Source organism: Procambarus clarkii, chromosome 8 (assembly GCF_040958095.1).
Source record: "Procambarus clarkii isolate CNS0578487 chromosome 8, FALCON_Pclarkii_2.0, whole genome shotgun sequence".
Taxonomy (NCBI): Eukaryota; Metazoa; Arthropoda; class Malacostraca; order Decapoda; family Cambaridae; genus Procambarus; species Procambarus clarkii.
The window spans coordinates 48,057,687-48,129,775 of record NC_091157.1 but is presented as its reverse complement, the minus strand read 5'-3'; the positions used below and the strand labels follow the sequence as shown (position 1 = coordinate 48,129,775).

Sequence of the window (72,089 nt, the reverse complement as noted above, 5' to 3'; positions counted from 1 at the left end):
CGCCCCTGTCATCCACCAAAACACATCCTTCTTCACAAGCACTCTTAAGTCTTGCCAACTTTACATTCTTCAATTACTCCAACCGTCAGTTCCTTCTTGGTGTCTATCTCTCTTGCCATTTTGTCATATAATTACATCTATCTTTAAGTCCTTTCATCCTTTGTTAATCCCTAACTTCATTCTCAGATAAAAAAATATATATTACTCCATTGTCTCACTTCATCTTACCTTTTTACTCAATCTTCATTTCACCATTCTCATGTTTTTTGGGGGCCCCTTGTCTGGTGGGCCTCCTGCCGGCGGTGGTGGTGCCAAGAGACGTGAGCACGGGGGACCCCCAGCCGGCCTAGCGTCAGTGGGGTGTATATATACGTACGAGGTAAGCGCAGCAGGGCAGACAAGTCCAGGATTCCCCCCCACGAACCCAAGAGTCGCTGGAGCTCCAGCGACGGCAGAGCGCGACTTATGCTCGGGCTGTAATGGTTGGCTTACACGCCTCTCTCCGAGGCTAACTCCGTGCCATTATTGACCTCTCCTGCCTCCTATTCCTCTTCTTATTCTACTCCTTGGGTATTTCCTTTTTCATTTTTTTTTCGTTTTTATGTATATAGGACTATATATAGGACTATTTGGAGGTGCATTAAAACTTTGGGGGTGGAGTTTATGGCTTTTTAATGGGCTTGTTTTGAAGTTTTGTCGATTATGTGACTTTACTTATGGCTAATTATTAACTTAATTTGTAAAGAAAGGCATGTCTGAATGGTTGACACTTTCCCCTAATATTTGTGGGTCCATATCTATGTTTGGGTTAGGTCTTATGTTGGGTTAAAAGGTCTTTTGTTGGGTTAGGTCTTATGTTGGGTTAAAAGTTCTTATGTTGGGTTAAAAGGTCTTTTGTTGGGTAAAGGGGTCTTACCATTGCCGTTTCATTGAATGTATTCCTCCATGTATCACTACTTCCACTGAGGTATGTATTCTTGCTACGGCTGAAGCCCAAGGTCATTAAGAATCAGGTATTAAGAATACGCTTTTCCTAAGATAGAATATCACTCTCTTCACATGCTGAGAGTCAATATTCTCTTTTGTTCTTATCTGCCAATTTGAGATATGTGTTCTTACCTAGCTGTGTTTACATGGTCGAGCATTAGCTCCCGAGCACCGAAATTTCTATATCCTGGTAAGTTAATGTAATGATGATATTTTTTTTCCTGTTTCTCCTTATGTTTTCTTTAGAAGCTGTTTATTGATTTTGTTTCAATAATCTCACCTTGTGGCTCAATCTATTTTTCTTGCATCTCTTACGGTAAATAAGTTTTTCTTTACATCTCTCTCTGGTTCATCTGTGTTTCTCACTGCCTCTCTCATTCACCGTTTCTCATCTCACTACCTCTTTGTACGTTGTTACAATATCCTCCCTAACTGCCTTTCCTCCACCGTGGCGTGTTTCAGCCAGTCCTTGTTGATCAGGTCCCTCAGCTCCGGGACAAGTCTACTCACACTCTCACAAATCTGTTTTTCCTATTTGTAATTTAAACTTCATCAGGTGTGGGGCTCCATGCCGGTGCTACTGATTGAAGAATTGGCTTATGTTGGATGAATCTATCATTGTGCAGTTACCTCGATGGAGCTGCCTCATTCTACATAACCTGCTTCCATCCAGAGCTGTGAGTAAGAGCTCGGTCAACATAGGCGTTCTCTACACTCCGTTTGAATCTCTCCGAGCAGTTGCTGTCTCATATATATATATATATATATATATATATATATATATATATATATATATATATATATATATATATATATATATATATATATATATATATATAATATATATATATATATATAATATATATATATATATATATATATATATATATATATATATATATATATATATATATATATATATATATATATATATTTATATATATATATAATATATATATATATATATATATATATATATATATATATATATATATATATATATATATATATATATATATATATATATATATATATATATGTCGTACCTAGTAGCCAGAACTCACTTTTCAGCCTGCAATGCAAGGCCCGATTTGCCTAATAAGCCAAGTTTTCATGAATTAATATATTTTCTCTAATTTTTTTCTTATGAAATGATAAAGCAACCCATATCATTATGTAAGAGGTCAATTTTTTTTTATTGGAGTTAAAATTAACGTAGATATACGACCGAACCTATCCAACCCTACCTAACCTAACCTAACCTATCTTTATAGGTTAGGTTTGGTTAGGTAGCCGAAAAAGTTAGGTTAGGTTAGGTTAGGTACGTTAGGTAGTCGAAAAGCAATTAATTCATGAAAACTTGGCTTATTAGGCAAATCGGGCCTTGCATAGTAGGCTCAGAAGTGAGTTCTGGCTACTAGGTACGACATATATATATATATATATATATATATATATATATATATATATATATATATATATATATATATATATATATATATATATATATCAACTGCTGCCGTGACCAGAGGAAGTCCTCATGACCGAAATTACTTGACTCCTGGATTTTGTGTGGACAGTTTTGCTCATGTACGAATAGTTTTCCGTTCGATAGTTTCCAGTTGGTACAAAGGCCAGCCTCATCCCGTGGAGAGTGTTCGTACACTCTCCAGACAATCACTAGTTAATTGCTTCTCCCCGTTTTTAAAAGGACGGGGAAACTATAGCTTTTAAGCCCTTATTTAAAAACTGAGACATGCTTGTCGCCATTAGTAAAAGGTTTCAGCAGCTGCTAATGGCTTAACTTTGACATTTGTAGGATATTAAAACACCCAGCCTCGTCTGTGCTTGTGATCTATGCCCATGAAGATAATTACTTCTTCGATCCAAAGACAATTTCCCTCCGTGATTACTTTGCGTTTGTCCTTCGTAATGTTATCCTGTCCTTGTGAGAGTTACTTACCAGCCCTTTCCGTCATCAATGACAGGTTGGGAACACTGAATTCCATTTGGGATGTGATTGTATTTAATTTGGCAATGTTATATTTAATTTGTGATTTTCGACGAGGTTTCATTTATTTCCTCTGTTTTAAACATATCAAAATGGTGGCCAGTGGGACTCTTTCTTCACCTGTGTGTGCCAATGGTGAGTGGTATGTGACTGGATACCAATTCAGTCATATACCAATCCAGTCATATATCGTTCCAGTCATATGTTTCTAGTCATAAATATGACTGGAGACAGCTGAAAATTAAACCAATAACCACTCAATTATGCGTCCAACCACTTGGGCTGGACGGTAGAGCGACGTTCTTGCTTCATGCAGGTCGGCGTTCAATCCCCTCGACTGCCCAAGTAGTTGGGCATCCTTTCCTTCCCCCCTCCTCCCCCCCTGGCCCATCCCAAATACTTATCCTGATCCCATCCAAGTGCTATATAGTTGTAATGGCTTGGCGCTTTCCACCTGAAAGTTCCCTTCCCACTCAATCTATGCGACAATTCATCCCTTTTCCGCGATTGATGAAATAAGCGCTCACTTGTGCTCAAGATGCTGTGGGCAGAGCATCTTCGAATCTGCGTCTCATTCATTCATTCAGTCTGTGATTTCATTCTGCATTCCCGGACTCAAAAAGTCCAAAAATGCTTTCAGATAATGGAACAAAAAGGGTCAGAAATCAAGAAATAGATGTAGTGACTCGCGAGTCTTAGGACAGAGACTGCATCAAGATCTTCTGGAGATCACTTTTTTCTATAGCGAGGAACGTTTGGTTCAGTAAATGATAACTTTGTGAAAACTGCCACGACGATGCTGGGTTAGTCGCCAGGAACGGAGTATTCCTGTTCATCCCCGTCTGTTTACAGTCGTCGTGGTGTACAGTTACAGTTTATCCCTGTTTACAGTCCCCGTGTTGTATAGTTACAGTTTATCCCTGTTTACAGTCCTCGTGGTGTAGTGGTTAAGACACTCACCAAAGCATTTCACGAGCACTTTGTCCTGGGTTCGTATCCTGGCCTTGAGAGGATTTACTGGGCGTCAGTCTTTAGCTGTAGCCTCTGTTCACCTAGCAGTAAATAGGTACCTGGGAGTTAGTAAATAGGTACCTGGGAGTTAGACAGCTGCTACGGGCTGGGGGGTTGTTACACAAAAAGAGGACTGGGCCGCGGGGACGCTAAGCCCCGAAATCATCTCAAGATGCTCATGTACTATAGAATCATATTAAACCAGCAGCTCTTGTCTAACATGCTTGTATGTATTAGTTTTTATTGTGAATAAAGAAGACATTATCAATGATAATACTTTATCTCGGTATATCTTAGACAATTGTTGATGAATTATTATCAACTTACAGTTAATTCACTTCATAATGGACGGAAAAGTTATAACTGTCAGAGTATTAAAAATTCTGTAAATAATTGTTAATTTAGTGGTTAGTGAAGTCATTAGTTCCATTGGTGTGCTAAATAATGCTAGGCTCTATTTAACAGCAAAGTATGGAATTATATATACATATATATATATATATATATATATATATATATATATATATATATATATATATATATATATATATATATATATATATATGTAGATAATTTTGAGGCAATTGAGTGACTCGGACCAGCGTTTTGGTGAGTCCCAGACACCTGTCCATTCTAGTTGAATGGTTAGAGACAAAATTATCTTCAAGCACATTTGGGCTCGCTAGGAACACAATTCAATTTAGCCAAATTAAATACGTGGTCAATACCTTAAACGCTAGCTCGCGGATCCATGAGCTGGATCCGTTTTTGCTTTACAAAAACGGCTTCGAAGATTAAAAGGATTAATGAAATTGGTTTGATACATTGCAAAGAATTTAAGTTTAATTAATTCCCTTAAATAAATGCCATTTGAACTTTTTATATAGTGTTTCCTTTATTTATATTTTAGTCGTTTGTTTATGTTTAAGGGTTATTTGTATCTAAGTTGTTTGGTAATAGGAATTTTCCTTATATTAGAAGTGAGGTCTCACCTAAGTGAGACTTCACTTAAGTGAGACCAGACAGGCATACATTTTTGTGTTTGGGTCCAGTGGTACCTCGGACCCAAGTCAGGTTATGTTACTTTAATGATGACCAGTTCAAATTATCCTCTACACCAGGGGTTACTAAGCAGGGGTCACGACCCCTGCCAAAACGGAGGGGGGGTCCATAAATGTTTTTTGGTGGAGTTCATGTAACTTAAATTCTCAGTATTAGTATATCTGAATCGTCGAAAATTAGTAGGTGGTAAGTATCCTGATTAGGGATTTTTTTTTTCACTTATGAAAGTTTTTCCCATTTTTTTCACTCGGCCTGATGTACTCACCTATTTGTGCTTGCGGGGGTTGTGCTCTGGCTCTTTGGTCCCGCCTCTCAACTGTCAATCAACTGTTGTACAGGTTCCTGAGCCTACTGGGCTCTATCATATCTACACTTAAAACTGTGAATGGAGTTAGCCTCCACCACATCACTGCCTAATGCATTCCATTTGTCAATTACTCTGACAAGGTATGTGGTTTTCTAGGGGTTACTTTCCTTCATGGAAATCTTCTAAAAAATCTCATTTCTTTTAACTAGCAACTCTTCCCCCAACTCCTCCTTATCTCATAGCTTGTAATCCCTTTCGAAATTATGTACTGGTTATCGTGTAAAGTAATTTAGTTGCCGCAACTGTTATCACATCAAGAGTTATGTCCTCAGTCCTTTCTTTGAATTCATCAAAGAACCATCAGTATTAGAGTACCACATTTGCACTCTTTTTTGTTGTAACTTAGAAGGGAAAGTTTCCAGTCAAGGTGCAAGCATTTGTGAGAGAGAGAGAAAGAGAGAGAGAGAGAGAGAGAGAGAGAGAGAGAGAGAGAGAGAGAGAGAGAGAGAGAAAGAGAGAGAGAGAGAGAGAGAGAGAGAGAGAGAGAGAGAGAGAGAGAGAGAGAGAGAGAGAGAGAGAGAGAGAGAGAGAGAGAGAGAGAGAAAGAGAGAGAGAGACGAGAGAGAGACGAGAGAGAGAGAGAGAGAGAGAGAGAGAGAGAGAGAGAGAGAGAGAGAGAGAGAGAGAGAGAGAGAGAGAGAGAGAGAGAGAGAGAGCTGTGATAATATAACTTAAATGCAGTATATTCCAACTGAAAATCCCTCACTTAGTCATTCACTTCACATACAATTCCAGTAACATTCACAGGCGTGTTTTTTCACTGCTTGTCTTGCATGCGAGGCGCTCGTCACCGCTGTACCTTTGCTTAGTTACACGAATTTTCAGGTTCAGTTCCTGAGCCTTCTGTGAGTTACAGCAGTGTTTGCCGCTACTGCTCACAGGATGGGTATGGGTACCTCTGTAACCTTCCTAATGCTGCTCATAGGATGGGTATGGGTACCTCTGTAACCTTAATACTGCTCACAGGATGGGTATGGGTACCTCTGTAACCTTAATACTGCTCACAGGATGGGTATGGGTACCTCTGTAACCTTCCTAATGCTGCTCATAGGATGGGTATGGGTACCTCTGTAACCTTAATACTGCTCACAGGATGGGTATAGGTGCTTCTGTAACCTAATACTGCTCACAGGATGGGTATGGGTGCCTCTGTAACCTTCCTAATGCTGCTCCCAGGATGGGTATGGATGCCTGTGTATATTTTCTCACTCTCGCTCACAGGAGAGGTATGGGGTCCCTATAAAACATTCTCAGTACGACTCACAAGATGATTATGGGTGGCTTTGTATACTCTCCCACTTCCGCTCACAGGATGGGGATGGGGTGCCCCTGTAGCCAACCTCTCCTCCTGTTTTGATAGTACTTTTTGTAACTATGTGGGTCGATCGTACCAATATGTAGCAATGGAGTTCTAGTAAGTCACTTTTTGTACTATTTTCATGAGAGTCCAGACAAAATAAAGCTAAAAACTAAACTTAAATATTCCTAGGCCTAGTATAGTCCATATATGTACTATATTAGGCCTCAGATAACGTGAATTAGGCCTAGGGTGATCACATTACGTCTTATTACCATTGTAAATATAAACACATTTCGGGTTTGTCTCATTTCAATAATACAAAGGTTAACTGTTTGGTGGTTCATCACAATATATTTGTGCTTAGGACCACATAATGTTTATGAGAATTTTCATGAGGAGGATGAGATGGCGTGGCAGAGGAGGCTATGAGGGCCTCATGACCGCCTCATGATGCGAGTGGACAACCCTCATAGCCTCACAGAATGAGTTTAATCTTCACCGCCCACCACCGCCCACAACCGCCCTCAACATACACCCTCCTCACCGCCCACCGCCCACCACCGCCCTAAACATACACCCTCCCGCCTGCAGCCTCCTCATTACAACGACACACACCTTTGTTTATTCCAGATTAGGATTTCCACATAAGAATTATTTTCCTCTTTCATATCTCATTACTTTGGTTCGTGTGTTATGCATCATTTATCCCTCATTACGTCTGCCGTATCTCCTCGTTATTCACAATTATCCCGTTTATCACTTGTTATTATTATACCTGGCTGTGTTTGTCTGCTTCTTGTTTAGGCGGTTTGTGGAGCGAAGGTAAATATATTTGTGTGTGTGTGTGTGTTTGTTGGGTGGTGTAGTGGAGCTTTCATATCTGTCCAGCTGTGTGTCAGGGTTGTGTGAGGTTATATGCACATACACACAGATGCACCAAGCCCTCTTATTTGCATACACACACACACACACACACACATATATATATATATATATATATATATATATATATATATATATATATATATATATATATATATATATATATATATATATATATATATATGTCGTACCTAGTAGCCAGAACGCACTTCTCAGCCTACTATGCAAGGCCCGATTTGCCTAATAAGCCAAGTTTTCCTGAATTAATATATTTTCTCTAATTTTTTTCTTATGAAATGATAAAGCTAACCATTTCATTATGTATGAGGTCAATTTTTTTTTATTGGAGTTAAAATTAACGTAGATATATGACCGAACCTATCCAACCCTACCTAACCTAACCTAACCTATCTTTATAGGTTAGGTTAGGTTAGGTAGCCGAAAAAGTTAGGTTAGGTTAGGTTAGGTAGGTTAGGTAGTCGAAAAACAATTAATTCATGAAAACTTGGCTTATTAGGCAAATCGAGCCTTGCATAGTAGGCTGAGAAGTGAGTTCTGGCTACTAGGTACGACATATATATATATATATATATATATATATATATATATATATATATATATATATATATATATATATATATATATATATATATATATATATATACATATATATGCCCACACACACACACACACATACGGACCGATGCCTCTACATACACATATATACACTCATATATATGCATAGACCACACACACACACTCACACATTCATTCATACACACTCACACACACACACACACACACACACACACACACACACACACACACACACACACACACACACACAGGGGTCTCGCGGCTCAGTGGATATCACCTGGGGTTGGTAGTCCTAATGGCCCGGATTCGATTCCCGGCGGAGGCGGAAACAAATGGGCAGAGTTTCTTTCACCCTCATGCACTGTTCACCAAGCAGTATATAGGTACCTGATGTTAGACAGCTGTTACGGGCTGCTTCCTGGGGATGTGTGTGTGTGCGTGTGTTAGAGAAATATATGTAGTAGATATAGTAGAGGAAAAATGGATTGGTTAGAAAGGCGGGGTCCAAGAGCTAATAGATCGATTCTGCAGACACAAATAGTAAATACAGTCAGGATACGTTTGGCATTGTCTAGCATGAAATAATTCTTGTTTAAATTGGAAAAATACAAAAATGGCTGAAAGGATATCTATCTGCTTGAAAACAAAGAACAACGATGAAAGAAGTAGATGTTAGGTCTTTTAATAGTACCAACATGACCAAGACCTGAATGGCAATTCATCTTCGGAATTCGAGAAAGTGTACATTACAGAAAGTTTCTTAATCTTGAGTCGAATTCTGAATTTAATTTTTCTAAACAGTTTGTTTACAATAATGCCTTCGATGGTCTAAAAAGACTTATGCTAATATTTTATTATTCTTGATCACATTTGCCGACCTCAATGGATTTTTTTAAAGTTCTGAGATGTGCTGAAAGGTAATGAAAGTAAGTGTTTGGTCGACCGGAGGAGTTTCATTATAGTCGATAAAAATTAACACTGACAGCTATTACACACAGAAAGCACAATAGCGTGATGCATCAAATGAACAAATCCACAAGAGGATGGTTGCTCTTGGACGTCTGAGATGCTCTTGAACGCAGGTTCGAATCCTCGTCACGGCCCTTGTGGATTTGTTCACTGACAGCTATCCTTTCTGTCTGCTTAGTTTGGTGGGTTTCATAGTATTTCTCAAACATATTTGACATATGCATAGATTATAGTAAGGTTTATCAATCAGGGTTATTCGCTAATTCTATTACAGCATGTTTTTTGGTATAATATACAACTCGGTTAAAAATGTGAAATGACTGAGTATGATATCAATTACCAAGAATTGACTCATGCAACATACAAGCTGCATAATACATTGCATATTCATAACTCATAAGCGAATGTCAGAAAGGATTCTTGTTCTAAACTGAGCCGATGAGTAATTGAAATACTGTAACCCTAATTAAAATAAAAACATTTATCGACATATAATTATCGATATATTGACAAATATATCGTGGGTTTCCGGTCACTATTGAAGAGGCGGCCTTAGGTCGCACTTATCTCTAACTACGAAATCTCTCACAATTTGATCTACCCATGCAACCCGTTCTCGCACTTTCGTATAGTCAATATTGACTTATTAAATATGTGCATATGTGACATACTTAACATACTAGTTTACCTAGAAAAGCTTCATAGAAAACACCGACCTTACCTAACCTTCTTAGTATGTTAAGATAAGCATCTTATTGCTTCGTAATTACAATTATTACTTAACCTATTATAGGTATAAGTTAAGTAATAATTGTAATTACGAAGTAATAAGATGCTTATCTTAACATACTAAGAAGGTTAGGTAAAGGTCGGTGTTTTCTATGAAGCTTTTCAAAGTAAACTAGTATGTTTAGTATGTCACATATGCACATATTTAATAAGTCAATATTGACTATACGAAAGTGCGAGAACGGGTTGACCCATGATTGTATTATTGATGAGACGTGTAACATCAATGTCTACCCTTACGGTGAGGCATTTGCTTTCCTCGACGATAAATGGCATTTGTCATTTTTCTGCTCAGCATTGGAATGTAAGTCTTTTGCAGTTCATTAGTTTTATTATATATTCCTTACACGTCTTGCCTCTATGTCGTCCGCAAACTTGTTTAAGTTTCTGATCACTTCACTGGTAAAGTCGATGGTGTACGGAGTCTTGCGCCTCGCCTCAAAGATATCAACTGCGACTTCATTCCATTATGTATTCGTTATTTTAGCCATGACTGATCCAGTTAAATATATGTCCTAAGATATCATATCCTATGTTTCCTAAGATATCATGTGTCCTAAGATATTCAGAGATGGAGTCTATCTATGGAGTCCAAGAAGTGTGTAAGTACTTCATTCATAATGATGTACTGCCGAGAATTTTAACGAAGTATCCCAGATATATTTACTGTAGGTGCAGCCTGCACATGACTGTAAAGCTGCCGCCCAGTTGGGTGGGTGTGGCGCACATGACTGTAAAGCTGCCGCCCAGTTGGGTGGGTGTGGAGCACATGACTGTAAAGCTGCCGCCCAGTTGGGTGGGTGTGGAGCACATGACTGTAAAGCTGCCGCCCAGTTGGGTGGGTGTGGAGCACATGACTGTAAAGCTGCCGCCCAGTTGGGTGGGTGTGGAGCAAGACTAGTAACTGTGTGACTCACCATAGATGTAAAGTGCCTTGTATAGTGACTGTTGTGAGCCTCTTGTTGAATCACTTGTGATTTTGAGTTCATGGATGTATATATATATATATATATATATATATATATATATATATATATATATATATATATATATATATATATATATAACTGAAAACTCACACCCCAGATATATATATATGTGTATATTTGTGTGTGTACATATGTAACAGGAACAATTGTGTTTGGTAATATCTTATAAAATCTGACAAATTTTCAATACATTTCCCCACGATTAAGGCAGTAGGGACAACGCCAGTTTCAAATATTAAATATTCCACGTAAGTGACCAACAGAGGTCTTCCTTGCATTCTTTCAAGACTCTCCTGAATACCTCGAAGGACCGGGAGATATGCTCAAGTTCTCTCAATCTGAGAGATTGTCTTTCAGTCTGAGGAGAATCGTGCACGTCATTAACGATACTCGTTGCCGTGGGAGATATTGAGAATGATCTACCCGTTTTTAATCAACTAAAATCGGCTTGATAATGCATGCTAGATATATAAATGGCCAGTTCTAGTAATGGTATCCTGGCCTAGCCAAGTGTGAGGAAGGTCGACGTGGTCTAGCCAAGTGTGAGGAAGGTCGACGTGGCCTAACCAAGTGCGAGGAAGGTCGACGTGGCCTAGCCAAGTGTGAGGGAGGTCGACGTGGCCTAGCCAAGTGTGAGGAAGGTCGACGTGGCCTAGCCAAGTGTGAGGAAGGCCGACGTGGCCTAGCCAAGTGTGAGGAAGGTAGATGTGGCCTAACCAAGTGTCAGGAAGGTCGACGTGGCCTAGCCAAATGTGAGGAAGGCCGACGTGGCCTAGCCAAGTGTGAGGAAGGTAGATGTGGCCTAACCAAGTGTCAGGAAGGTCGACGTGGCCTAGCCAAGTGTCAGGAATGTCGACGTGGCATAACCAAGTGTGAGACGAGGCTAGCAACGTGATCTACACTACTGAGAAGTCCCGGTCATCTTTATACAACTTGCAATATTCTCAACATTGCTTTTACAATAGAACAGCAAAAAAATCTTAATTAATTCTAATTCTGCTGGACTGTGTATGGGTGTCTAATTACTTCGTCGCCTCTCTCATCTCCTCTCTTTCTTTCGTTCTTTCTCCCTCTCTTTTTCTCTCTCTCTTTCTCTCCTCTCGTCTCATTGATATATATTCTCTTCATCTATCCCCCCATCTTTCTCGTTCACTCTTTTTGCATCATTCTCTCTCTCTCTCTCACTCACTCTCTCTCTCTCTCTCTCTCTCTCTCTCTCTCTCTCTCTCTCTCTCTCTCTCTCTCTCTCTCTCTCTCTCTCTCTCTCTCTCTCTCTCTCTCTCTCTCTCTCTCTCTCTCTCATTTTACTTTCATTGTTCTTACCCCATACTCCTCTTTTCTTTTCCTTCTCTCTCTCACTCCATTTGTTGTCTTGTTTCCCTTCCTATTTCTTACTCAAGCATTGTTTCCTTTTTCTTTCCTGTTTTGTCTCTCTTTCTCTATACTAGAATTTCCTTTCTTCTATTGCGCTCTTTTATTTTCTCTCTCCCTCTCTTTATTATATATATAATTCTTCATTTTTCTCCTCTCTTTCCTTTCTTATAAATATCTTTCGAATATTATTTAATATATTTGTGTTAATTTCTTTGTAATGCTTTCAGTCTACCAAATGAAATATCTTCTAACATCAATTTCAATAAATCTTCTAACATCAATTTCAATCAATCTTTCTTAGTTTCTTGACCTGAGCTTGACACTTGAAACAACAGTCCTCAACAGTCTGTCTACAAAAGTCTCCACACTTCGCTTGTCGCTGTATTTGACGCCATTTTGTTGACAGGTTGCAAAGTGTCAACAAAATTGAGTAGCGTTGCTACTATACTTGAAGAGAAATTGAGTGCGTCTCCTGACAGCAGTAGTGGATGGACTCTTGGAGATATATTGTAGAGGCTTCCAAGAACTGGGGAGGCAGGTCGGAAGTGATGAGTTTACCCTCGCAAATACATATTTTGTAGCAAAATAGAAGATAATGGCAAGTGAGCTTGTGTATATCCAAGAGCCTGGCTATTGTGTGTGTTGATGGTGTGAGTTCTCTTGTCGTATATTTTACTGACTCTTGGCGTAGTATATTTTATTGACTAGTGTGTGGCGTGGAATATCAGTCACATGTTTGAATCTGTATGTATGTATATATATATATATATATATATATATATATATATATATATATATATATATATATATATATATATATATATATATATATATATATATATATAATCTGTGATGGGTGATTCGAGGCTCTTAGTGCCCAAATGTTTAAATATATATACAAATTCACCCACCAACAAACACACGCAAATTCACCCACCAACAAACACACACAAATTCACCCACCAACAAACACACACAAATTCACCCACCAACAAACACACGCAAATTCACCCAGCAACAAACACACACAAATTCACCCACCAACACACACACACAAATTCACCCACCAACAAACACACGCAAATTCACCCACCAACACACACACACAAATTCACCCACCAACAAACACACACAAATTCACCCAGCAACAAACACACACAAATTCACCCACCAACAAACGTTAAACAAACCTAAACTACCATCAACCATAACACCTTGTGGGTGTTTCGACTTTACAAGTGTTGCAGAGTTGAACCTCTGGGCCATTTTTTTTTTTTTAAATCTCAGTAATTTCCGAATTTATCACCAAAGTCCTGATTCACACTAATTGCAGTAATCCGTGTAATTAGGAGCAGGCAGGCATAACGTCGTGCTGGTTCTAAAGGCGGAATATCTACGATATCGTATAAGCTTGCAAAATCCCTATTTATATATATATATATATATATATATATATATATATATGTCGTACCTAGTAGCCAGAACTCACTTCTCAGCCTACTATTCAAGGCCCGATTTGCCTAATAAGCCAAGTTTTCCTGAATTAATATATTTACTATAATTTTTTTCTTATGAAATGATAAAGCTACCCTTTTCACTATGTATGAGGTCAATTTTTTTTTATTGGAGTTAAAATTAACGTAGATATATGACCGAACCTAACCAACCCTACCTAACCTAACCTAACCTATATATATAGGTAAGGTTAGGTTAGGTAGCCAAAAAAAGCTAGGTTAGGTTAGGTTAGGTAGGTTAGGTAGACAAAAAAACATTAATTCATGAAAACTTTGGAACTTAGTTTGGTCAGAGAGTATGATGTTCATTTTCGCCAGGTATTCGTCTTTTTTAAGAATGACATATATTGGCGACTTGTCACCTCTCCTGACAACTATCTCCTTGTTCTCACGAAGGCTTTTAGCTGCCGCTCTAAGCTCGGGGGACAGTATGGTGCTTCTGTAGTTGCCTCGATTCTTTCCTCCTTCTGCAATAAGTTCTGCTTGTAAGGTATCTTTGGTAGTGACCTTCTTTTGTGTCTCGAGGTCGAATATGTCGTCCAACAGAATTTCCAACTCCACAAAGGGTAACGAAGGACACTACAGCCGAATTAAAAGCAAAGGTCAACAAACTGATCGAAACTGTGAACGCCAAGAAATCCGGACTCCACCTGCCAAAGATCATTGGGGAATATAAACCTGGATATGCGTATGGAAATGTCAAGACGCACAAGCCTGGAAACCCACTTCGGCCAATCATTAGCCAGATACCCACACCCACGTACAGATTGGCAAAGCGACTCAACGGCCTGCTGACTCCTTATGTTCCTTGCGCCTTCAGCCTGAAGTCTCCAAAGGAATTTGTGGACTTACTGCGGGGCGCACGGGCCACAGGGATAAGAGCCTCGTTGGACGTAGAATCGCTGTTTACCAACGTACCTGTGGACGAGACAATCGGAATGATAGCCGACAGAGTGTATCGTGATCCAGCCTGTACTCCTCTTGACATGCCAGAAAGTATTCTGAGGAAACTACTCCAAGCTTGTACTAAAGAGGCACCCTTCTTGAGCCCGGATGGGCATATGTATAAGCAAGTAGATGGGGTCGCTATGGGTTCTCCCCTAGGTGTCCTGTTTGCAAACTTCTACATGGGTACCATCGAGCAAAAAGTCTTAGTCGACATGAACTTGAAACCGGCCATATACTGCAGGTATGTTGACGACATTTTTACACAGGTACCTGATGTCAGACATCTGCAGGAGCTGAAGGAGGCATTTGAGCAGAGTTCCGTGCTGCGTTTCACTTACGAGACGGAAAAGGATGGGAAGCTGCCTTTTCTAGATGTAACAGTCATGGAAAAGGGCGGAGGTTTCCACACTGCAGTCTACACAAAGGAAACAAACATAGGAATGTGCCTAAATGCCAACAGCGACTGCCCTGACAGGTACAAGAGGAGTGTTGTTAACGCATACGTCGACCGTGCTCTCAGCCACAGCTCAGAATGGAAGCAAGTCGACGAAGAACTCTGTAGGGTAAGGCAGGTTCTAGTCAATAACGGCTTCTCCAATGGTTTCATCGAAGACATCATAAGAAGGAAAGTGAAAAGCCATGCAACCTCCGAAGAGACAACTAACACAACACCTATACCCCCTATTAGACTATTTTACAGGAACTTCTTTTCCACAGCTCATAAAACAGAGGAAAGGGTCCTGAAAGATATTGTTAATAGAAACGTTATCCCTACAGACAAAAATCAGAGGATACAACTGACGATTTACTATAAAACCAGAAAAACGGCCAGCCTACTCATGAGAAACTCTCCAGACACGAAACAGAACGCTTTAAAAGAGACTAACGTCGTCTATGCCTTCAAATGCCCACTTGGGGACTGTAAGCTCCAAAAAACCCAGTATATAGGCAAGACAACAACATCTCTTTCTAGGCGTTTAACGATGCATAAACAACAGGGCTCCATTAAGGAACATATAATCTCTTCCCATAACCAAACCATCGCCAGAGAAATCCTAGTAAACAACACAGAAATCATCGATAGATACAGCGATAGCAGGCGGCTTGACGTTTGCGAGGCACTACACATCAAGAAGTCAACACCAGCAATCAACAGCCAATTATTGCACAACTATATTCTACCCACCTCAAGACTCCGCTCCAATATAGAAGCATCAAGAAATATGGACCAATAGGCTTTCTACAAACACTTCTATTCAATATCCATTGTTTCGTGTTCTGTCTTGTGTTGATACTTTTAATACCCTATTAATATCCTCTAATGCCACATCATCCTTCCCACCTCACTCAAATGTAATGCCACATCACCCTTCCCACCTCACTCAAATGTAGATATAAAATCAGGGAAATGCAAGTTCTAATCAGTTGTGTATTTGTGAAGTCTTTGAAAATGTAATAAGTTTTACGAAACGCGCCCGTGTCGCGTCAGACTAGAAATAAAAATGAATTTTGGAGAAGTGATTTTTGATTTACCTCCAACAGTGAAGCATAATGTACGAAAGATTGAGAAAATTCGTGTTAGAATTATTAATCTTACTTTTTCGGTCATATTTAATAAAATATGTCTACAGGAAAGACTGCTACCAAAATATACTAATATATATATATATATATATATATATATATATATATATATATATATATATATATATATATATATATATATATATATATATATATATATATATATATATATATATTCTGCAATTACTTATTGTATGAGAGGTAGTTAATATAAGGTTTTAAAGGTAAATAATTTAATTGGGAAATATGTGTATAACACATATAATGTGTTAATAATATATATTAGTATTATTATAGTAGTATAATAATACTAATGTATATTATATATACTAATGTATATATTAGTATTAATATAATAGTAATTATAATAATAATAATATTAATCAATTATTTTGTCGGGGGACAGGCAGCCAGTGTATATATATATGTTAGGCTTATATGGACGAGTCCCTCCCCCCCTCCAAGGGCGAACTACTGACCCCCCTTTCCCAGAATGCAATCCTTTAACAAGCTGACTAGCTCCTGGGTGCCTGTTTACTGCCAGGGGGACCATTAGGTGATAGGAAACGCGTCCAATAATTGTTGTCCCTCCCGGGATTCGAACACAGAATTCCCGATTGTGAGTCGAGAACGAACCCGACTGTACTTTGTTTGTCCTAAGTTGCAGGCCAGAGACATGGGGTTAGCCTCACCCAAATTTGCAGGGGGAATGGTCTGAGGTGTAGGACGGCCATAGGTAGGTTGGGGTTGGCCTTAGATAAATGCTTTGATATTAATATAAGCGTTTATAGAGACCCCTCCATGCGATTTTCCTGGAGTCGCTTGTGAAATATTTGGTATGATTCCCCTAAAGTTTTTAGTAATCGTAATATATTTCCTGAGACCGATTGAGTTGTTTCAGTGCTTCTTAATATATTTCCTGGGAGAAGGGGAGACGAGGTAATGAAGAGAGTGGAAGACGAGGGGTGGGACAAAATAGGGTTATCTTGAGGTTATCTTGAGATGATTTCGGGGCTTTAGTGTCCCCGCGGCACGGTCCTCGACCAGGCCTCCACCCCCAGGAAGCAGCCCGTGACAGCTGACTAACACCCAGGTACCTATTTTACTGCTAGGTAACAGGGGCATAGGGTGAAAAAAGAACTCTGCCCATTGTTCCTCGCCCATTGTTCCTCGCCGGCGCCCGGGATCGAACCCGGGACCACAAGATCACAAGTCCAGAGTTCTGTCCGCTCGGCCGACCGGCTCCACTCTTGGTCCACTAAGGGGACCAAGATGGTGGGGACAAGTGGGTAAAGGGTGAATAGTGGGGAAGTGGGGAAAAAGAGATCCGGTTGAGAGATAAAGATGCATCTACTTCGTATATTTTCCATACTTACAAATGAGGCGGAAATAATACACCTTCATCAGTGGTAGATAATAAGTAGATTATTTAGCAAAACCTTTACTCAATAACATCCATAAAAAACTATAAAAAAAATCTATATAAATCAATATCACCTAAAAAGACAACGAACCCTTTTCAAAAGACGTAAAAGATCTTGTAAACAACTTAAACTAGACAAAATTAACTTGTAAACAACGCACTCTTGAGCTCTTGAACTCAAGTGTTACATTTTAGCAACAGGAATCAGCTCTAAGACATTAATTAAAGTTTAGTCTAAAAGAACAGAACTCCATTACAATGATGTTCCTCTGAATGTAAAAGTGCTCACACATGGCTTAAAAGACACATATAATAATAATAAATTAAATAATATTGCTTGCCTAAATAATGATACTCTAACCTATGCTCACAAGCCAGTGTTTCCCAGAATGTTACATATTTATGTGTAACTTAGGCAGGTATAGACAGGTGTGACAGCCACACCTGAGGGAACAGCTGGTCGGTTGACAGACAGATGAGATTAGACATCTGACAGGACAGGCCATCGGTTGAATATACGGTTCTAAACTCCGTCGTCAACCGAATTTTCCATTAAATTGAAAATGTTGGGTTCGCAGATTTACCGGCGAAACTCCAGCCTATTTCACTAATTCGTATTTCGTATATTCGTAATTCGTAAAACGTATTAGCGAAACACGGACCGGAACTCATAATCACGGACTTTTCACTAATAATCACGTACTTATTACTCATAATCACGGACTTTTTACTCATAATCACGTACTTATTACACATAAACACGGACTTTTTACTCATAATCACATACTTATTACTCATAATCACGAACTCATTACTCATAATACTCATAAACACGGACTATTACTCATTAACACGGACCATTACTCATAATGATACATCAACACACACACACACACACGAAAGGAAAAAACTGCAATTTTTTAAATTAATTTCCTTTAGAAGCCTGCCTAATTCAAGTTAAATTAGAATTTCTTTGGACTGATTGGAAAATTAATTACACATCGCGGAAGGCCATTTCCTGATTACAGGGCGATCATGTTGGGTCTGGGAATTGCCCGCTTGCCCTTGCAATTAGTTGAACAAAAACTAAACGAGATTAGAACAGGGCAAGATTGCAGTTCTATTAACGATGCAAAAACCCATTAAGGTATATTTTTAGCCCTAAAGACATATAATTATCGGCTGTGTATCTCAGTGTTCTCATTAATGACCATTGAACGAATGATAATTCTGTCGGAAATCCGTCCGAGTGTGGATGTGACGGGATTAATCTAATCTGTCCAAGAATCGACAGAACCGTCTAAATAGTCTGGTCAAATTACTTTAGATTTCCACCACGTCTATAGGGTGAATATTTTTTTCTGTATTGAAGAATATTATAGAACAATTACTCGTTTATTAATAAAGCTGATGGATTAGTGTGAGATCAAGATTAAAATACTTAAATGATTGTGATAACTCATCACCACTTAGTTATCAACTCATTATGGTTATCATGACTTTGAATGAGCAAGGGCAGTGGTAGTGCCAACGATTTAAGTGATGTCAATCGTTTAAGTGATGCCAACAGTGTAAGTGGTAACAAAAGTGCAAATGGTGCCAACAATTTAAGTGGTGTCAACAGTGTCAACCCTGCAGTGTGAGTTGTGTCAAAAGTATACATGCTATATGGTGTCAATATAACATATTATATATGTCGGAAATATTTCAAGCATTATAATGACCATAGAGAGAAAAAGTTTCATCCACAGTTGTTGAAATGTTTACAGTATATAACGTATACTGGTTTATAGTATACTGGTGTATAGTTTATGGTATACTGGTGTATAGGGGATATATCTGGAGCGCAAAGAGTTCCTGCAGTGTAAAAACCTAGTATGTCAATGTATAATGAGTATACCTGACGTGTGTATCATTATATCTAGTTATACTGGTAGAACAATCTGTACAACGAAACAGACAATATGTAGATGTGATAGAGCCCTAATTGGCTCAGGAACCTGCACACCTGTTGATTGACAGTTGAGAGGCGGGACCAAAGAGCCAGAGCTCAACCCCCCCCCCCCCCGCAAGCACAATTAGGTGAGTACAATAATTGAGAGTTGATGTTACGAATAATAGGCAAAACACTTCAGTAAAATACGTTCGGGTAATCAACTCTTCCCTAAGAATTGAATATTTTTCTAGCAGAACAATTTCCAATAAAGGTAATTTTAGTTACTTAATTTGTTACAAAATACTTCTTAGTGAAGCAAAAATTACACAATTTTCATAAAACGCACAAAACAAATCGCACAATTTCCATAAAATGATATCACATATACCTTCGACTAACAAAAAACGATTTCGATATAAAACAGATGATTACACAATAGTGATAAGTAATAGTGTCTGTAGTAATATGTTTTAACAGCATAGAAATGCATGGGATACTGTACCACACTGTACCACACTGTACCACACTGTACCACACATCTCACACGGATTATTACATGATATTTATCCTGAAAAATACAGAAAAATATCTTATTGCAACAAGGCATCAATTGCCACATTGACAACCATTGCACATGTGACTTTCCATGTCACATGTGGGCAGACAGGCAATCCTGCAGTGCAGTAAATATTCAGTTCCTCGGGTGATAAAATTTGTTTATCACACATTTCCTATTTGTGATAAAAGATATCACAAGATCTGCGGTGGTTTATTTAAGGAAGAAAACCGGTTTGAATTTGTGGTAAGTGATCACATACTTGCTTCACATCAGAAAAATTACATTGTAGCCGATATGGGTCAAACAGATATGCGTTAAGACGCATATGAAATGAAAGTATAATCACATGAGATATTATACAGTATAACATGATATACCAGTCATGATATACTGTACGAGGAGATCCATGGATACCGTCGGGAACTAGCTCGCTTGACCCAGACGAGGTAAACACACACACAGCCCAGACGAGGCACGACTCTATAACGAAGACCACATCGCCATCATTCCATAACCAACGGTCTAGAATCGTTCTAGGGATCGACAATTTTCTTGGGTGACATAATTGACATGAATAAGGAATTGTGTAGTAAATTACCCACAAAAATCGACACAGACAATAGAAAGGAAGACAAATCTACGTCCTTTTTTTATATTACTTTTTTGCCACTATGTGGTCATTCGTATCAATATGTAGGAATGGAGCCGTTAGTACGTCACATTTTGTACTATTTGATAGGCCTCAGATACCGTGTTTTAGGCCTAAGATGGTTAGGTTAAGATTTATTAACATCATTATAGAAACTTTTTACGATTTGTCCAAATTGAATACAACAAAAATGCTAATTTCTGCTGGTTCATCACGACACACGTGTCATTATGTATGAAAACTAGTGTGATGAATGGTACATGAATATTAATTTCTGATATGAATGAACAAATCCATAGGAGCCCTGTAGAGGGATCGAACCTGTGCGTCTGGTGTTCTCAGAAGCGGGAACACTCCCAAACTCCTGTGAATTTGTGCTTTGATATATCATGTTAAGGTGAGTTTTCTGTGTACTGATATGAATGTAAGACATGCAGGAAATGACAATGAAAAGTTAAGATATTAGATCAAATAGGCTTGAGACTCATAGTGATTAGTGACTTGAAAGCAATAAGTGTCTAACGAATTAGTGTCTGACGTCTAATTGTTAGACAATTATGTCTAACTAATCTCTCAGAGAGGCTTAAACACTTATTAAAAAGGGGGATAGATAGATTGATTGTGTATTCCTTGATTGTCAGAAAACATCTGATTCTGTCCCGCAAAATAAGTTCCTATGCATATTTCAGAACAAACGGGCAGATGAAGGGATACCGTTCAGGTAGGAAACAGAATGTAATAGTGAGAGTAGACAAATCAGAGAGGCGGGAATTGATGAGAATGGAAGAAGGATGGAAAGGACGACGGAGGCAGTATAGGTTGCAACGGAAACAACTCCCTCCAGCAGAAATTAAGAAAGCTGCATTGTTAACATGCAATTGCAATGCAGGCACCTGAGGATCCCTAAAGAGAGAGAGAGAGAGAGAGAGAGAGAGAGAGAGAGAGAGAGAGAGAGAGAGAGAGAGAGAGAGAGAGAGAGAGAGAGAGAGAGAGAAATAGAGACAGAGAAGACACATCTGGAAGCAAGAGGAAACAGGATCGATATTATAACATATAAGATATTAACAGGGAATTGCCAGAGCAGACAAAGACGCCATGATCAAAATACGAGAGAGCAGAAACTGCTGAACAGAGGAGGAAGCTGTGATGTGCCTCAGGGATGCCAGCAGACACCTCATTAGTGTCAACGTTCCCAACAACTGGAATATTATACTGAAAAGAGTTTGTCGAGATGAATTTCAATGAGCAATTTCAAGAGGATTTGTGATGAGAAACATGAGTAATGTCATCAGCTGCAGACCTGATGTTGGAACGCACCATACCCTGACAAGTGGCTCTGAATCATCTGAATCATCACTGTCACATCACCATAACATAATATCATCAGTGTACCGTCATCAGTATCACTCTTTTTGTCACCATCACAACCATACTGTCACCACAATACTGTTACGAGCATCACTATCAGCTTCACCATACCGTCGTCATACCGACACCACCATCACCATTTGGGGGAGTAGAAGAACTCCCAGAACTCCCATCAAACAGGTATACCATCACCACCATCACTATATCATCACCACACCATCACCATACCCACCACCACACCACCATCACCACACCATCACCATACCCACCACCACACCACCATCACCATTTGGGGGAGTAGAAGAACTCCCAGAACCCCCATCAAACAGGTATACCATCACGACCATCACCATACCATCACCACACCATCACCATACCCACCACCACACCACCATCACCATTTGGGGGAGTAGAAGAACTCCCAGAAACCCCATCAAACAGATATACCATCACCACTATCACCATACCATCACCACACCACCATCACCATTTGGGGAGTAGAAGAACTCCCAGAACCCCATCAAACAGGTATACCATCCCCATCCCCACCATCACCATACCATCACCACACCATCACCACCATACAAGGGACAGCGCCCCATCAATCTCTCTCTCTCTCTCTCTCCTCCAGTTACAGTTTCACCTCAAGCAATAATGATTTTTCTTATTTATTTTTATCACCTTTAATTAAGGATCATCAGAGTTAGATGCGCAATTAATGAATATTTTTTCCCGTATTTTTCAACACGTTGGGAGACTGAAAAACGTCCTGTGCGAGAACAATTATGATTTTCCTTTAATTTTGAGAAAAGAATTAACGAAATTACGAAAAAAAACTGTTTTTTTTCTGTTAAATCTCAGTACACTTTTGATTTTTATATAATTTTTTGGCTTATGATATTGCAAGAAGATAAGGTGTGACGCTCAGATTGCGTCTATCATTGCAATGTGTTGTTATATGCTATGATTTGTCTAGTTATCTTTGTCAATGTGTCTGTGTTTGAATTTAAAATTGTTAAAATTAATACATTGATAATCGTTAATAACTAACATTAAATGACCACTATGCAACATAAAATACAAGTCTAATATACCCCTTGCACAAAAGAAAATGCGTTTATACACAAATACACAGTTTTGCATTTACAGAGATCATGGCAAAGATGTCTCATGCCTTAAGATATTTTAATATCATATGTTGCATTAAAACTTTTTAATATATCAAAGATTTACTAATAGCTATGATAAAGTGTACATAATATTGATACTCTAAAGGGGGGGTTTGGACAAAAATAATTTAAGCAATAATTATATTTATATATGCTGAAAAACCACAAGTGGAAAATAGAGAATGCTAAAGGCGTTTTCGACTCAATTCGCCTTCATCGGAGCATTTTAGAGATTCTAAAATGTTCTGATGAAGGCGGATTGAGCCGAAAAAAACGCGTTTAGCATTCTCTTTTTTTCACATGTGGTTTTTCCCATACTTGGATCAGTTTTTGTATTCGTTGTTGCATATATATATATATATATATATATATATATATATATATATATATATATATATATATATATATATATATGTCGTACCTAATAGCCAGAACTCACTTCTCAGCCTACTATTCAAGGCCCGATTTGCCTAATAAGCCAAGTTTTCATGAATTAATATATTTACTATAATTTTTTTCTTATGAAATGATAAAGCAACCCTTTTCTCTATGTATGAGGTCAATTTTTTTTTATTGGAGTAAAAATTAACGTAGATATATGACCGAACCTAACCAACCCTACCTAACCTAACCTAACCTATATTTATAGGTAAGGTTAGGTTAGGTAGCCAAAAAAAGCTAGGTTAGGTTAGGTTAGGTAGGTTAGGTAGACGAAAAAACATTAATTCATGAAAACTTGGCTTATTAGGCAAATCGGGCCTTGAATAGTAGGCTGAGAAGTGCGTTCTGGCTATTAGGTACGACATATATATATATACATATATATATATATATATATATATATATGTCGTACCTAGTAGCCAGAACGCACTTCTCGGCCTACTATGAAAGGCCCGATTTGCCTAATAAGCCAAGTTTTCCCGAATTAATATATTTTCCCTAATTTTTTTCTTATGAAATGATAAAGCTACCCATTTCATTACGTATGAGGTCAATTTTTTTTTATTGGAGTTAAAAATAACGTAGATATATGACCGAACCTAACCAACCCTACCTAACCTAACCTAACCTATCTTTATAGGTCAGGTTAGGTTAGGTAGCCGAAAAAGTTAGGTTAGGTTGTGTTAGGTAGGTTAGGTAGTCGAAAACCAATTAATTCATAAAAACTTGGCTTATTAGGCAAATCAGGCCTTGCATAGTAGGCATAGAAGTGCATTCTGGCTACTAGGTACGACATATATATATATATATATATATATATATATATATATATATATATATATATATATATATATATATATATATATATATATATATATATATATATATAAGTACATAAGATTCTTCTGAAGATGTATTATTAAATAGGAAACCACTTCAGGAAACTCCTGTCTTAATCCTTCCTTCGTGGTCTGACATTGTCACATTGTTCATCACGCGTTAATTTCTTCGTGATTTGCACACATAAGTACATTTTTAATGGATTTGGAACAAGTGGCATCAATTGTTGCTAATATGCCCAACTTCTCCAGATATCTGAGTCAATCTTCAGGTGGAAATACACTTCAATGACAACGAGAACCAATAATCTAATAAACTTGTTAAAATCTAGTTAAAATCGTTATAAATTCACGCTGGCACACACACACTAGTGCAAAGTGAGCGAGAGTGCAAAGTCTAAAGTACAAGTACTCAGCGTAGAGTGGAGAAGAGTGAACACAGGAGAGATCCCATCATCGCTTTAGTCAGCAGATATAGTTCCCCTATACGAGAGAGGAAGCAAACATTCGTATGATTTGAAAATCTAGTTTATATGGCAGATTATATAGAGTTTATATGGCAGCTTATGTAGAGTTTATATGGAAGATTATATAGAGTTTATATGGCAGATTATGTAGAGTTTATATGGCAGATTATATAGAGTTTATATGGCAGATTGTGTAGAGTTTTATGGCAGATTATATAGAGTTTATATGGCAGATTGTGTAGAGTTTTATGGCAGATTATATAGAGTTTATATGGCAGAATATATAGAGTTTATATGGCAGATTATGTAGAGTTTATATGGCAGATTATGTAGGGTCGTAAAGTGGTTTATAAGACTCCAACTTACGCGTAGATCGTAAGTTGGCTCTATTAGTGGTAAGTTAGACTATTACGGAACAGATTCGGCAATAATCCGTAAGTATATATATATCACAGTCGACCAATCACCTTGCAGTAGACTCAGTCATCATCTCAAACATTGTTCAACAAACTAAACAAATATTCAAGACTATAAAATTTTCTTATTGGTAGGTTAAATATCTTGAGGTTAATATTTACCTCAACCTCAAAGCCTACTTTTTAACACTGGATCAATTGACGATTCAAATCTTTATAAACTAGTAAGCATTTGTATTAGTGATGTGAAACTGTCTTATAGTCGCCTGGTCTGTGTGAAAATTCGAATTAAAGAAGATTCATTAATAATAAAATATGGCATTGTTAAGAATGTCTTATAAAAAAAATGGGTTATAATTTTTTTGTATTAAGAATCAGTCCTTTACAGGAAAATTTAATTTGAAGACGCATTGCGCAGCGTGATCTTCATGAGTGTTACTTGTATATAATTTATCATATGGTCTCCCATTTCTCCCATTTCCCAAACATCTTAAAAGCGACGCTTCAAACAGCCGACCCTTCTTGAAGATCCCATCAGCGAGTACCCATTCTCTTGTACGACTCTTGGGTCAAAATTAGACGAGGCAATTAGACAAAATTAGATAATTCCGTCAATCAAATCACCTGTCCAATCACAGGCCGTCTACGAGCCACACCCGGCCATGCTGGCCTATTATGCTGATATCCAATTACGACCCATTTATTAAGCAATTAAGACCCCGCTATTGGTTGGTTTCTGTACTGCGCGACCCCGACAAGGAGAACAATAAACACCCCCGTTAGTATGCTGCTGTATAGCGAATGAATACCATAAAATGCAAAAACAAATGGGAATACAGCTGTAGACATGATAACAAATGGACTGGATTGGAGAACGGTCATATGGAGAGCTCTTGATAGCGTGGGAACTGTCCCAGAGGTTGAAATGGGTCCTGGTGCCCCTTCCTCCCCCCTTCCCCCTCTCATCTCTCCCAGCCCCATATAACCACCTCTTCCTCCTCAAAGCCCCTGACCTTCAGGGTTCGTATCTCCATTACTGGTAGTACGATAATCGAGGAACATTAAAAAAATATTATTTGTATGTGTGTATATATATATATATATATATATATATATATATATATATATATATATATATATATATATATATAATAGGTGGTACCCTCACAAATTTATAAAAAATATATATATATATATATATATATATATATATATATATATATATATATATATATATATATATATATATATATATATATATATGCGAACAAGCCTGAATGGTCCCCAGGACTATATGCGACTGAATGGTCCCCAGGACTATATGCGAGACATATATATATATATATATATATATATATATATATATATATATATATATATATATATATATATATATATATATATATCAGGTATGATATCTGAATAAAGTATCAGGGGTAAATCTCAGTTATAAACTACCATGGTTAACGACCAGGGTTAACTACCTACCAGGATAAGCCTTAATGGCAAACTATCAGCGTTATCTACCAGGATAAATTAACAGGTTAAACTAACAGGTGTAGAACTCGTAACAATAGGAATGAGCTGAATAAATTTGGTCTCAGGCGGGATGCAGACAGGTGGGGAAATAGGGGTAGAGTGTCAACTAACAATTTTGAGACAGACAGCAGAACTGGTATTGTGACCTACTGTCTACCGACTAAGGTCAACTTCCATAGGTAAACATCGCCTGCAGAGTTTACTTGAGACAAGATATAAATTCATCACAGTTGTTGACATATTGCAGGATTTTTTTGTTGTAAGAAATCCCACATTCAGTATTTGCAAGACTTAATACAATGGTATAATACAATGGTATAATACAATGGTATTATATCTCTCCGGTGATGGGACTATGGTTCCCAGCTTGTTATTTCATTTACAATTTACAACCAATTTTCAGGTTGTGCTCGTTTAGGCTTCGACTAACCTCCAAAGACAGATAAAACCATTTTTACATACTGTTTAACTGTGAATGATTTTTTTCCAAATGGAAACCTAAATTAGTGTTTATTTTGTGTATAACTAATCTTATCCTGTGGACAAGTTGCAGCAATTTGTATTATTGTCATGTATATTCAGGTGGGTGCGAGTGATTACTGAATTAACAAGTATTTGCCAATGTTTATTTCTCTTATAAACAATGTTCATATCTCTTCAAGAGGGTCAGTAAATCTTATTTTCGTAAATCTTATTTTCGTAGAGTTTACATTCTTAATCTGTGACTCATTTGCAACAGAAAATATCTAGAATGAAACGCGTTTTCGCCATAAACGGGTTTTCTATCACCTCCAGTGACATTTAAATGCAAAAATGTCCCTTCTCACAACTCCATGAACAGCAGAAACAACTACAACCAGACACTACTCACAACACAAGCAGCTACAACCAACCAAGATGACCATCAGCGGTTCATAATATGAAATACAATCGCGAAAGTTTACAAAATATTCCTGAGGTGCAAACAGATGATTCTTGGAAATCTTTTACAAAGTACCAACACTTGTGACGAATTTTCATGTAAATTCGAAGGGTTATGCAATTATCTAAGTCTGTGTGTGTGTGTGTTGTGTGTGTGTGTGTGTGTTTGTGTGTTTGTGTGTGTGTGTGTGTGTGTGTGTGTGTGTGTGTGTGTGTGTGTGTGTGTGTGTGTGTGTGTTTGAGTACTTATCTAGTTGTACTCACCTAGTTGTATTTACAGTGAATGAGAAACGATTCTTGGGACCTACTTCTCAACCCTTAATCGACTGGCGTGATATTCATCCCTTCTCACCCTTAATTAATTCATCCCCATCCCCTTAGTCCCCCATTTGGGGGAAAATATATTTGAAAATATATTATTACGACCACTAAAAACTCTATGGGAATCACGCCAAATATTTCGCAATATTTATCTATGAAAATCGTATTACTATATAAATGCTAATATTTCCTAAATCATTTAACTTAGGCCTTCCTTGACCAGCCTATGTCCGTCTCGTACCCCAGACCATTACCCCTGCAAAGTTGAGTGAGGCTAGCCCTTAGCGTCTAGCCTCCAACTTTGGACAAACACAATTAAAAATATTCTTATAATATTCAGATAACAAATGCAATAAATATAACAAAGCAGGTAAGACTATCAGAATACCTTGACCAAGGTATTTTGTGGACAAGCCGCTGGGAAGGTGAACTTGATATTCATGGTCGAATCAAACAAGATTCTGATTTCACTGATTCTGATTCTCACACATTCCACTTCACTGAGCAGTAGAATGCTTCCACTCTTATGATTGCATGAGAGAGAAAAAAAAAATATTTTATATACAACTATGTGCGATATGTACTTATGTTTATGTATATTTATAAACACATGAAAATTGCTAGGGGCTTTCTCTGTTACTTATGATTTAGCGTATTTCATGCCATGTTCACATGTAATCTGGTAAAATTCTTGCCTCCATTCAGGTAATTCGAGGAGTAATTGGAATTTTCATAACAAAAGCAAGCTAATTCTGTATAACAGTCCTTGAGAACACGCACCCCAAAGTTCACCACGAAAGGAAGGACAAATTGCATTGCCTAATGCATCAGGAAAAAATATAAATTAATGAGTTGCAATATATATATCCATACAATTACTTATATTTTTTACATCTCCTCTTTTATATTTTACATCTACATCAATTCTATTATTTTTGTTCCTTATGATCTTCTCTGTGATATACGAGATTACTGAACCAAAAAATAATTAGGGTACATCTAATTTTCAGTAAATTTGTGGTTGTAACGTTGGCTAAATCCGATTAGAATGCTGATCTTCCTTTTACGAAACCTGTGTATCTATACGGCACGTTCGGAGGGTCTTCCAGCACGTAAGAATCCATGCCACGTGACAGGCAGCCCGTCCTCCTAAACATTGGTCAAATGATCGTTAATCCTGCTACCAAACCTGCTAATATACTTATGTTTAGGAATAAAAATAATTACGTACGACTCACAACTGATGTTCGAACTTATCTCGAGCAGTGTTTCACTCACGTCCTAAGTTCGAATTGCAACTTTGGGGGTGAACAGCCCATTCACATCAACAAAGTCTAAATCCAACCGCCAAACTAACTTTTTTTTTTAATGAAAAACGGCTTACACGCGACTCACAATTGATGACGTTCGAACATTTCTAGAAACAGTGCTTCGCTAACAATCTATATTCGAATCACACATCTGTAAATGCTTCACCAATATACTTCAAATACAAATAATCGTCAACAGAACCTAAACACCTAACCTACCCAATACTTAACTATACATAGAACTTAAATGTACAATAATATTAACTTAAATATGAGAAAAAAATGTACACACAGTATGTTAAAATTGACGAATGCGTTTTGGGGAACGGCCGCGGCAAATATATATCAAAAAATTATTCCGACTTGGTGAAACAATTCATCAATTGTGTAACAATTCATCAATTGTGTGATTGTCACAATGTTAATGACAATTGAGGCGTGAGAGATGAGAAGAGAACTCTTCTTCACAGGAAGAAGAACATGAATTCTAGAATCATTTTCCACAGGATTGGCCATGAATCCCAGAAGTTCCCACAGGATAAGGACCATGAATCCCAGAAGCTCCACAGAAGGAGAGGCCATGAATCTTAGAACCATTCCCTGCAGAAGGGCCATGAATAACTGCTTGAACAGCTCCCACAGAAGGAGGGCCATGAACCCCAGAACCGGTTCGTGCAGTCAGAGGGTGGCCATGTGGCACCCACCTCAACCCCCCCCCCCCACCTGCCCCCTCACCTCCACAGCTGTGCCTTAACGCGGGAGTGGCACAGCTGTATTCTATGGCAAGCAGCTGCACATGCATTCTGGTCGGGAATCATTAAAAGTTTACAGTCTAACTTTAGAACTCTGGGAGCAAAAGACTTAGCTACCCCACCCAGTATGTTGCTGGTGGACCTCATACTCGGGTCTGTATCTTGGGGATTGGGTCTATCCTTGCACTCTTTGCCATCTCCTGCCTGGCCTGGTGTCTGCACCCACACTTGGCGAAATGATTCACAGAGGAAAGATGCCATTTAGTCTGAAAGGAATCACCCTTCCAGCAAACTCAATCAATTCTTTCGTTTTTCTCTCTCTCAGGAACTCACTCATCACTGGCCACTCATAATTTTCCAGAAATGTGAACTAAATTGTTAGGAAATACAACTTAAGAATGAGTGATGTTTTTATAATGGGGGGCAGCTGTTGCACAGGACAGGATAACACAACTGGTCAGCTGGTAGAGCAACTGGTCAGCTGGTAGAGCAACTGGTCAGCTGGTAGAGCAACTGGTCAGCTGGGAGACCAACTGGTCAGCTGGGAGAGCAACTGGTCAGCTGGGAGAGCAACTGGTCAGCTGGTAGAGCAACTGGTCAGCTGGGAGACCAACTGGTCAGCTGGGAGAGCAACTGGTCAGCTGGGAGAGCAACTGGTCAGCTGGGAGACCAACTGGTCAGCTGGGAGAGCAGCTGGTCAGCTGGGAGAGCAACTGGTCAGCTGGGAGAGCAACTGGTCAGCTGGGAGACCAACTGGTCAGCTGGGAGAGCTGGGAGACCCACAGCTGAATATTTGGAATGATTAATGAACTAATGTGAATAATTAATTAACTAATTTCTGGCAGGAATTTTGAGTCCAGGTGAAGTCAAATCGATGCTATATGAGCTGAGTGTTTGGAATGATTGTGAGTCAGGATTAGTCCCAAAATCTGTTGACGCAGTATGCTAAATGTGAGCATATATGTACACTATCAAGGTATGATTAGTTTATATTAGTTTTAGTTGTACTGTTAATTGCCTCATCATCCTAATTGTGTGATATAAATAGTGTCTTTATAATACATCTTCATTCTAATTGTTAGCTATATGCCTTAAATGCCTCACATTACGCCTAAATTGTATTTTTTATTTCGCTTGCGATACACCTGTTTTAGTCCGGTCAGTATTGTAATAATTTGTGTAAGTTTTTACCAATTAAGTTTGTGAATTTGGTAATGACAAAATCTTCGTGCTCTGGTGCTATTGTGACTCTCTTATGTAATTAAGTATTAAACTTACGTAAACTTTCCCAGTTATAAATTAACAATGGTTTATATATGATTTAATAATTATTTTCTAAAATTATTATATGTGCAATTCTTTTCTAAAATTGTTATATGTGTAATTCTTTTCTAAAATTATTATATGTGTAATTCTTTTCTAAAATTATTATTTGTGTATTTTTTTCTAAAATTATTATCTGTGTAATTCTTTCTAACATTATAATATGTGTAATTCTTTTCTAAAATTATTATAATTATTATGTGTGTAATTCCTTCTAAAATTATAATATGTGTAATTCTAAGGATTTTTTTCTAAAGTCCTTAAAATAATTGTATTTAATTATGTATATTAATGTTAGCAGTGGCCAGCAGTGACCCAGAGGAGGCAGTACTTTAATTAGTTGTATTCCTGATTGATGAGGACGAGGCCTCAGAGGGGACAATTTTCATTGTTGTTTGAAGATGAGTGAAAACCAAAGAGGAAAAATCTATGATTAACGCCAGGAAAATACCCGCAGGAAACCCTGAACTATAGGCGTTGTTCAACGAGGGGGTTTTGTGAGGGTTTTCACCTCACACAAGTGCAAGGAAATGAGGATGAATGATGAATATATATGAGTCCAGAGACACAATATAGGACGGGGAAAAAAATATTTGATATCAGTAAAATTAACAAAGGAGAGACAGGACACCAAAAAACAAATATCGTTAGCAAATATAAGAACTTCAAAAATCCATATATAATGGATTAATAATATCCCTAAAAAGTTAGACAATTTCAGGACTATGCCGCAGCAGAATAGCGTTTATCTCCATTAAATACAAAATTACAATGAACAGCGGTTATAGAAATTACATGAAGACCGAACCACACGTCAGAAGATGAGGAGACGACGAGATTACGGTCCATCCCGGACCATTATAAAGTCGATTGTGACACAGAGACATAGGAGACACAGGGACACAGAGACACAGAGGCACAGGAGACACAGGGACACAGGGACAAAGTGGACACATCGACGTGGTGGCCACTGAATCCTCAACATGGCCACGTCACCATCAACATGGTCACTACACCCATAATATGGTGATCACTATACACCTTGGACCAAGTCAAGTATAGACCCAAAGAAGGCTTCAGGAGGATAGGAGGACGAAGGGTCGGAAAGAGAGAGAGAGAGAGAGAGAGAGAGAGAGAGAGAGAGAGAGAGAGAGAGAGAGAGAGAGAGAGAGAGAGAGAGAGAGAGAGAGAGAGAGAGAGAGAGAGAGAGAAACAGAGAGAGAGAGAGAGCTAAATCATCCCCCCACCCCCACCCCTTACCCCCAACTCCCCCAACTCGTTGCTCAGAGAACTCATCAATAGCGTAATACACATCTCGATTCCAGAAGATAATCATTGACAGCATAAACAGCTTCCCAATACGACCTTCTTACCGCGAGTCGGAGAGGTCGAAGCGTTTTGGCGCCATTAATGTCAGCAGATGAGGCGGTGGCCACACACCGCCGGCCATCACAATGCAAAATGCTTCTCTAAATCTTTCCTCGGTGTCTTATCCAAAGCATTTTCCTCCTTGGCGCGGTCTCTCCTCATCGCGTTAAAAGGGAAAATATAGAGAGGGTTGATATTGGGGTTCTGTATCGTCACTACGAGTGAGAAATATAGATCGCTCGATGAGGAACTTAACGAAACCGGTTAGGCGCTGATTTGAAACCAAGAGTTGTGGCTAATCGTATAGAACAATGCCAAGTTTTTAGTTTTTTGCCTTCAGGTAGGATAGGATATCCTACGTGATCCTTTCACGTAAGTTATCCTTCACGTAGCGACGGGTAATTAGGAATATAAGGGGTAAGGGTACTGGTTAAACAAAAGCTGGATTAGAACTGGATATCCAGACTACTAGTGGGATAGTGGTAGTAGTAGTGGTAATAGTGGTAGTAGTGAGATAGTCAGTCAATTAGGGAGGGTGTGTCGCCTCCGTCCGCCCCCTCCCCATAACTGAATAATGAGGAAGAAGGAAGAGATGTGAGGATTTGGAGGAGAGGAGGAGTGAGAGAAGAGGAGGAGGAGGAGGAAGAAGAGAAATGGAACATAGAAACTAGCAAAAATTTAGATAATATCTGAATAGCAAAGTGAAGCCGCGTGTTAGACAAGAGTTAGTATATACACAAGTATAGGAGAGTATAGGGAAGAGAGGGAGTGTAAAAAAAAAGTAGAGGAGAATGAAAGGACAGGAAGTGTAAACAAAAGCAGAGGAGAATGAAGAGAGGACAGCAAGTGTAAACAGAAGTCAGAAGTGGAAATCAATGCCAGAGCCGTCATGAGAGGTGAGGGAACAAGCTATAATGAGATGCGACGAATTAGAGAGTTTTGAGCAGAGAGAAGTGTAAGGATGAGGTGTGAGAGAAGTGTAGGCATGAGATGTGAGAAGAGAAGGTATAGGAAAAACAGTAGAGAAAAACAGGAATACGAATAAGTGTGTGAAAATTTGTATGAGTTAGAGTATGCTACTAACAGGAACACAATATAAAATAAAGAGAGAGAGAGAGAGAGAGAGAGAGAGAGAGAGAGAGAGAGAGAGAGAGAGAGAAAGAGAGAGACAGAGACAGCGACAGAGAGAGAGAGAGAGAGACAGAGACAGAGACAGAGAGAGAGAGAGAGAGAGAGAGAGAGAGAGAGAGAGAGAGAGAGAGAGAGAGAGAGAGACAGAGAGACAGAGAGACAGAGAGACAGAGAGATAGAGACAGAGAGACAGAGAGATCACACCCCCCCCATAGAGTCACAAGTCCAAGCAAGACACAGTAACCTTACTTGCAACAGAAGAGACTCAACCACTGCATCTTTCCAAACTAATACACATTTCGTCTTCTTTGTGAGGCAGCCATCAACTGGGGGCCGGCCCCTGCCACCGTCTCCATCATCGGCCCTTCGCTGCGTGATTGCCTCGTCATTAATCATAAAGAATCCAATCATGAGACCGCCCCAATCATTGATAAAAATGTAATACAAATGGGACTAATCTGCGAGAGTCTGACGGGTCCTCAAGAAGACAAAAAAACACATCAGAATGGGTAAGGCTCCCGCAGGAAATAGATTACATGTCATTTAATATTATAATTTGAATCTGGGGTCCCCAATCAGAACGAGAAAGATGCTGAAGATAATGACTTCAGAAAGCTGTTTAATCCGCATAATCTTTTTATAAAAAAAAATAGGGCAACGGGGATGTAATTTATGTGATATGAGTCAATCGAAGAGACAATAGATTGGAGAAATTGATTAATATTCGTTTGAGATTGTCACTGGAAGTCACTGTTAAGGTCTGGGAGTCTTATCTGTGCAGTCAGCTCATTATCGCAAATTTTTTTTGTGTTAAAATATGACAGCTTTGAGCCAGATGGAACGGACTCGTTCGAAGGAGCCTTAACTAGGCACTAGTTAACAAGGCTTCATTAGTTACTCATTATAATATTGAAAGAACCGTTAGTTCGTTCCAGTTGTGAGTCAGGCAAAGCTTTGGGAATTTCGTTGTACGAATCTTAATTTCGTATAAAATCTTGGTGTTCGCATTTCCTGATGTACTGAGAAGGTCAGCAACTCGTGAGATTCATCACAGTGGGATGAGAATCACCCAAGATGCGAGAGATTCATCTTAGCGGAATTAAAAAATCATCGAAGCATCATGCGACTCACTATATAATCATTCAACTCTTTGATAACAATGCAAGACTCGTCATATCATCTTACGACTCATCCATCACGGAGATGAGTGACACAGCACTGATCAGGAAAATGATATCAACATACCAGTTGATTCTCTTCTCGTTATCCTCCTCTTTGTTTATGGTATTACGGGCAATGTGTGAAAGTCTCGTGTTCTTAGTTATGACAAGATTATTGCCTCACTTTCTCTCTCTGCTTAATGAGGTAGGAGGATTTATGAGGAAGGTGAGAGGCATGAGACAACCTGATGTGTTGGAAAACTCTCTGGAATTTATATTGTTGATGTACGTAGTGTGTATATTACGTATGTATAGCTTGTGGATTATGATGTTATAACAGTTACAAGAAAAAAAAATTCAACATATATTATAATGTGTGTGGGTGTGTGTGTACTCACCTAGTTGTACTCACCTAGTTGTGTTTGCGGGGGTTGATCTCTGGCTCTTTGGTCCCGCCTCTTAACCGTCAATCAACAGGTGTACAAGTTCCTGAGTGTGTGTGTGTGTGTGTGTGTGTGTGTGTGTGTGTGTGTGTGTGTGTGTGTGTGTGTGTGTGTGTGTGTGTGTGTGTGTGTGTGTGTCTGTGTGTGTGTGTGTACTTGCCTAGTTGTACTCACCTAGTTGTGCTTGGGGATATTGAGCTTCGGCTCCTTGGTCCCGCCTCTCAACAGTCAGTGTGTGTGTGTGCGTAACATTAAATACTGACCAACGAAAAAATATTAGTAAATCTGATGTTAGTTATCTTAAGACGGATCTGGTTGAGAAATCTTTGTTTTAATTTCGGGTAAAAATAATTCACCAATATGTTTTCTTAATTTTGTTTATAAAGTTTCCATTCTTAACAAAATCAGAAATTTACATATCGTTCTCTATAACCAGATCTCACTGAACATAAATTGGGTTCCACTATCTACAAACTTGATATTTACAATGGAAAATTTACACGTTTCAAAGTGGATAATAATTGGCAAGGGCCAGGGGGCCAGATTCACGAAAGCACTTACGCAAGCACTTACGAACCTGTACATCTTTTCTCAATCTTTAGCGGCTTTGTTTACAATTATTTAACAGTTAATGAGCTCCAAAGCACCAGGAGGCTGTTTATAACAATAACAACAGTCGATTGGGAAGTTTTCATGCTTGTAAACTGTTTAATAAATGTAACCAAAGCCGTCAAAGATTGAGGAAAGATGCACACGTTCGTAAGTGCTTGCGTAAGTTCTTTCGTGAATCTGGCCCCAGGAATCTGGCCTGTATGATTGAGTAATCAGAAAATCCTAGTTACACTCGCGAATGCTGGTTCAGCAACACATGATTTGAACGTTGTTACATATCAAATCAAATCAAATCAAATCAAATGTTTATTTAGGTAAGGTACATATATACAAGAGATTTTACAAAGAGTGATGGATTTTTAGATAGGGCTAGTACATACAATGTTTATTTGTGATGTGTGTCTATGTATGTATTAACACGTTGTACTGAATGGGGTGAGAATAGCTTGAGCTACCTCATCCCTTTATGTGTAATTTACCTCAATAAACTTATTTCAATTTCAATTTCAATGCCTAAAGCCACTATTACGCAAAGCGTTTCGGGCATAACGAATCAGCACCACTCTTAATACTGAAGTCCTCCCCCTTCCTTCCTTCCAATTTGATAGTTTGCATTAATCTTTTCATTAGATTAGCATAATAATTTACTCAACTTGCCGTTTTCTGTGGCAGTTAGACAGGTATGAACATTCACCTCTGAATCATGATAATTGCCGTAATATTCTTCGCTGGGGCTCGAACGCTGGACTCCTCAGGCAGCGAGGAGCCCTGGTGGTTCCCCTGCAGGTTATGGCGTGTTCTCACAGCAGGAGTGAAATTATCAACAGAGAATATTTCAGGTTCTGAATGTGTGCAGCCCGGTGTGCTTATTTTTAGTCTATGCGTAATCAGAAAAATATGTACAGAAACATGGGTCAATGATCAATGATCATCAATGATCTTCTAAATTGCACAGATATCGGTCGTGTTACGATATCGCAAAGTTATGATATCGCTGTTCATCATATGATTTGGCCTTTTTTTGATAGCCATGCACAGCCATATCCAACGTGGAGGCCTGTAATGCAATATTTTATTTATGTTTGGATGTATAAACCAATGTAATTAGGTAAAAATTTTAGTTGCGTTGGTATTTTAATGATCTATTTTAGTCAAGCTAAAAATGGCGCCTGATAAGAGATCTGAGATGATTTCACACGTCAGCGAAAGTTGCCATGATGGCGGAGCGACACTTTATTTTCCATGTTCGATATCAAGGAGTAAAGGCACTAAGCCTCGTTGCCCTGCGGTCATTAATGTCTTTGCACGATTGAAGCTCAGAAAGTGGACTCGGACAGGCGTTTAGAGCAGCGGCACTCTCTATGCCGAAGAGTGCCAGAGGACCCACTCCTGACAGTCGAAGTCGCCGGTTCGATGACTGTGGTGTAGGACTGACAGTGTTGGGAGCGTTCTGTGTGAAGGGAGGGATAATAACTGATCTTTTACAGCAGTATGTGTGAAGCAGCTCTCTGGTCCAGCAGCTCTCTGGTCAAGCAGCTCTCTGGTCAAGCAGCTCTCTGGTCAAGCAGCTCTCTGGTCAAGCAGCTCTCTGGTCAAGCAGCTCTCTGGTCAAGCAGCTCTCTGGTCCAGCAGCTCTCTGGTCAAGCAGCTCTCTGGTCGCTTGTGGAATCAACAGCTAATCAGCTGGAGTTTGGAGGAGGAAGAACGTTGATTGTTGCAATTGTCTGCTGTCTCAATCCGAGGCTGTTAGCTGTGTGAATAGAGACGAGTGATTGTACTCAATTCGAAGAAGTCCTACCGTATGAACAAATCCCACAAGGGCCGTGACGAGGATTCGAACCTACGTCCGAGATCTTTCCAGACGCCGCCTTAATCGACTGAGCTACGACATGGTATAAAGAGTTGAAACCAGAAGTTCTACTGGAGTTTTTTGGATTCTGCAGCCTCTCCGAGACACAAACCAGGGTTTTATCATGCTCGGTTAAAGATCATTCGAGAATTATATCACGACGTTGACACCTGACTTCATCATTGATGTCTGAATAAATCCACATGAGCTGTGATGAGGGTTCGAACCCATTCGAACAGGGAGCTGGTCGGCCGAGCGGACAGCACGCTGGACTTGTGATCCTGGGTTCGATCCCAGGCGCCGACGAGAAACAATCGGCAGAGTTTCTTTCACCCTATGCCCCTGTTACCTAGCAGTAAAATAGGTACCTGGGGGTTAGTCAGCTGTCACGGGCTGCTTCCTGGGGGTGGAGGCCTGGTCGAGGACCGGGCCGCGGGGACACTAAAGCCCCGAAATCATCTCAAGATAACCTCAAGATAACCATGCACAGGGTTTTTCCAGGTGTGGGTGTTGATGTCTGTTTTTTTTTTTTTTTTTGGCCTAGGCTTCTAAACATGTCATCTTCCAACTTGGTTACTATTTCTATTTAGCTTTCAATGCCTGTATTTTTTTCTCTCTCTCATGTTAGTTATGTCGCGCCAAAAAGTGGTTTGTTATTAGCATTTTCGTTGGGTACAGTTTTCTTCTCTGACCTGCTGACTTCTTGGTTCTGTAATTCTGTAATTCTTCTATTTTGGACATTTATTCTCTCGTTTCTAGCGAAAATTTTCTGTTCCTTTGCTGACTTCTATTATCATTGTTTTTACTTCATTCCACTTTTTGTCTGACTCCTCTCTCCGTTTTCTCTCTGCTGCAGCTCTCTGTGATATGCTTCTCTCTCTCTCTCTCTCTTCTTTCATGGTGTGTTGATAAGTCAGCGATATACCCTGGAAACACAAACCGAAACTGTCTCTATTTTCCGCTTGTTACAACTTGTAATAAAGTTGTTACATCTTGACTTAACGTGTTTATGACGTATTAGAACGTTGTTACAACTTGCTATATTGGTTGTTATAACTGGTTAGGAGGTGTTAAAACTTGTTCGAACGTTGTACCAACGTCGTAGTTTCGGTGTGTGTTTGGCGGGTAGGTATGTAGAGGTGTGTGTGTGTGGGAGGGGTGGGGGGTCTGGGTGTGTGTGTGGGGTGTGTGTGTGTGTGTGTGTGTGTGTGTGTGTGTGTGTGTGTGTGTGTGTGTGTGTGTGCATTCAGCTCGTTTACATTCATATGTATTTGTTATATGTATCTGAATCCATGAAAGTTGTTGACCGTGAATACTTTATTCTGGAGAGTATGTGCATGTTTTCACACCTATGCTGAGGTCAGTTCTTTTATTAAACACATATTATTTTTTCCTCTTCAGAAAGTCCTGTATAAAATACCATCTTCTCTCCTCTCATACGTACAGCAAATGATTTATCGTGGATATAAATATCATGACATTGCAAGAGGCCAAGTGAATCCAGTTTCTCTTTTGCCAACGGCAAGAGATAAATTCAAGTAACGCCACCGTCTCAATAAACGCTAAATTAGCTTCAAATGATCTTTATAACTAGATATAAAACAATCAGGTTAATTCCCATTATATATTTGTTGTGTGTGTCTTAGGAGGAAGGGGAATTGATCGATGCTAAAATATGTATGTTTGGTGTGGCACCATTTGTGAGATACAGCTTGTCAATGGACACATGACACATGTTAGATGCCATTACTGCAGGTACATCAGCAGGTGGGAATAGAGGTGACCTGGTTAGGAGGTCAAGGATAGCAGCTAGTTACAGCCTCGCTCCTGTGTCAGGTAAGTTCACTACGGGCTCACCATAGCCCGTGCTACTTGTTACAGCTCCGCTCCTGTGTCAGGTAAGTTCACTACGGGCTCACCATAGCCCGTGCTACTTGTTAAAGACTCGCTCCTGCGTCAGGTAAGTCCACTACGGGCTCACCATAGCCCGTGCTACTTGTTAAAGACTCGCTCCTGTGTCAGGTAAGTCCACTACGGGCTCACCATAGCCCGTGCTACTTATTACAGCTCCGCTCCTGTGTTTGGGAGCCTGTCGGCCGAGCGGACAGCACGCTGGACTTGTGATCCTGTGGTCCTGGGTTCGATCCCAGGCGCCGGCGAGAAACAATGGGCAGAGTTTCTTTCACCCTATGCCCCTGTTACCTAGCAGTAAAATAGGTACCTGGGTGTTAGTCAGCTGTCACGGGCTGCTTCCTGGGGGTGGAGGCCTGGTCGAGGACCGGGCCGCGGGGACACTAAAAGCCCCGAAATCATCTCAAGATAACCTCAAGATAACCTCAAGGTAAGTCCACTACGGGCTCACCATAGCCCGTGCTACTTGTTAAAGACTTATTCCTGCCTTTGCTCCTTAGCTCTCTCTTCAGGACGGATCGAAACGTCGTCGTCTCTTCACCTTCTAGTGTGTGGTCTGGTCAACTCGCTCCTGTGCCAGGTAAGTCCACTACGGGCTCACCACAGCCCGTGCTACTTGCCCCGCTCCTGTGCCAGGTAAGTCCACTACGGGCTCACCATAGCCCGTGCTACTTGCCCCGCTCCTGTGCCAGGTAAGTCCACTACGGGCTCACCATAGCCCGTGCTACTTGCCCCGCTCCTGTGCCAGGTAAGTCCACTACGGGCTCACCATAGCCCGTGCTACTTGCCCCGCTCCTGTGCCAGGTAAGTCCACTACGGGCTCACCATATCCCGTGCTACTTGCCCCGCTCCTGTGCCAGGTAAGTCCACTACGGGCTCACCATAGCCCGTGCTACTTGGAACTTTTTGTTCCCAGTAGCTGAATCTAAAAAAAAACACAAAAAAAAAACGGATAAGAGCCTCATTAGACGTTGAGACATAAGTCTCGTCCCTAACCAAACACTCAGACTTTGATACCGTTTCATCCATGTGGATACTGATATAAGGACACATATATGAGGACACACATATAAGAACACATATGAGGACACATATTACAGGTGTTCGTCACTTACTGTTCTACAGTGACAAAGCAACCCGTTCTCGCAAATTCGTAAAGTCAATATTGACTTATTAACTACGTGCATAGGTGATATACTAAACATAATAGATACCCTTAAAAAGATTCATAGAAAACACCGACCTTACCTAACCTTGTTAGTATCTTAAGATAAGCATCTTATTGCTTCGTAATTACAATTATTACTTAACCTATACCTATTATAGGTTAGGTAATAATTGTAATTACGAAGCTATAAGATGCTTATCTTAAGATACTAACAAGGTTAGGTAAGGTCGGTGTTTTCTATGAATCTTTTTAAGGGTATCTATTATGTTAAGTATGTCACCTATGCACATATTTAATAAGTCAATATTGACTTATTAAATTTGCGAGAACGGGTTGGACAAAGACAAATATGTATACTAAAAAGAATGAGTGATCACTATTAATATTATATTATTATCACTATGAGAGATCACTATTAATACTATATTTAATAATAACTGCTAGGAAAGTCAGATTAACTGACAGATAACACTGTCAAAGAAATCCTGAAACTGTCAATTAGATAAGCAAGCTAACCAAGAAACCAAACACAAGCATTTTTTAAACCATTTATCGTTTGTTTCACCTAAACGAAGCAACAGGGGGCAAGTTTTCCCACGTGTGAATTGAAAAAAAAAAATATATATATATATATATAACTTCGGAGAGTTAATTTTTCAATTACCATCGAGAGTGAAGAAAAACATATATCAATTAATTATCAAGGACAGGCGACGTACGGCAGCACTGAGTTAGGCGTGTCTGAAGCCTCTGATCTCTCCAGCACCAAACTGTTTCAAGTGTTTTATTGACCTTGTCGAAGCGTGCTATAGTGGTCTAAAATCTGTTCTGGCGGGAACATTTTGGCATCATGGTGATGTCACATACCTTATTCTCACCCTATTTATTCCCCATGTTATATATAAATATACATTACAACATTTTAATCTTTTTTGGGTTAGGTTAGGTTAGGTTAGGTTACGTTAGGTTAGGTTAGGTTAGGTTAGGTCTATTCTTAAGAACAGAGTTTGTAGCCCAAACAGTCGACCAACACACTCTGAGCAACAGAAGCAAATAGCCCCGGGAATAAAAGGGAGAATAATAAATATAGTGAGAACACAATTTATTGCGCTTTCTTTGGGACGCGACAAGGGTGGTAGCCTTGCGTGGTGCGGGAGCATTGGCACTCCTGCTCCCGCCTCTGGTCATTAGAAACCAGGCAGGCGTACCAACCCTCAGCCTCCACGCAACACCCGCAGATTAACAAATCCTTCCGTGAGAGAGAGAGAGAAAAAAAAAAGAGATTAACAAAAAGGTAAACGATCATGCGAAGGAGAAAGGATGAGAGTGAAGGTTAAGAGGTGATCGTGCGTCTGGCAGCGAGGAAAGAAAACGGAGGAAATGGCGCCAAAAAAGACATGGCGCCCCTGCATTCTACTTCCACCTAACCAACTTGAGGATTATTTTCACGGTACTTTAATTTGTCGCTCTGCCATGGTTGTAAATCACCGCGTTGAGTCATTAGCCGTGAAGACAGACCAGGTGATTGTAGAGAAGACTGTGAGAGGCATCGTCTGTATTACGCATTGAGATTTGTAGCACATTTAAAATTTAATGTTTTGGGGGTAAATCATTGTAGCATACACTAAATCTGTAAGGACCCTTTGTCTCGGAGAAGAGAATAAATGGCATTCGATAGATCCATTTTCGACCCCGGGTAAGGACTTATAACGTGTCTCATCTTAACACCTCCCCTGTATGTAAATAGTATATACATACATGCATTTGCGTATGCATATAATCACGTATTCATGCATACATTCGCAGGTGCATTCATACATATGTGTTTTCGTAAATTAGTGAATGTATATATACATATGTATATACGGTGATATAGTGAGTTACGAATGTAAAGTTAATGTAGCAGCGTCTGGTGGGCTGGCTCTGATAGCCAGGTAGATAACGAAAGACATAACCTTAGGGGAAAAAAAACAAATTGATGGCTATCGTGATGCTAAAAACAAGTTATCCTAAAATTGATATATGACGCACAAGGACAAATTACATTATCCCCCCCCCCCTCTCTCCTCTCTCTCTCTCTCTCTCTCTCTCTCTCTCTCTCTCTATCTTGTTCTTCAATAAACAACACAGCAAACGTGTTACAACTTCCTTCAAGAATATGTAACCTGATTAGGTAATAAGTTAATTAATGTACGCTTACAGCTTCGCTAACTCACAGCTTTAGCAGCTTACTGTTTAATTAGCTTACCGATGTTTAATTAGCTTACCGATGTTTAATCAGCTCATTCGGATCAGTCACAGTTCCACGAGTTAGAGATTGATTAGTTTACTGACAAATTTGTTAACAGCTTGATAGACTGATCAGATATTAGCTTAATCAGTTCACATACTAATAAGTTGAGAGAATGATTAGTTCATATACTAATAATTTAAGAGAATGATTAGTTCACATATTAATAAGTTGAAAGAATGATTAGTTCACATACTAATAAGTTGAAAGAATGATTAGTTCGCATATTAATAAGTTGAGAGAATGATTAGTTCACATATTAATAAGTTGAAAGAATGATTAGTTCACATACTAATAAGTTAAGAGAATGATTAGTTCACATATTAATAAGTTGAAAGAATGATTAGTTCACATACTAATAAGTTGAAAGAATGATTAGTTCGCATATTAATAAGTTGAGAGAATGATTAGTTCACATATTAATAAGTTGAAAGAATGATTAGTTCATATACTAATAAGTTAAGAGAATGATTAGTTCACATATTAATAAGTTGAAAGAATGATTAGTTCACATACTAATAAGTTGAAAGAATGATTAGTTCGCATATTAATAAGTTGAGAGAATGATTAGTTCACATATTAATAAGTTGAAAGAATGATTAGTTCACATACTAATAAGTTAAGAGAATGATTAGTTCACATATTAATAAGTTGAAAGAATGATTAGTTCACATACTAATAAGTTGAAAGAATGATTAGTTCGCATACTAATAAGTTGAGAGAATGATTAGTTTACATATTAATAAGTTGAAAGAATGATTAGTTCACATACTAATAAGTTGAAAGAATGATTAGTTCGCATATTAATAAGTTAAGAGAATGATTAGTTCACATACTAATAAGTTGAGAGAATGATTAGTTCACATATTAATAAGTTGAGAGAATGATTAGTTCACATATTAATAAGTTGAAAGAATGATTAGTTCACATACTAATAAGTTGAAAGAATGATTAGTTCGCATACTAATAAGTTGAGAGAATTATCAGTTCACATATTAATAAGTTTAATCAGTTAAATCAAGAAAAGTTCACAAACATTACATTATATTATGTTATAGTCATTAAACATATTATATAGAGGTTATTATATATATTTTTAAATGTTATATATATATCCCAACTAAAGAGGAATTTGTATCCTTACCAAAGAGGCTATTACAGTCGCTATATAGAAGTAATTATATCCATTAAGATATAGGCTATATTATCCAGTACTGATATTAATAAACACGAAGATATTGTTTTGTTTAAATAGGAGAGATTATCCTTACTCACTGCTGTATATTACACAAGCTGAGCCAAAATAATGTTAAATATATTACATAGATATATTACATAGGGAGCCGGTCGGCCGAGCGGACAGCACACTGGACTTGTGATCCTGTGGTCCTGGGTTCGATCCCAGGCGCCGGCGAGAAACAATGGGCAAAGTTTCTTTCACCCTATGCCCCTGTTACCTAGCAGTAAAATAGGTACCTGGGTGTTAGTCAGCTGTCACGGGCTGCTTCCTGGGGGTGGAGGCCTGGTCGAGGACCGGGCCGCGGGGACACTAAAGCCCCGAAATCATCTCAAGATAACCTCAAGATAGATAATATTTTAGCGTTTGAGTCGCCATTAAGTGGAATAAGTTGGACGGAGAAGAGGTTGAAGGTAACTCATTTCACAATTTTTCGTTCTAAATGTTTAGGAAAACGTGGAAGTGAGCCATTGTATTAAACTAAGAATATTGGGAAGATGAGGCTGAGAGCTGAACATTTAGGGAAGTAAACACACACACACACACACAAACACACGCACACACACACACACACACACACACACACACAGGGCCTCGTAGCCTGGTGGATAGCGCGCAGGACTCGTAATTCTGTGGCGCGGGTTCGATTCCCGCACGAGGCAGAAACAAATGGGCAAAGTTTCTTTCACCCTAAGTGCCCATGTTACCTAGCAGTAAATAGGTTCCTGGGAGTTAGTCAGCTGTCACGGGCTGCTTCCTGGGGTGTGTGTGTGTGTGGTGTGGAAAAAAAAAAAAAAAAAAAAAAGTAGTTAGTAAACAGTTGAGAGGCGGGCTGAAAGAGCAAAGCTCAACCCCCGCAAAAACACAACTAGTAAACACACACACACACACACACACACACACACACACACACACACACACACACACACACACACACACACGCACACACACACACACACACACACACACACACACACACACACACACACACACACGCACACACACACCAACCCGTCCTCTTAAAAATAACGTCACTTTTGGCTCGTATGCGCGCTATGGCCAAATTTGGACGCAATTTGAAATGAAATCGACTCACAAATGTGACGTACTGTTCCGTTTTCTGTTTGAGTCGTCCGGCAGACTCTGTAAGGTTAGAATAGATGACTTTCAATTAACGTTTTTCATAACGTTTTGAAACTTTATGAGAATTTCCTGCCCACCTAACCTATCAGAGAACCCTTAACTTACTGTTGTTGAAAAAAATCCCAAATATATTTTCATGTTTTTTCATTTTCAAATTACGTCCAAATTCGGCCATACGGGCAAACGGCCAAAAGCGACGTTATTTTTAAGAGGACTGGTTTCAACCGCGCACACACACACACACACACACACACACACACACACACACACACACACACACACACACACACACACACACACACATACACACACACACACACACACACACACACACACACACACACACACACACACACACACACACATTTGGGAGAGGAAATTCTTCAGGAGTCAGAGAAGGAAAAAGACTTGGGGGTTGATATCACGCCAGACCTGTCTCCTGCAGCACATATCAAGCGGATAACATCAGCGGCATATGCCAGGCTGGCCAACATACGAACGGCATTCAGAAACTTGTGTAAAGAATCATTCAGAACTTTGTATACCACATATGTCAGGCCAATCCTGGAGTATGCAGCCCCAGCATGGAGTCCATATCTAGTCAAGGATAAGACTAAACTGGAAAAGGTTCAAAGGTTTGCCACCAGACTAGTACCCGAGCTGAGAGGTATGAGCTACGAGGAGAGACTACGGGAATTAAACCTCACTTCGCTGGAAGACAGAAGAGTTAGGGGGGACATGATCACCACATTCAAGATTCTGAAGGGGATTGATAGGGTAGATAAAGACAGTCTATTTAACACAAGGGGCACACGTACTAGGGGACACAGGTGGAAACTGAGTGCCCAAATGAGCCACAGAGATATTAGAAAGAACTTTTTTAGTGTCAGAGTGGTTGACAAATGGAATGCATTAGGAAGTGATGTGGTGGAGGCTGACTCCATACACAGTTTCAAGTGTAGATATGACAGAGCCCGATAGGCTCAGGAATCTGTACACCTGTTGATTGACGGTTGAGAGGCGGGACCAAAGAGCCATGCAGAGCTCAACCCCCGCAAACACAACTAGGTGAGTACACACACACACACATTTAGCTGGAGACGAAGCTACACACACAGACGAAGCTGGAAAATGTCCAAAGGTATGCCACTAGACTAGTCCCAAAACTAAGAGGCATGAGTTACGAGGAAAGGCTGCGGGAAATGCACCTTACGACACTGGAAGACAGAAGAGTAAGGGAAGACATGATCACAACCTACAAAGTCCTCAGGCTAATCGACCGGGTAAACAAGGATAAACTATTCAACACTGGTGGGACGCGAACAAGGGGACACAGGTGAAAACTGAGTACTCACATGAGCCACAGAGACGTTAGAAGGAACTTTTTCAGTGTCAGTAGTTAACGGATGGAATGCATTAGGCAGTGATGTGGTGGAGGCTGACTCCATACACAGTTTTAAATGTAGATATGATAGAGCCCAGTAGGCTCAGGAATCTGTACATCAGTTGATTGACAGTTGAGAGGCGGGACCAAAGAGCCAAAGCTCAACCCCCGCAAGCACAAATAGGTGAGTACACACACACAAACACGCACGCACACACACACACACACACACACACACACACACACACACACACACACACACACACACACCTGCATACGCTACACTAGCAAAGCAAAAGTTAGAACTGTACTCCACCAACATGAGACCAGTTTTGAAGAATGCAGCCCCATCATCGAGCCCCCATCTATAAAAAAATAAAAAAACACGAAAAGGTTCAGAAGTTTGGAACGATGCTCATTCCAGAATTGTGATGGAAGGGATATGAAGACAGACTGAATGAACTAAACCTGACGACGCTAGCAAGAGGAGAGGAGGTGAGACATGATAGTAACGTATAAAATACTTTGGGTGATAGAGTGGGAATAAAAGCAATGTCCACAAAGAATACCAGTAGAACAAGAGGGCATTGATGGAAGCTTGAGACGCAGATGAGGTATAGAGATCTTAGAAAGTTGTCTTTTAACGAAAGAGAAGTGGGAAGAACGAATTAAAGGAGCAGGTTGTAGAACCATTCGTAATTTTGCAAGTAGATATCAGAGGAAAATAGGTCGCGAATCATTGTATTAGGCAACCGGTAGGTTGAAAGGCGGGGCCCAAGAGCTGAAACTCGATTCTGCAGGCAAAAATAGGTGAGTACACACCCTCCACACCCGTCTCCACACCCGCCTCCACACCCGTCTCCACACACACCTTCCACACCCGTCTCCACACACCCGTCTCCACACCCGTCTCCACACCCGTCTCCACACCCGTCTCCACACACACACCCTCCACACCCGTCTCCACACTCCCTCCACACCCGTCTCCACACCCGTCTCCACACCCGTCTCCACACACACACCCTCCACACCCGTCTCCACACACACACCCTCCACACCCGTCTCCACACCCGCCTCCACACCCGTCTCCACACCCGTCTCCACACCCCCTCCACACCCGTCTCCACACACACCCTCCACACCCGTCTCCACACCCGTCTCCACACACACCCTCCACACCCGTCTCCACACACACCCTCCACACCTGTCTCCACACCCGTCTCCACACCCGCCTCCACACCCGCCTCCACACCCGTCTCCACACACACCCTCCACACCCGTCTCCACACCCGCCTCCACACCCGTCTCCACACACACCTTCCACACCCGTCTCCACACACCCGTCTCCACACCCGTCTCCACACCCGCCTCCACACCCGTCTCCACACACACACCCTCCACACCCGTCTCCACACACACCCTCCACACCCGTCTCCACACACACCCTCCACACCCGTCTCCACACCCGTCTCCACACCCGCCTCCACACCCGCCTCCACACCCGTCTCCACACACACCTTCCACACCCGTCTCCACACACCCGTCTCCACACCCGTCTCCACACACCCCCTCCACACCCGTCTCCACACACACACCCTCCACACCCGCCTCCACACCCGTCTCCACACACACACCCTCCACACCCGTCTCCACACACACACCCTCCACACCCGTCTCCACACCCCCCCTCCACACCCGTCTCCACACCCCCTCCACACCCGTCTCCACACACACACCCTCCACACCCGTCTCCACACACACACCCTCTACACCCGTCTCCACACACACACCCTCCACACCCGTCTCCACACCCCCCTCCACACCCGTCTCCACACCCCCCCTCCACACCCGTCTCCGCACACACCCTCCACACCCGCCTCCACACCCGTCTCCACACACGCCTTCCACACCCGTCTCCACACACCCTCCACACCCGTCTCCACACCCCCCCTCCACACCCGTCTCCGCACACACCCTCCACACCCGCCTCCACACCCGTCTCCACACACCCTCCACACCCGTCTCCACACCCGCCTCCACACCCGTCTCCACACCCGTCTCCACACCCCCCCTCCACACCCGTCTCCACACCCCCCCTCCACACCCGCCTCCACACCCCCCCTCCACACCCGCCTCCACACCCGTCTCCACACCCGTCTCCACACCCGTCTCCACACACACCTTCCACACGTGGATCCTGGATGAATTTATATCCACAGTGATGCTTCAACATTTTTTGAATGAAGTTTAGTTGGCCTCTGATTGAATTTTGCCCCCCAGTTGTACATCACACGACCCTAGGACACTTTGTACGTGGCTCTGGGCCCGGTGAGCGAGCCACGGAGAGGGAGGGAGAGAGAGAGAGAGATGCCAGGTAAGGGGATGGAAAAGGGGGGAAGCTAAGGGGGGGAGTGGGGTAAAGGGTGGTGGGGAAGGGAAGGGATATGTGCATGACAAGAGTCAAAGGCATATGTCAGACGAAGAGACGATTGCATCTGAATTCCGTATTGAATTAGCTGCGATATTGCCATGGGAAAAATAGAGAGGTATTCTTCTTTTATCTGAAAACTGCTTGATGTCTTTTTTTTTGGTCCACTTTTGTTTTTGAAAAGCCGAAAATTCCAATAATTCAATAAAGGATATTAATCTCTCAGGTGAAAAAAATGGTCTTTATAGCTAGCACTTATTGCCCAGGTTGACTGGGTGTGTGGGGGAGGGGGGGGGAGAGAGAAAGAGAGGGTGGGCGGAACTTTTCTCGTAAAGTTCCTTTGATTCATTGGCAGGAGAGGGCGCAATCGTTCATACTGGAATTCACACTCTTTAGCCTGGTTGAAAAAATGGTGTTTGAACTGGCCCAAATTCCCCCTTTTACACTACTGACTTAAAACAAAGTTAGGTTTTAAATGCCTCGTGGAAACGACACAATTCCCTTGCAGATTGAGGCGGATTCAGGGTGTCACACACCTACCCGCCAAACACACACCGAAACTACGACGTTGGTACAACATTTGAACAAATTTTAACACCTCCTAACAAGTTATAACAACCAATATAGCAAGTTGTAACAACGTTCTAATACGTCATAAACACGTTAAGCCAAGATGTAACAACTTTATTACAAGTTCTAACACGTTGAAAATAGAGACAGTTTCGGTTTGTGTTTCCAGGGTAGTGACAGTGTGTGAATGGAGTCCTGGCCTTATGATCACTTGCCTCAGCATCCCCAAAGAAATAAATTCCATCTAATATGCATCAGTTCTTCTCCCACTTAACAATACCACAAAGACCAGGAACCAGATTCACGAAGCAGTTACCTGTACATCTTGATGACCAGACCACACACTAGAAATTGAAGGGACGACGACGTTTCGGTCCGTCCTGGACCATTCTCAAGTCGATTGACAATCGACTTGAGAATGGTCCAGGACGGACCGAAACGTCGTCGTCCCTTCAATTTCTAGTGTGTGGTCTGGTCAACATACTTCAGCCACGTTATTGTGACTCATCGCCTGCACCTGTACATCTTTTCTCAATCTTTCGCGGCTCTGTTTACAATTATTAAACAATTAATGAGCTCCGAAGCACCAGGAAGCTATTTACAACAATAACAACAATTGATTGGGACGTTTTCATGCTTGTAAACTATTTAATAAATGTAACCAAAGCCGTCAAAGATTGAGGAAAGATGTACACGTTCGTAAATACTTGCGTAACTGCTTCGAGAATCTGACCCCAGTTCCATAGTTGACCCCTACATAAACGACCCTACTATTGAAATACATAACGACAACTCTCCCTAAACCGAGTGATGAAACTATGTTATCTTCTGTTTTATAATGAATTACTAAACATGTTAATGCTATAGTGTGTGAGCTCTGTACTCTACCTACCATCCTTGCTCTTTATAATGTGAATTAACTACGCTAACTATCAACCTTCCTCCACAAGGAAGACACCTGACTATCTTGAGGTTATCTTGAGATGATTTCGGGGCTTTTTAGTGTCCCCGCGGCCCTAGGTGATAAGGGGATAGGCTTCAACTTGAGAATCCATCCATATTTTTGTCTTGTTATGTCTTACGTTTCAAAGGTCGCCTCAAGAGGATTACAACTTGAGTTCAATTAAAAATAAGAGAAAAACGGAAAATAAAATGGACTCCAAGTAACGAAGATTAAACAAATGTGCAGAAGTTTCTGACGAGTAAATAAACATCTCATTAGTCAGGTGTTTTGTAAAACATTTCATTATTCAGGTGTTTTATAAACATCTCATTATTCAGGTGTTTCATAAACATCTCATTATTCAGGTGTTTTATAAACATCTCATTATTCAGGTGTTTTAAACATCTCATTATACAGGTGTTTTATAAACACCTCATTTTTAGGTGTTTTATAAACATCTCATTATTCAGGTGTTTTATAAAACATCTCATTATTCAGGTGTTTTATAAAATATCTCATTATTCAGGTGTTTTATAAAATATCTCATAATTCAGGTGTTTTATAAAACATCTCATTATTCAGGTGTTTTATAAACCTCTCATTATTCAGATGTTTTATAAACACCTCATTATTCAGGTGTTTCATAAACCTCTCATTATTCAGGTGTTTTATAAAACATCTAATTATACAGGTGTTTTATAAACACCTCATTATTCAGGTGATTAAACAGTTCATTGCGTAACCTAATGACTGTCAACACATTGCTTCACTTTATATAAATAATTTATCTGTCATGACGATATAAACATTGCTATTGACTGTGCTATCTATTCCCTTGTTTCTTTACCGTTTGTTCCCCCAAGACACAGACCCAGTCGAGGACCGGGCCGCGGGGACATTGAGCCCCGAAATCAACGCAAGGTAAGGTAGACTCTCCCACCTTCGTTATCCACCTAAACTATTTGCCAACACCCAGAAAGCAAAGTCACAATAAAGAAGTAGAAGGATACTAACCAATCCACATATATGACGATGTTTTGAGCCTTCCTGGACCCCTTTATATCGATCTGGGGGCAAATTCACGAAGCAGTTACGCAAGCACTTGCGAACCTGTCCATCTTTTATCAAACTTTGGCGGCTTTGTTTACAATTATTAAACAGTTAATGAGCTCCGAAGCACCAGGAGGCTGTTTATAATAATAACAACAGTTGATTGACAAGTTTTCATGCTTGTAAACTGTTCAATAAATGTAAGCAAAATCGTCAAAGATTGAGAAAAGATGGACAGGTTAATAAGTCCTTGCGAACTGCTTCATGAATCTGGTCCCAGGAGACTACAGGAGCGAAACGACGCCATTTTTCATTTCTATTTTATATGTGGATTGGCGGACTACTCGTCTTAAACATGTCATCTTCTAGAAATTTTGAGTAGTTAGAAAAGGGAAGCAGTTACGCAAGCACTGGCCCTCCGGTCAACAAAGGGAACCAGGTCAGGAAAGATTAGAATCAGTAGAACAGGTAATAGTAAACTTGTACACACACACACATATTATAGTGTACACGTACGTACACAAATAATAGTTCACACCCACGTACACATGTAATAGTGTTCATGTACTCCCTCTCACTCGAACACTAAACCCCCCCCCCGAAGCCTAAGTTTGAATTGTCCAACAAAAGCAAGTTAACTTTGACTTCGTTTGCCCCCTAAATTAAAAAAAAAAAAAATCTCAAGATATTTTTGTGAGACTGCTCATTAATGTCATATTTTCCTTGGGAACAATTACAGCCATTCGCAAGTCTCAGTTAATTGTTATGTTCATTAATATAACTAACCCAATCGACGCGTTACAATATATCACTCAACATTTCTAACCAAAATCATCATATAAATTCCTTCAAATTTTACAAATCATATAAACTCATCATATAAATTATATAAATAATCATATAAAAATTTTTTTAAAGTTTTACAAATCACTCAACATTTCACTCAACATTTTTAACCAAAATCATCATATAAATTCCGTCAAATTTTACAAATCATATAAATTCATCGTATAAATTATATAAATAATCATATAATTTTTTTTTTCAAGTTTTACAAATCGTGTAAACTCATCATGTAAATCATTTAAATAATCATAAAAATTCTTTCGAATTTTACAGATCAAACAACTGGCACTATCTTCACTATTAATGAGGGCGGAGCGGAGGAGGTCACCATCCCAATTCATCATTGTCACCATAACCATCAAAGATATCCTCATCATCCTTATCATCATCCTTATCACTATCAGCTATTGTTGTTGTTGTTTTAGATTCAGCAAATCGGGATTAAACCCCCCCCCCCATGCAGCACGGGCTATGGCGAGCCCGTGATCACTATATGCGCATCTCTTTCCCCCCCCCTTCACTATTCAAGCATAATACCGCCTGTTTTCTCGATTGGCCACTCCGTAAAAAATTGCAACGGTTTGTATCTAACCAAAACCGTACTAAATTTGGCAATCACCCTAACCTAACCTTGTGGAGGTCGCTGCATGGAAAACGTCAATTTTAAGATGCTTTAATTGTTATTAACACGTCGCATTTTTTTTAACGGATTGGTCGTTGTAGCAGGAAAATATGTCGTTTGTAGCAGGAAAATGTGTCGTTTGTAGCAGGAAAATGTGTCGTTTGTAGCAGGAAAATGCGTCGTCTGTAGCAGGAAAATGTGTCGTTTGTAGCATGGAAAATGTGTCGTTTGTAGCAGGAAAATGTGTCTTTTGTAGCAGGAAAATGTGTCGTTTGTAGCAGGAAAATGTGTCTTTTGTAGCAGGAAAATGTGTCGTTTGTAGCAGGAAAATATGTCGTATGTAGCAGGAAAATATGTCGTTTGTAGTTGGAAAATATGTAGTTTGTAGCAGGAAATGTGTCGTTTGTAGTTGGAAAATATGTCGTATGTAGCATGGAAAATATGTCGTTTGTAGCACGAAATGTGTCGTTTGTAGCACGAAATGTGTCGTTTGTAGCACGAAATGTGTCGTTTGTAGCAGGAAAATGTGTCGTTTGTAGCAGGAAAATATGTCGTTTCTAGCAGGAAAATGTGTGTACATCTCTGGCACACTCTGATACGAGGGAGAGAGAGATCTGGGTGTCAGGATTAATTAACTCGAGTGGTCGTCGGGAATATAAAATTTCGGCTGGAATTTTCATTACAGAAGGTTAAATATGCTGCTTGAAAACTGTAGAGAAAATAATTCTCTGAGCATTACAGCTTTGAAAACCTTAGGCTGCACATTAGCAGCAACTCCAGGAAAATAGGACAAACTACATTAAAATGCTTTGGACCAAAAATATTGATACATTTATTGTAAAGTACCAAAAATATAAATTTTTGTCAATGAATAAATTCTTCAATGAACGAATATTCGTGTTATAGACAAAATTATCATATGCAATTTTACAGAAGAGAAGAACATTGCAAAATATGTATAATGGGAAGACAAATGAATGAAAAAATAGTTTCAGAAAAATTAGAATGAGATAGGCCAGGATAATTATAGAATGGGAAGGTGAATCTATATTTTATATTCATGCAGATACAATATAGAATGACTGCATTGAATATAGCGAGTATTATCTCAAGTACTTGAAGAGGCTCGGTCCTCTGGTACGAAAGTGATGGTGCCTAGTCCTCCTGGTATGAAAGTGATGGTGCCTAGTCCTCCTGGTATGAAAGTGATGGTGCCTAGTCCTCCTGGTATGAAAGTGATGGTGCCTAGTCCTCCTGGTATGAAAATGATGGTGCCTAGTCCTCCTGGTTTGAAAGTGATGGTGCCTAGTCCTCCTGGTATGAAAGTGATGGTGCCTAGTCCTCCTGGTATGAAAGTGATGGTGCCTAGTCCTCCTGGTATGAAAGTGATGGTGCCTAGTCCTCCTGGTATGAAAGTGATGGTGCCTAGTCCTCCTGGTATGAAAGTGATGGTGCCTAGCCCTCCTGGTATGAAAGTGATGGTGCCTAGTCCTCCTGGTATGAAAGTGATGGTGCCTAGTCCTCCTGGTATGAAAGTGATGGTGCCTAGTCCTCCTGGTATGAAAGTGATGGTGCCTAGTCCTCCTGGTATGAAAGTGATGGTGCCTAGTCCTCCTGGTATGAAAGTGATGGTGCCTAGTCCTCCTGGTATGAAAGTGATGGTGCCTAGTCCTCCTGGTATGAAAGTGATGGTGCCTAGTCCTCCTGGTATGAAAGTGATGGTGCCTAGTCCTCCTGGTATGAAAGTGATGGTGCCTAGTCCTCCTGGTATGAAAGTGATGGTGCCTAGTCCTCCTGGTATGAAAGTGATGGTGCCTAGTCCTCCTGGTATGAAAGTGATGGTGCCTAGTCCTCCTGGTATGAAAGTGATGGTGCCTAGTCCTCCTGGTATGAAAGTGATGGTGCCTAGTCCTCCTGGTATGAAAGTGATGGTGCATGAGAACCTCGTACTTCTAGTATGAAAGTGAGTGTTGGAAGATCTAGCTAGAGGCCCCTTAAAAACACACAACTTACAGAAGTTTCAGCTACTGGACCTCATCGTTCCATCTAATAGTCGTTTAATGCATTTTTTCCCATTTTTCCCCCCCTTGTCATACGTGTTGACGACATGTTTGACAGAGGTCTGGGGAAGAGTGTTTCCTTATAGGTCATTACACTTGATTAGTGCCTTTACTCTCAAGAAATGTTTGTCTTCTTATCCATGAGGACCATCTTCGTGTTTCACTCACACTCGCGTTCACTCGCTATGCCAGAGTTCAGCTTCAACATTCACTATTCCAGCAATATCACTAAAAATTGTGCTCGGTTCATGCTCTATTATTTCTCCTTTCTTTCGCGGTTCAAGGGTTCATATCCGTCAGAGTTGCCCAACCACATGGGCTGGACGGTAGAGAACCGGTCTCGTTTCATACAGGTCGGCGTTCAATTCCCGACTGTGCTGAAGTGGCTGGGCACCATTCCTTTCCCCCCGTCCCATCCCACATCATTATCCTGGCCACTTCCAAGTGCTATATAGTCGTCATGGCTTGGCGCTTTCCCCCTAATTGTCCCCTTCCCTCCGTCAGAGTTTTTAGCTCGATTTATCCAATTTATGGGACAAATTCACTAGGAAACCTGCGTCCGTTTTCTATCTGTGTTTTTATGTGATTTTTTTTTATACGGGGGCGCCATGCTGATGTTGTGTAATACAGCATTAGTTTAATACATGCTGTAACTATCGTTTTTATAGCAATCTTCCCCCCCCCCCGTCCAACCACTTGGGGTGGACGGTAGAGCGACGGTCTCGCTTCATGTAGGTCGGCGTTCCATTCCCGACCGTCCAAGTGGTTGGGCACCATTCCTTTCCTCCCCGTCCCATCCCAAATCCTTATCCTGACCCCTTCCCAGTGCTATACAGTCATAATGGCTTGGTGCTTTCCCTTGATAATTCACAATTCCCCCCCCCCCCTCCAAGTCCCAAAAGGTTCTACTGGCTTTCACTAGCTTAGCATGCGCTAGTTGATTCTATATGTGCTGACTGATGTTTGTTAAACGAGAATCACCTTGGTATTGTCTTAAAGTAATTATCAGTCAGGAGTAATTCGCTAGAGTGACTCGCTAGGGTGGCTTATGGCCTATTTTACGTACTGTTTGTTAAGTAAGAGCTACGACTCTTCATACTCATACGTCAGTGTTTATAAATTCCCCCTGGAAGGGGCGCTAATTTGACCCATACTCCTGGCAAGGAGGCACTAATTTGACCCATACTCATGGCAAGGAGGCACTAATTTGACCCATACTCCTGGCAAGGAGGCACTAATTTGACCCATACTCATGGCAAGGGGGCACTAATTTGACCCATACTCATGGCAAGGGGGCACTAATTTGACCCATATTCCTGGCAAGGGGGCACTAATTTGACCCATACTCCTGGCAAGGGGCACTAATTTGACCCATACTCCTGGCAAGGGGCACTAATTTGACCCATACTCCTGGCTAGGGGCACTAATTTGACCCATAAACATGGCAAGGGGCACTAATTTGACCCATACTCCTGGCTAGGGGCACTAATTTGACCCATACTCCTGGCAAGGGGGCACTAATTTGACCCATACTCCTGGCAAGGGGCACTAATTTGACCCATACTCATGGCAAGGGGGCACTAATTTGACCCATACTCCTGGCAAGGGGCACTAATTTGACCGATACACATGGCAAGGGGCACTAATTTGACCCATACTCCTGGCAAGGGGCACTAATTTGACCCATACTCCTGGCAAGGGGCACTAATTTGACCCATACTCCTGGCAAGGGGCACTAATTTGACCCATACTCCTGGCAAGGGGCACTAATTTGACCCATACTCCTGGCAAGGGGCACTAATTTGACCCATACTCCTGGCAATGGGCACTAATTTGACCCATACTCCTGGCAAGGGGCACTAATTTGACCCATACTCCTGGCTAGGGGGCACTAATTTGACCCATAAACATGGCAAGGGGCACTAATTTGACCCATACTCCTGGCTAGGGGCACTAATTTGACCCATACTCCTGGCAAGGGGGCACTAATTTGATCCATGCTCCTGGCTAGGGGCACTAATTTGACCGATACACATGGCAAGGGGCATTAATTTGACCCATACTTCTGGCAAGGGGCACTAATTTGACCCATACTCCTGGCAAGAGGCACTAATTTGACCCATACTCCTGGCAAGGAGCAATAATTTGACCCATACTCCTGGCAAAGGTGTGCCGAGACAATAAGCTTAACACATGGAAGAGACAAGACACATAAGACACGGAAAAGACATGACACATGCAAGAGCAATGACACAGGAGGCATAGAAGAGACATGTGACACATAGAACAAAAACACAAGACAAAGAGAGAGAGAGAGAGAGAGAGAGAGAGAGAGAGAGAGAGAGAGAGAGAGAGAGAGAGAGAGAGAGAGAGAGAGAGAGAGAGAGAGAGAGAGAGAGAGAAACCACATGAGACACATAAAACACATGAAACAGAAAACATGTGACACAGAAAAGTCACAGAAGAGAGAGAACACACACGATACACAGAAGAGCAAAGAAGCCTTGTGTGTGCAAACAACAGACGTTAGAAACCAAAATTAAAAAGAAATAAAATCGTTCGTGAAAAAAAAAGATCAGAATCAAAGAGGCTGTGTAGAATAGGGAGAGTAACGATGGAGGAAATAGGGAGGGAGGGGAAGTGAGGGAAGGAGGGAGAGGGGGGAAAAGGAGGGAACAAGCGACTAAGGGTGAGTTTATTGAATCAGCAAGAGGGGCCCTTTGTTGTTGAGCGACAGGTATTAGCCATCGCCTCTGATCTCAGTAATGGCTCCTACATCAAACTTCCTTAACTAACAAAAATGCAACATTCTGGACCATAACTGGGAGCGCCGTCAGTTCTAAAGCCATCACTCGCCAGTAATCAACCCTTAAACCCCCCCTTAAACCCCCCTAACCCCCCCCCCTAAAACCCCACTAAACCCCCCCCCCCCTCCCTCCTCTTCCTCCTCCGCCATGTTCAGTCACAGGACGCTGGAAAACCTGAACGTATATGATCGGTATCCGGACATTCAGTGATGGTTATCCGAACACAGCTGGGGCTCTTGTGAAGGTATACACAGTGTCCCGGCTCTCTCTTGGTCTATTACAGACATCAATAGACTTGTTCAAATTTATAAATTAATAGATTAGGTCAAATTTATATCGATAGGCTTCGTCAATTTATAAATTAATAGACTTGCTATATTTATATCTTAATGCCTATTGTATTGTTGTCACACTGGAGCGTTGTTGTTGTTATAGATTCGCTACTCGGAACAAAAAGTTCCAAGCAGCACGGGCTATGGTGAGCCCGTAGTTCAGTGGAGCGTCCAGGACACACTTTAATAGAATTGTATCATTTATAAATGCAAAATCACATTTTCCTGCAATTGAAAATAGGTGAACAGTACAGATCACTTTCAACAGAGTAACTAGCCTTAGTTATTGCATAATTAATCGTGCATCTCATGTGAGCATGAAAATAACAACAGTTATGAACAAATCCACAAGGGCCGTGATGACGATTCGAACCTACGTCCGAGAGGATCCCAAACGCGCCTTAATCGACTGTGCCACTACATGGTTCATCACGCTATTGTGATTTCTGTGTGTAGCAACAGTTATCTCTACCAACTATCTACATACGAGACAGAACATTTTAGATATCTACCCAAATATCTTCAAGATTCTTAGCTTTTAACTAAAATCCTCTGAGAAGTTATCTTAGCGATGAAAGCCGAATACAAATACCTTGAGAAATTGAGAAATGGGAATCATATAAAAGGTAGATTATTATTTACAATTCAAAAAACGAAAACATGAATGTCTAGAACCTCAGATGAGCTCACTAACTACATTAAAAATCTTGGGGTTATCCATCTCTTATAAATTGATCTGACATTCATTGTTTGCGTGAATCGCTTCCAAGACTGAAGCATTTTAAAATCGCCTTTTAAAAATCTCACAAACAATAACAGACTCAAAGGTCATCTTCTGGAACGCTTTTGAAAAGTTCAGCAATAGAATGATAACAAAAATACCCTTTCAAAGAAAGAATGAAAAATATCCTAAGATTATCTCTTAAAAAATGCAAGACGTTCCAGAAGACACTATAGCAAAAATTGCATCAAGAATGGTGGATATCAACATGCATTCATCTGATTTTGTAATTATTTACCCTTGGAATTGAAAGAGGACTTCGTGGTTTTTAAATCTTAAGTCCTTTATATAGTTGATTCTCAATGATCACAGCATGAACTATCTTCATAGACGACAGACTCACGTTGACTTTGCAACTTTCAACAAAAGAAAATGTTACAACTTTCAACAAAAGAAAAATTTCAGACTGATCCAGGCTCCCCCTGGAGGGTGAGTTACCTAGCTCTCTCTTGAGCGTCAACCACCCGGCTCACTTATCACTCAAAAAGGCTGCCAATTCAATTTCAGACTTAAGTCCGCAACCCCTTTGTCCAGTTACTCCTAATGGTCTCTCACTTACCAGAGTCCGTAAGGCTGTCTCATGTCAATTCTTAATTCGTTTTGTCGAATGACTTTAGCCCTGTGTTGAGGTCCCCTTCAGGCCCCCCCCCCCCCAACACCTCCAAAACAAGGTTCAACTGCTGCTTCTGCCCAGGAAGCAACCCACGCTTGATATCCTTGCAATCTGTTTATTGCTGGATAGACACAGCAACTGTTGCAAATGAATGGACACACCTGCAGACCTGTATGTATGTATTAACACGATGTACTGAACGGGGTGAGAATAGCGTGAGCTACCTCATCCCTTTGTGTGTATTTTACCTCAAAAACTTATTTCAATTTCAATTTCAATTTCTACAGACCTGCTGCAACTACTGACTGTCACATATGCTTTGCCAGTTAGCAAGTTATGCCTCACAGTCATAAAACAATGTGTATACAAATAAATTAACATACTAATAACAAGAAAACGCTAAATAAACAAAAAAAAAGGCCAAAAGAGCAAAAAATATATGTTAAAAAGCCCGGGACAGCATCTCAGGAAGTACAGGCATACTTGGTATGTAAATGTATTCCAGAAGGCCGCACGCACGAACGCACAGCTAAACATTTCTAACCATTTTCTGGCTACATTTCTTTATATTTGTAATGCGCTCTATATATTCTCTACCACTGCGCCACCTACAGCTCAGGGCTTCTCTCCGCCGCCATTTTTTACGCATCTACGAACGGAAACTTACAGACGAGGAATAATATATAAAATTTATTTTTTTTCTCCCCTTCTTGGATAGCAAACGCCCTGGAAAAATGTTATTAATGAAAGTTAAATGCGATGAATAATTTTTTTTGAAGTGATAAGCTCAAGGGTCCTGACTCCGTAGGTGAGCCAAGTCATGTGTATTCAAGCTTACCCATGGGGTAAGCTTGGGGTCCCCTGCCTTTTTTTTTTTTTTAGGAGGGTAGGGGAGGTGGGGAAGGGGGGAGAATTTGGGGCCTGGAGAATAAATTCGTCCAATTGTGATGACATATCAAGACGAACTTTATGTAATATGTTCCATACAGGAATAAAATATGTCTAAATCTATGTAGACGATTTTTATTCCATTCACTTGGGCCTCGAACCGTAGACCACATAAACAGCAGCCCGCACCTCCAGCTATTTAGGAGAGTTTTATACACGCTGTGATCAGATGGCAGCCAACAGGAAATGGAAAATTGATGGGAAGAGAGTGCCACTCGCCCAAGACCCAACCGCTCATTCTAATCAAAGCCCAACAATCTTTCTCTTTTCAATCAATCAATAAATCGATCAATTCTCAGGTCATGCTAGTCCAGACCAAAAAGGCCCACTCATAAATATTAACGTGGTGTATAATCTGAGCCGTAATTTTCTCGAGTATAAATTAATACTATTTTGTATTACAGTCTGCATCCAGGGGAGTGTGTGTGTGTGTGTGTGTGTATTTGTACTCACCTATTTGTGCTTGCGGGGGTTGAGCTTTGTCTCTTTGGTCCCGCCTTTCAACTGTCAATCAACTGGTGTACAGATTCCTGAGCCTACTGGGTTCTATCATATCTACATTTGAAACTATGTATGGAGTCTGCCTCCACCACATCACTGCCTAATATATATATATATATATATATATATATATATATATATATATATATATATATATATATATATATATGTGTGTGTGTGTGTGTGTGTGTGTGTGTGTGTGTTCACCTAGTTGTGCTTGCGAGGGTTGAACTTTGACTCTTTGGTCCCGCCTCAAAGCCTTTGGTCCCGTCCTGCCTGTGTGTGTATGTGTGTGTGTGTGTGTGTGTGTGTGTGTGTGTGTGTGTGTGTGTGTGTGTGTGTGTGTGTGTGTGTGTGTGTGTGTGTGTGTGTGTGTGGCAGGAATCACCCTACCATCAGCAACACACTTCATTTCACAACCTTCTCTCTGGACTTTTTTCCCTTACAGTCAGGCACTATCAATAGCCACAGGGAGCAGAGGGGGAAAAAAGTGAATAAACACCTAACACACTTTTTATTTGTCCAGCCCTTTCCCCTCTTACCCCCCCCCCATTTCCCCTTATACCCCCTTAACAGCATGGGTAAACCTCTACCTCCTCTGCCTTACCTCCTCTGCCTTACCTCACAAACTCCTCCCTTTGCCTTACCTCACAAACTCCTCCCTCTCTAGCCTCACCCACCCCCCTCCTTCCTCACCTTCTCTCCTCTCTCTCTCTCAACTAACACACACGCAGTAAGACCTCCCCCCCCCCCCCTCCCTCAACGAGACCTCGCTAACTGATGGTCCTCGGACTAACAAGCACCGGCCTAGCACCAATTAAAATCCTGAAGAGGGTGCCAACTTCGCAAAAAATAGCAAGGTGGTGTTTCGTTAGCTCTGCAAAGGTTAATTGTCTCTACTTCAATTTAATGACGTTTGTGGCCCCTTTCCCGATGAAATCTGGTAAACAATTAAAAGTTTGGGTGCGGAATATATGGCAGAGACTCTGGAATAGTGTGTGAACTTGTTCTAATGGAAAACTGGAAGCCATTACAGTCTGGAACTGCTTTGGAAGTTCAACTGCATAATTTTCCGTGTGGAAATGGCTATATGGGGGGTTTTGGGGAATAATTCTTTTATATCTTTTTATGCCTTTTTATAATATACATCTCTGTTTGCCTTCATAATTTTATGACTCAGCTTCTAGCTTAAATATAATTTAGTTTATATTCCTTAAATATTAACACTAATAAATTGAAACAAGACTGCAAATATTTGCTTTGCCAACGTAATTGACTGGAAAGTATTTATTTGCCAGCATTTGCCTGCATTTATTTGACTGCAAACTAATAAACAGAGACATAAGATATTAAAAAAAAATGTCACGAACCCTTAAAATTTTTATATTTGCTGGAATGAAATAATTCTTAGATGCAAATATTATATTAAATGAAAATTGCTAAGAGTTTCTTCGAAGGAGTGACTTATAAAAAGTATCAATTATATTTGACGTCAGACACTTTAGTTAGCGGTTGACTACGTCGTTTCGGTGACGTTCGGGGGGCAACCTCGACGTCGCTGAGATGACAGGGACGTCAAGGTCGACGTCAGTGGTCAAGAAAGAACGCTTTCTCGATATTGCGTCTGTTGCATTGTGTGACACATCTGTTCTTTGCTCCTGCGGTGTGTTGCTGCTTCTTTGTGTTGCTCCGTGTTGCTGTCTGCGTTGCTCCGTGTTGCTGTCTGTGTTGCTCCGTGTTGCTGTCTGCGTTGCTCCGTGTTGCTGTCTGCGTTGCTCCTTGTTGCTGTCTGCGTTGCTCCGTGTTGCTGTCTGCGTTGCTCCGTGTTGCTGTCTGCGTTGCTCCTTGTTGCTGTCTGCGTTGCTCCGTGTTGCTGTCTGCGTTGCTCCGTGTTGCTGTCGGCGTTGCTCCTTGTTGCTGTCTGCGTTGCTCCGTGTTGCTGTCTGCGTTGCTCCGTGTTGCTGTCTGCGTTGCTCCGTGTTGCTACGTTGCTCCGTGTTGCTGTCTGCGTTGCTCCGTGTTGCTGTCTGCGTTGCTCCGTGTTGCTGTCTGCGTTGCTCCGTGTTGCTGTCTGCGTTGCTCCGTGTTGCTGTCTGCGTTGCTCCTTGTTGCTGTCTGCGTTGCTCCGTGTTGCTGTCTGCGTTGCTCCGTGTTGCTGTCTGCGTTGCTCCGTGTTGCTACGTTGCTCCGTGTTGCTGTCTGCGTTGCTCCTTGTTGCTGTCTGCGTTGCTCCTTGTTGCTGTCTGCGTTGCTCCTTGTTGCTGTCTGCGTTGCTCCGTGTTGCTACGTTGCTCCGTGTTGCTGTCTGCTTTGCTCCTTGTTGCTGTCTGCGTTGCTCCTTGTTGCTTACGTATGCTTACACGTTGCTACGTTGTAAGCAACGTAGCAACGTTGCTCCGTGTTGCTTACGTATCATTATTCCTTATGAATCCATGACTATGTTCACTGTTGCGTACTGTTGCTTGCAGTCTTGCTGTGATGGTGGATGAACTGGTTGACTTCTTGCTGTGATGGTGGTTGAACTGGTTGCTTCTTGCTGTGATGGTGGATGAACTGGTTGACTTCTTGCTGTGATGGTGGATGAACTGGTTGCTTCTTGCTGTGATGGTGGTTGAACTGGTTGACTTCTTGCTGTGATGGTGGTTGAACTGGTTGCTTCTTGCTGTGATGGTGGATGAACTGGTTGCTTCTTGCTGTGATGGTGGTTGAACTGGTTGACTTCTTGCTGTGATGGTGGTTGAACTGGTTGACTTCTTGCTGTGATGGTGGATGAACTGGTTGACTTCTTGCTGTGATGGTGGATGAACTGGTTGCTTCTTGCTGTGATGGTGGGTGAACTGGTTGACTTCTTGCTGTGATGGTGGATGAACTGGTTGACTTCTTGCTGTGATGGTGGGTGAACTGGTTGACTTCTTGCTGTGATGGTGGTTGAACTGGTTGACTTCTTGCTGTGATGGTGGTTGAACTGGTTGCTTCTTGCTGTGATGGTGGATGAACTGGTTGACTTCTTGCTGTGATGGTGGGTGAACTGGTTGACTTCTTGCTGTGATGGTGGTTGAACTGGTTGACTTCTTGCTGTGATGGTGGATGAACTGGTTGACTTCTTGCTGTGATGGTGGGTGAACTGGTTGACTTCTTGCTGTGATGGTGGTTGAACTGGTTGACTTCTTGCTTTCTATGTAGATCCACGTTGCTGTTGACTTGCAACTTTCATCCGTATTGCAAGCTGTTTTTTTTTTTTACTATTTGTACTATTTACTATTTGTAAATAATGTCCCGCCTCCTGAAATAATGGATGAGTATTTCTTTTAAGGGCTTCTGGAGAATTATTTCTCTCCAGCGTGATTGGCTGACATATGTGAGCGTGTGTGTGATTGGTTGAGGGGGAGGAAGTGTGCGTGTGATTGGTTAATGCGCACCGTCTTGTGACGTCAGTACAAGTGCAGCGCCAGCCATAATGACGTCAGTGTAAGTGCAGCGCCAGCCATAATGACGTCAGTGTAAGTGCAGCGCCAGCCATAATGACGTCAGTGAGTGCAGCCCCAATCCTTAACCATAGCCTCTGTTCACCCAGCAGTAAAATGGGTACCTGGTTGTTAAACAATTTGGCGAGTCGTATTCAGGGAAATATTAAGATTAAGGACCTGCCCGAAACGCTGTGCGTACTAGTGGCTGTACAAGAATGTAAGAACGCTTGCATAAATAAATAAATAAATAAATAAATAAATAAATAAATAAATAAATAAATAAAAAATATGTTGGAGGCAAACTCCATATATAGTTTCAAATGTAGATATGATAGAACCCAGTAGGCTCAGGAATCTGTACACCAGTTGATTGACGGTTGAGAGGCGGGACCAAAGAGCCAAAGCTCAACCCCCGCAAGCACAACTAGGTGAGTACAATGACTGACTTCTGCATATGTGCACAAAATAATAATAATATATATATATATATATATATATATATATATATATATATATATATATATATATATATATATATATATATATATATATATTTATTTATTTATTTATTTATTTATTTAACCACACACATTATTGAAGTCAATTCTGCCGCTGTTGGTTCCAATCTGACATTCGGAGTGGCTTGTTTTTTCCTTTATTTCGTAATCGCTTCAATAAAAAATGCAAAGAAAGCCTTAATCTCCATTTATGTGTTTGGTTAATAAGCTTACGCAAGCATTGTAAGCTGTCGATGTGCTCAAGCGGAGCGCTTGTAGCCGCCATAAGTCCAAGCTTGTAATTCTTCTGTGCCATTTAACACTGGTGGTATTGAGGTAATAGTGAACATTGTGGTGTAAACAAGAGCTTACCTTCGCCTCCCCGCGGTCCCACGTGGCTTTTTAATCAACAAATTAAAAGGAAAGAGTGTTTGTTTACCTTAATTTGCATCAAGGTCTTGCTTTGTGTTTGTATTGGTTCGGTTGTTGTTGCTTATGCGAGAGGTGTGTGTGTGTGTGTGTGTGTGTGTGTGTGTGTGTGTGTGTGTGTGTGTGTGTGTGTGTGTGTGTGTGTGTGTGTGCTCAGCTAGTTGTGCTTGCGGGGGTTGAGCTTCGATTCTTTAGTCCCGCCTCTCAACTGTCAATCAACTGGTGCACAGGTTCCTGAGCCTACTGGGCTCTATCATATCTACACTTGAAACTGTGTATGGAGTCAGCCTCCACCATCACTACTTAATGTATTCCATTTGTTAACTACTCTGACACAAAAAATTCTTTCTATGTGTGTGTGTGTGTGTGTGTGTGTGTGTGTGTGTGTGTGTGTGTGTGTGTGTGTGTGTGTGTGTGTGTGTATGTATGTTAGGTGACTCGTGCGTGATATTGGGACATATCACATCACTCTCATCACCTGATGTATCTTTCCCAGCGCTCCTGTCACATGAAGTGTCTTCAGATCACTCCTAGCCTCTCCCATGCATCAACTGGGCAGGCACGACACAGACTGAGGTATTGGGTATTTATCTAGCCACTGAGTACCTTAAGCTCAATAGTGGTGGAGTGATATTCTGTGACTCTAAAAGTGTTCTGCAGTCCTTAAATAACCCATGTCAATGTATGTCTGAAGTAGCTTGTGATATTAAATGGAATGTAATTTTTGCCAATGATAATAACTCTTGTATAAAATTTGTGTGGATCCCATCCCATGTTGGAGTTGGAAAACATGACTTTGTAGATCGATTGGCCAATGAGGCTTGCAGGGAAGAAAACATTGATTATGACTTTGGACTATCTAATGCAGTTATTAGAAACATACAAATTAAAGAAATTAATTCAGATTTAGAAGAACTAAGAAATGCCCAGAGACCTGAAAGCTGCAATATTAAAAGTTATGACAACTTTTGTAATAATAGGTATTTGTATGGTCAGCACAGTAACCGGACCAGGCAATGTGATTTAGTCATTGCTGTAATTCGCCTTGGCTATAGACACATCTGGCAGGTTAGTGAAGCTGAGTCACTACCAGAATATTCAGATTGTAAACTCTGTGATAAACCTCTAACGCATTCACTAGAACACTATATTGTTGAATGTAAAACCGTAAAGTACTTTAGACCTCCTGGCCTATTGTACCACCAACTATGTAACTATTTCATTGACTCAGGTGTTCTGACCAACATCCTAACAATTTATCCAAAATTTGCTTGTCCATTTTAAAGAATTAAGGTTTTTTTTATGCATATTACTTCTAAGCTGCATCGCTTATGAACCCATCCCTGCCCTTGTGTGGCAGTGCACAATAGAAAGTTGTTTTCACATATTCATACAATAAAACATTGATTGTAACCATGATATATATATGTGCTTCAGCCTACAGTTTAGACCTATTGTCTTGTGTATGACCCTCTGTCCTGCGTGACATTGAATACCAGCATTATCCTCACTTTAATAAGACTTAATTGAAATCCGCAGATTAGGCAAAACTGTAATTAATTTTACTACACTACACACAGAAATCACAATTGCGTGATGCATCATATGAACAAATCCACAAGGGCCGTGACGAGGATTCGAACCTGTGTCCGAGAGCATCCCAAACGCTGCCTTAATCGACTGAGCTACGACATGGTCAATTTGTTCATTTGTAATTAATTTTGTCAATAAAGATGCTAATAATAAATTTCATTACCTGGTTTTCTTGTAGCGCCGAGCTGGGGTACCTTCTAGAGGGAATTGGGATACGAATTCGGAACTCGTCGTTCTAGTAGAAACACCTCCAAGAACGACGAAGTGACTAATGAGGAATCTAAACTCCCAGAGAGAATCAGACTCCATCCTAGAGAGGATTCGAGTCCCTTCTGGCAATGATAAACACTCGTGGTTAGACGCCTTTTTCTTGCAGCTGATTACCGTCAGGCGAGGATCTGGCTTTTTAGTTAGTAACAACTTTTATGAGATGTTAATGATGCTGGCGAAACTGGCTTAATGGGGTTCTGAATCTTTGCGTTAGGAGTAAATTTCTTCTCTGGCAAGAGTGGAGTTCAGTTTATTCTGGAGAAGATTTGAAGAACTGGAGTCAAAATACTGTAGTTGAAGCAAATGTTCAATTTAGCTCATCACTTGAGGGCTGGTGATGGTGAAGGCTCAACAAACTCGCCACTTGAGGGGCTAGTGATGGTGAAGGCTCAACAAACTCACCACTTGAGGGGGCTAGTGATAGTGAAGGCTCAACAAACTCACCACTTGAGGGCTAGTGATGATGAAGGCTCAACAAACTCACCACTTGAGGGGCTAGTGATAGTGAAGGCTCAACAAACTCACCACTTGAGGGACTAGTGATAGTGAAAAGGGTGTAAAAGTTTGTTCGTTCCCCTCGTCCAATTTCTGACGATTATATTTCAACTCTTGGAAGGCCTGACTCGGCGTCGGAAATCCCGTAACGTTATCGTCTGCTGGACGTGATTCTGTCTTAGGAACGCCTCGAGACGGTTAATGGGATGCCCTTTATTTTCAGGTGAAACTTGCTCCATCTCGAAGAAATCCTGACTCCAATTAAGGAAGGAACAGACTTCATCCCCTGGGTGGCCTGACTCCATCTATATAAGGGTTTGAATGCATATCTGCATTGTTGATTAAGTTATCTCTATAAAGTTGTTTTGCACAATTATAGAAAATCGTTGAAAATAGAAATTCTATGAGCACCTGGAAATAATGTGAATCTTGTTACGGACAAAGTTTCGCCTCATTAACGACCTTAAAATCTGGAAAAATATTCGATTCCTTCTAATTGTATTGATCTATTCCATCATTTATGGTACATTTGCCAATGTACATCCTCAGTAAATTTTGCCTTAGTTTCCCTTAGTTAATTCGCATTGTCTCTTATGTATTCCTTATTCCTTTCTCTACATTTTCTTGTTAATTTGTCACTTCAACTTGCTTTCATCACTTAAAATATTTTTTTCTGACCATTAAACATCCTTATTCACCTATTTACCCACTTGGATATCGGCGCTAGAGACTATTTAGCGAACAAGAAATACTTTCAGCACTGACTCACTTGGTATCGATGGCTCAATATTAGAATAGGATATGTTTAATTGGCTATTAGAAAACAGGACCATTAACAAGTGGCATATCCCAACATTCTTACCTGCGACCTCTATTATATATAAAAATATATTGGGTATACAGACAAGGAGTCACACTAACGTAGCTGAAATATGTTGACCAAACCACACACTAGAAAGTGAAGGGACGACGACGTTTCGGTCCGTCCTGGACCATTCTCGAGGCGATTGTCAAATCTATTCACAATCGACTTGAGAATGGTCCAGGACGGACCGAAACATCGTCGTCCCTTCACTTTCTAGTGTGTGGTTTGGTCAACATATTGGGTATATATTTGCATAATGAAAATTTCATTACTTGTTCCCAAGAAATTGTCCCAACGGCCCTCAAGAAAATAGTTACTTGACTCCGAATACCACTCTGCAAATTCAGGAATTATACTGAAATTGGAGCAAATAACAATACAATTAAAGTTTAATGTGTAACAAGCATATGATGCACTATGTATTTTAGAGGAAGACTAAGAAGTCTAACTTCTTGACCTCTCAAACTTCAGATATGGAAATTCAGATATATGAACAAGTTAATAATTCTTTTCAAGGTTGACAAATATAATTTGCAATCTCTCTCATGCATTCGTTTGGAGGCGAGGCGAAGGACCTTCTTATCTTCACCACAGACTTAACAGATTATATTTTCCCTATTGGGAAATTTTCTCATTTTCTAGTTTCATTTCTAGAAACATTTTCTAGTTTCATTTCTAGAAACATTTTCTAGTTTCATTTCTAGAAACATTTTCTCGTCAAGTTTCACATTTCACACTTCTTCAAGTGTTCATTTGGGTCTCCAGTCACGTCCCTGTGCAATATTTGCAAGGTTCACAAGTTGTTCATTCATACAGTTGTTCACAAGTTGAACATTCAGTTGTTCAATATTTACAAGTTGTTCACTCGTGAACAACTGAACATCTTCTCTTATTTTGTAAGTTCTAGTACTGATTGATTGATGAACATTAAGCCACCCAAGAGGTGGCACGGGCATGAATAGCCCGTAACGGTACCAGTACGTTTTACTATGAGGTTGGAAATTTTGACTTCAAAACACGATGACAGGTGAGGAGTTACCTGTCCAGCCACATTCTTCATTAGTCTAATCTTATCCCTTATCTTTGATATATCAGAAAATATATCTGAAAACTTTGAAAAATCTGAAAACTTTGAAAAATCTGAAAACTTTGAAAAATCTGAAAGATCCCTTGAGAATTCGTCTTTGATATATCTGAAAATATATCTGAAAACTTTAAAAAATCTGAAAACTTTGAAAAATCTGAAAACTTTGAAAAATCTGAAAACTTTAAGAATTTGTCTTTGCCTGTCCAGCTGCCTTATGAACATAATTTCTGTTTTACTTTGCTTGTTTGCTTGTTAACCGTTCTTAATACTTTGATGAATTGTTGTTCCAGATTGACTTCCACATTCCTAATTCATTTGCATATAAATTATATTTTCCCTTGTAAGTGTATATTTAGTGGCATTGTTACAGTGTCTCAAGTTGAGTTGTCACGTCAAAAAAAATTCTAAATTGCCCTAACCTAACCAAACCGTGGACCAACGAACAGAAAACGTGACCGCCCCTCAATTTAGCGAGCCGCTATGATTTATAGTACATCATATTTGGTCCGTTTGCTTTTGTCAAAATAGGAGAGAACAGATTATATTTTGGATCATTATCTTACTAATGGATTATCTTACTAAACATTATTATCATTATGATCATTAATTACCTTAATTAATCTCTCCGATACTATAGTGTCGCTTGTGATTATAATCAAATTGAGATTATAAGTGATTATATGTAACGTAAGTGATTAAAACCAAATTGTCTCCAAACTAATTAGTTATTAGGCTAATGTTTGTATTATTATTTCATTCACTTATTATTTGTTTCGTCATAGCACTAAAATATTCATTGAAGAATTAAGTCGCTGATAAAACCAAATATCCCCAATTTCTAGCCAATTGTAAAAGATTAGCATATTAGGCTACGTTTACCGAACTAAATTATATTTTTTTTCCAAATAAATACGTTATATAAACAAAGCTTAAATTTAATATATATTTGTATTTATATATTTATATATATATAATATATATTTAATATATATATAATATATATTTAATATATATATACTGCAACACACCGCAACCTCGTGTGAGCATAAACATCACACTATTGATGGTCAGATGACTAAATCATAGTCTGTGTCTTTTACAACTATTCCCTGCATCAAAATTAATGCTCATAGTATCTATATCTAATTCCCTGCATCAAAATGAATGAACATCGTATCTATATCTCATTCCCTACATCAACATTAATGATCATAGTATCTATATCTTATCACGTGTCAGTTTTAACATTGATATATACCATTGGTGTTTAAAGTTAGATGCGAATTTAGGCAGTTCAGAGCGAGAGAAAATACATAGTTGTTATTTAATGATGTTTTTTCATTTAGATTTCATGTTTCAATCTCGTTTGGTA

The 72,089-nt window shown here is 40.2% G+C and overlaps 1 protein-coding gene across 1 annotated transcript; it reads left to right on the top strand.

Moving 5' to 3' along the window:
• Positions 1–19,312: 19,312 nt before the first annotated feature.
• LOC138361153 (uncharacterized) lies at positions 19,313–55,933 on the top strand. The gene is made up of 3 exons (XM_069320596.1): positions 19,313–19,446; positions 20,407–20,545; positions 55,070–55,933. The coding sequence occupies exons 1-3, from the start codon at positions 19,313–19,315 to the stop codon at positions 55,931–55,933; spliced, it is 1,137 nt and encodes a 378-aa protein (XP_069176697.1).
• Positions 55,934–72,089: the final 16,156 nt, after the last annotated feature.

Bases quoted from the DNA above. Each gene is read 5' to 3' on its own strand.
- LOC138361153 (XM_069320596.1), top strand. From the start codon at position 19,313: ATGAGCAAGGGCAGTGGTAGTGCCAACGATTTAAGTGATGTCAATCGT. The intron at 19,447-20,406 runs GTGAGTTGTGTC...ACATGTGGGCAG, and splicing joins AACAGTGTCAACCCTGCAGT to ACAGGCAATCCTGCAGTGCA. The intron at 20,546-55,069 runs GTAAGTGATCAC...CATTGAATATAG, and splicing joins AAAACCGGTTTGAATTTGTG to CGAGTATTATCTCAAGTACT.